Source organism: Pelophylax lessonae (assembly GCF_965119305.1).
Source record: "Pelophylax lessonae genome assembly, chromosome: 1".
Lineage (NCBI taxonomy): Eukaryota > Metazoa > Chordata > Amphibia > Anura > Ranidae > Pelophylax > Pelophylax lessonae.
The window spans coordinates 549,871,518-549,943,606 of NC_138768.1; the positions used below are offsets into that span (position 1 = coordinate 549,871,518).

Sequence of the window (72,089 nt, forward strand, 5' to 3'; positions counted from 1 at the left end):
TATCAATCGTTTAAACTATACAAAATATACAAAATAGAAAGAAAAAAGTTCAGCTTATCGATATAAAAATACATTATATAATATTAATATGATGTATAAAATAGGTAATTCGAAAATAATGCTGTAACCTTGGGTTAGCGTGTGAAAAAAAAAAAAACACTTACTGGAAAATACTGGAATTATTAGAGAAACAAATGAAGAGGTCTGAGGCTGCCCACAAACATATATTTTAACACATCATTTTTAATACCGTAGGATATAAAAGATCCTAAAGAGCAACTTGCTTTTAGACAGATTTATCAACTATGGGTGCAATGGGTAAAGTATGATCACTTGCTGTTTGGAACCTGAGGAGGTAGAACTGCCCCCAACCCCAGCACATTTGTGGCAGATAGAACTTGATTTTTCAGCTGAGCCATGTGGTATTGGTATGCTGATGCTTTAAGAGTTCCCTTCTCTGGAACTAAGGGGCCAAGCCCAACCCCTTAAAAACAACCCCCCACCACAATCCCCTCCCCCCCTTCGCCAAATGATTTGGACCAGTGTATAAACCAAGTTCGATTGCCGTCGAGCACCCGCGATCGCTCCCTGTGAAGAGAGAACAGCGGTCTGCTGTTGTAAACAAAGCAGACCGCTGTTCTCTCTGGAATCAATGCAGAGTTCCTGTGTTCCTCCTATTTAGGAACACAGGTCTCTGTATTGATTTCACAAGCCCATCCCCCACACAGTTAGAAAACACTCCCCTAGGCTCACACTTAACCCTTTGATTGCCCCTGGGTTAACCCCTTCCCTGCCAGTGCCATTATTACAGTAACAGTGCATATTTTTAGCACTGATTACTGTAGTAATGTCACTGGTCCCCCCAAAAGTGTCAAAAATGTCAGTTAGGGATGCAATCTGTCCGCCGCAATGTCGCAGTCCTGCAAAAAAATCGCTGATCGCCGCCATTACTAGTAAAAAATAAATAAATAAATAAAAATGACATAAATCTTTCACCTAGTTTGTAGACGCGATAACCTTTGTGCAAACCAATCAAAATATGCTTATTGGGATTTTGTTTTACCAAAAATATGTAGCAGAATACAAATTGGCCTAAAATGATGAAAAAAATTAGATTTTTACATTTTTTGGGGGGGATTGTTATATAGCCAAAAGTGATAAATATTGTTTTATTTTCAGAATTGTCGCTCTTTCTTTGTATATAGCGCAAAAAAATAAAAATTGCACAGGTGATCAGATCAAAAACCACATAAGAAAGCCCTATTTGTGGGGGGGGGAAGAACATCCATTTTATTTGGGTACAGCAATGCATGACCGTGCAATTTTCCTTGAAAATAACACGCCGAATCGCATAAAATGGTCTGGTCATTAAGGGGGAAAATTTTCCGGTCCAGAAGTGGTTAAAGGGATTTCTAATGCTCAATTCATCAAAAATTTTTTGTTATTTTGGATTATTTGGTGTGTATACATCCTTTGATAAAACATCTTTCTAAAAATAACTCCATCCTCAGAATAGACTGTTATGTGACAAACATTTTTTATAAAATGGCACACGAGGAAGACTTCTTAGCAGATCCATTTGCTGGAGCAGAATTTTTCTTTTTAGCTTCAGTTGTAGAAGGAATTGTGTTTGCAGGCTGTTGCACTGAGTCCATTATAGAATGGGTTTCTTTGTTTACACTGTAGTCTGCATTGCCTTGTCTTATTCTGCTCTGCTTAGTGTTATCTGTATCTAATAAAATGAGAAACATATTTTTGCATTAGAATATTTAAACCCCGTCACTAAAATCTCATATAACATATTTTTAAAACTACAGCTTTCATTAAAATAATACCCTGTGTGAGCACTTCCTGTTATAGGGTGACAACACCCTGTCCTTATCTCCCAGTTGCATTCCTGTGTTGTCACCCTGTCGCAGGCTCTCCCAATGGAGTCTACAACCTGCTGTGCTGATGCACATTGCACACGCATGTTCCATGGCTGACACCATTTAGAAACTCATCCTGAGAAACTAAGTGCAGCAGTTACTGGAGTGAATGCATGTATACAGGAAGTGACTGCAAAAAAGGTTGCAAGAGATATGTAGTGCTGACAAAGGATAAAAAAGTATTTTATTAAAAAGCATAGCAGTTGTTCATGGTACACAATGCTTTAGCAAACTAAATATCTTTTAGTTAGGGTTTACACCTTAGTGAGTACACCCCTCACATTTTTTTCAATATTTTATTATATCTTTTCATGTGACAGCACTGAAGAAATGACACTTTGCTACATTGTAAAGTAGTGAGTGTACAGCTTGTATAACAGTGTAAATTTGCTGTCCCCTCAAAATAACTCAACACACAGCCATTAATGTCTAAACCGCTGGCAACAAAAGTGAGTACACCCCTAAGTCAAAATGTCCAGATTGGGCCCAAAATGTCAAGATTTTGTGTGGCCACCATTATTTTTCAGCACTGCCCTAACCCTCTTGGGTATGGAGTTCAGCAGAGCTTCACAGGTTGCCACTGAAGTCCTCTTCCACTCCTCCATGATGACATCACAGAGCTGGTGGATGTTAGAGACCTTGCACTCCTCCACCTTCCATTTGAGGGTGCCCCACAGATGCTCGCTAAAAAAAAAGGGTTTAGGTCTGGAGACATGCTTGGTCAGTACATCACCTTTACCCTCAGCTTCTTTAGCAAGGCAGTGGTCGTCTTGGAGGTGTGTTTGAATACTGCCCTGCCGCCCAGTCTCCGAAGGGAGGGAATCCTGCTCTGCTTTAGTATGTCACAGTACATGTTGGCATTCATGATTCCCTCAATGAACTGTAGCTCCCCAGTGCAGGCAGCACTCATGCAGCCCCAGACCATGACACTCCCACCACCATGATTGACTGTAGGCAAGACACACTTGTCTTTGTACTCCTCACCTGGTTGCCGCCACACACGCTTGACACCATCTGAATCAAATAGGTTTATCTTGGTCTCATCAGACCACAGGACATAGTTTCAGTAAGCCATGTCCTTAGTCTGCTTGTCTTCAGCAAACAGTTTGCAGGATTTCTTGTGCATCATCTTTAGAAGAGGCTTCCTTCTGGGATGACAGCAATGCAGACCAATTTGATGCAGTGTGCGGTGTATGGTCTGAGGACTGACCCCCCACCCCTTCAACCTCTGCAGCAATGCTGACAGCAATCATACGTATATTTTTTTCCCAAAGGCAACCTCTGGATATGACATTGAACACGTGCACTCAACTTCTTTGGTCAACCATGGCGAGGCCTGTTCTGAGTAGAACCTGTCCTGTTAAACCACTGTATGGTCTTGGCCACCATGCTGCAGCTCAGTTTCAGGGTATTGACAATCTTCTTATAACCTTGGCCATTTTTATGTAGAGCAACAATTCTTTTTTTCAGATCCTCAGAGAGTTCTTTGCTATGAGGTGCCATGTTGAACTTCCACTGACCAGTATGACAAAGTGAGAGCGATAACACCAAATTTAACACACCTGCTCCCCGTTGACACATGAGACCTTGTAACCCTAACGAGTCACATGACATCGGGGAGGTAAAACGGCTAATTGGGCCCAATTTGTACTTTTTAACTTAAGGGTGTACTCACTTTTTTTGCCAGCGGTTTAGACAATAATGGCTGTGTGTGGAGTTATTTGGAGGGGACAGCAAATTTACACTGTTATACAAGCTGTACACTCACTACTTTACATTGTAGCAAAGTGTCATTTCTTCCGTGTTGTCACATGAAAAGATATAATAAAATATTTACAAAAATTTGAGGGGTGTGCTCACTTTTGTGAGATACTGTGTATAAATATAAACATACAGTATATATATATGTATATATATATTTTTTTTAACATTTTTTTTGTACTTTGTATTCTTGTATATTGTATATATATTTGTATATTTTAATATACAAGAAACTATTTCATGACTGGCCTCCATGTTGGTAAAGTTTACTTAAAATTAGACTAAAAAAGTGCACTACCTTCTGAGTGCTCCCAGTATACTGGCACCACTGGCTTTAAAGTATAACTAAAGCGAAAACTTTTTTTTGTTTTGGATAGAGTGGAAATCGATTAGAACCCCTGTCAGGTTTTTATTGCTGTCTGTAACCTCCGTCAGGGAGATTCACTCTCTTTGTTTGTCCTGGTTACCATTATCATTGAAAGTAAAAGTAAAAGAAAATCCCAAGTTTTGGATTACCCCCCCAAAAAAAAAGTAATATAGGGGAAGTCTTCCAATGGGGGCACTAGTTGTGGTGACCTGGGGGTCCCCAAGGAATTCCTAGAATTTGCAGGGATTTTCTCTTACTTCCTATTTGACTATGGGACAAAAAGTGAGGTAAAATCTCTGCAATGGGACACAAATGGGGGAAAGAAAATCTGACAGGGGTTATAACCTTCTCTTGCTCTATCCAAATAAAAAAAAAAACTTTGCCTATAGTTCTGCTTTAATGATGCAGTAATCATTAATTTTGCCTGCATAACTAGCGAACAGATGCCAGGAGTTTAGCAACCCGGCTAACTGCAGCCACATGCACTGCATGCACTTCAGTACCTATCACGTGTCTGCACAAGCACTTACATGCCATTCACTCTCTGTCCTGGAGGTGCAACAGGAAATGAGAGAAAATCCCTCTAGTAATGGAATTCCCATCTTAGAAAGTTGTCCCATTTGGTGAACTTTTTTCTCACTTCTTGCTTTGATGACAACTCTAAAATTTTGAATTTCCCATTGATTGAATTTTCTGTCTCATTGATGATGGTCATCAAGACAATTGAGGGAAGCACCTCAGTGGGGACACAGAGAAATGATACCTGACAGAGGATCTACCATTTCACTGCTCTATATTAAAAAAAAAAACATTTTAAAAACTTGCCTCCACGTATATTTTAGGAGGTAAATGTGGACTGATTGTCATTGGTTACTGTATTTTGCACTGCCCTCTTAGATTGCATTTAGGCATTTTCAATACAGTTTGGTTGGTGAAAAATTTCTGCCTAGACATACAACGCACATTGTACGAGTATATGCGTACTGGTACTTCACATGTATAGATAACCCTCTGTCAGGTGATGAAACTCTAAGGTTGGCCATACATGGATTAGGCTGAATAAAAAAATTTAACAGATTACTCCATCCACACAAGCAAGGTAGATGGAGGAATCCTCAACACTGTGTAATTGTATTCTGAAAGCGGGGACTCCTCCGCTGTCAGAATACACCAACTAGCTGCAGCACTGATCGAACAAAGATTTTCCAACAAGCCCAGCAGTGAGAAGTCTATCATTAGATCGACTTCTTGTGAATGGGAACAGCCATAGATGGATCAGAATTTGGCTGGTTTCTGCTGAACTGGCTGAATATCAATCCATCTATAGCCAGAATTATTTCTTCTCCAACCAAGGGCTTACTGGCATCAAAATCGACTAAAATCACAGGTATTGGGAAACAGAGTTGAATGTTCATGCGCACGTTATTGTTAAGCCTTGATTATTGCTATTTATCCTTCAGGAGAGTTATTATAATTAACTAATTGTTTAGAACTTTGCATGTGGTAGCATGAAGGGAGCGCTAGCACCTGCACTTTCCTGGTAAGCAGTGGTGGAAAAATCATCCCACATTCATTGACATCCCTTTAGTGTACTCAATTTCATCTCACACATAGTTACATAGTTGGTGAAGATAAAAAAGACACCAGTCTATCCAGTTCAACCTGTGGAGTGTGTGCTTGTGTCTGTGTCAATAGTATATTGTATATCCCTGTATGGTGTGATCGCTAAGGTGTCCATCTAATAGTTTTTTTTAAATTATGGACACTCCCTGCTTGTGGAATAGAATTCCACATCCTTACCACTTTTGATCATGAAGAACCCTCTACGTAGTTTAAGGTTAAACTGCTTCTCTTCCAATTTCAGTGAATGGCCGCACGCCTTTTTAAATTTTCTTTCACTGAAAAGTTTTTACCCTATGCTAGGGTACAACCAGTACAGAATTTGTGCATCGCTATCATACCCCCTCTCAAGCGTCTCCTCTCCAGAGAGAATAAGTTCAATGCTTGTAGTCTTTCCCCATAGCGGAGATCATCTAGTTCCTTTATTAGCTTTGTTGCCCTTCTCTGGACTCTATCCAGTTCCAGCGCATCCTTCCTGAGGACTCATGCCCAGAACTGGATGGTATACTCAAGATGCGGCAGGACCAGAGTCTTGTAGAGTGGGAGGATTATCGTTTTATCTCTGGAGTGAATCCCCTTTTTAATGCTTGCCAATATTCTGTTGGCCTTGCTTGCAGCAGCTTGGCATTGCATGGCTTTGCTGAGCCTGTCGTCTACTAGGACCCCCAGGTCCTTTTACATCCTAGATTCCCCCAGAGGTTCACCCCCTAGTGAGTAACTTGCGTTCAAATTTTTTGCACCCAAATGCATTACCTTACATTTTTCACAGATAAGGTAACTGCATGGCAGAATGATGATATTATTAGATACAATTGTAGATTTAGTCAGCAGATAAAATTTGCAAACATAAGTCTTAAGTTGACCAACGCTGCTAGAATTTTGGCCGATTTGAAGGAATCAGTCAAAATTCTAACAGTGCGTGCTCCTGCTGGCTCAACAAAAGTTGATTATTCAGTTACTTTTTGCTAATGGTTTCAGGCCAAAGATTGTCAGCCGAACATTTCTTGCAGCCAATCTGATGCAGGCCCTGTTTGGGTTTTCTGACACGTGGTGCTAACAGCTGTCAGAAAACAATAGCCCAGCAGAGGGCTTTCATCCATCCATACTATTTGTGTGGATGGATGAGTCTGTTCAATGAATGTTGTTCAGCCTGTAGACTGATTGAGAACGTTATATTAGAGTACGGTATGTCCAGTTCCAGGAAACCCTGCTGAGATGTGGCAGGGGATGTGTTTAATTTAGAGTATAACACAATCAGCAGAACAGTAAAGAACCTATAGAAAATCATATTTGAAAGCGTAAATACTTACCTAAGCTTTCTTTTGTGGATTCCTGTTTATTCTTTATGTTATGGGGTCGTTCAGTGCTTCTTTGCTTCTTGTTAAAGTGTACCTATAGTTACATTTAAAAAATCATTATGTTCATTTTCTTATTAGGTTTCCGCCATTTCTTGCCTACTCCTACTAATGTGAACAAACTTGAAGTTTTGCTCTGCTACAAATGCCGCTTTATACATTGACATACTTCCTTATGCCTCCTACACACGTTCAGATAATCGGACGACATATCGTTTGCATTTTGTTGCATGATACTAATATTGAATTCAACAATGCATATAAACATATGATTTTTTTCGTACGATTCCGGAAAAGCTTCCTGGTTGCTTAGCTATGTATCAGATGGTGCAAAACAAAAACAATGGCAGCCAGGCTTTTTCCATGCTATTTTAGTGTTTCTGATCATGCACGTCTTTGTCGATCGATTTTTAGCGGACACATACTGTTCTGATTAAACGATAGTCGTTCGCTAGGCTATCGTACGACAGAAGTTTTCGTGTTTGTCCCTTCGGATTTTGTTGGATGAACTGTCGTGATCGGCTGTCGAAAGCTGTGTACTAACGATCAGATTATCGTGCGATCAAGTCGAAAGCGAGTATTTTCGTTCGATTATCTAAACGTGTGTACAAGGCATTAGACTTGTTAGGACAGACAGTATGGTCACCTGCTGACTTGACACCATTCACAGGCAGCTAACTCCACAATAAGACGCAGAAGTTGAATCCAACACAATTTTACTTCAGCTAATTGCAGTACAGAAGACAATTTTCCAGTCTTTTGGCATGTAAGAATGGGGTTGATTTACCAAAGACAAATAGACTATGCACTCTGCAAGGGCAGTTACACTTATTTCCCCCAGGGCTTAGTAAACTGAAGCAATGCATTTTTCCATCATCCAATAATGTACAAGCAAAAAATGCTTTTTCTATCCTTGCACCTGATTGGGTATTCTTTACAAAGTGAAGCTTTACCAAAATCGATCAGCTGGCGAGCTTTATGGCCAGCTTTACCCTCACTTTGATTCTTGGTGACATTGGTGCTCAGGACAAATAGAAAGAGCAAACCTCTCCAACAGGGACACAAAGGACAATAAAAACCATACAGTGGTTCTAATGCTTTACCACTCTACCCAACATAGTTTGAGATTTTTAGATCAGTGCACAGAAAGTTACAAGCAAACTGAATTTTCCTCAGTATGAATGGGCATTTTTCTGTAGTTGTGTACTGTCCAAAACTAAAATCTAAAGAAAATGACAGCAAATAAATAGGCATCATAGCACACAAAAGGAGCAGGTTTTTTCCTTACCACTCCTTGCACACCAAAACTACTTCAGGTTAGTTACTGACAGTAATTACTTATTGTATCAAATTATTTAAAATAATGGTGCGCTGTTCATACCTCCAATTCATAAAGTTGTTACGCATAAATCATAAAGTGCTAAGTGATCAATAACTTGACTCAAAAAATTTTCAATTAATATATATATATATCTATATATATATACATATATACAGTATATATACACATACATACACATATATTTATGTGGGTCGCCTAATGGCGCAAAATAAACAAAATAAAAAAAAAGTGATAGAAAAAAAGTGCCAAGATAAAAATGTCCAAAGTCCAAATATAAGAAAAATACAGGAGACAGTCCACACTTCCAGATATGTGCAAAAATAGCGATTTCCCAAATAACTTGCAGCCACCTTGTCACCTCTGGCTGCAGTGCACGTTCACCTTAATGTTTTGACCATGAGGTCAAAAATCGCAGTTTGTTTAACCAGATGAAGCTGATTCATTTTTTTGGTCCCCGTAGTCCTCCTTAACATAAGATTGCCCCTATATAAGGGATAATTCCTTTCCACGATTTTGCAGCTCAAAAAAAAAAAAAAACAGATGATCCGCTCATCATGCAGTATATCGATAAAACCATATTTATTAAAATAAATGTTGTACACACTCACATGATGCAGTACTTGTAAATAGCATGATCATAAATAACAGCAGTAAATCCTCTCACACATACGCTCATCTAATTACGGGTCTCAGAGACAATGGGAATGACGTAACAGGCTCCTCCCGACGCATTGCGTCACTAATCACGTGACTTCCTCAAGAACCCTTTCTATGGGCAATCTTATGTGAAGGAGGACTACAGGGCCCACAAAGTGAATCAGCATCTACTGGTTAAACAAACTGTAATTTTTGGCCTTATGATGAAAAGGTGGTTGCAAGTCATTTGAGATATCCCTGTTTTTGCACATATGTGGAAGTATGGACTGTCTCCTGGATCTTTCTTATATTTGGACTTTGGACACCTTTATCTTGGCACTTTATATAACGTCTTTTTAATTTTTAGGTGGTCCACATACTATTAGGCAGTCCACATATATTTGTGTTGATATATTAATTGAAGATTTTTTGAGTCAAGTTATTGATCACTTAGCATTTTATGATTTATGCGTGGCAACTTTATTAATTGGAGGTATGAACAGCGCATCATTATTTTAATACATTTGTTACTTTTTGAGTGAGAGAGTGCACTTATTGAGTGGTGGCAACAGTTATTTATTCACCCAGTCTATAGCAGCGCATGGGTATATTTTACCATTTATCTCAATCACTTATTGTAATTTAGTGTTATCAGCTTGCAGTCACCTCTTGGTGGTGAAAACTGTTATTAACATTAAAGTTACAGCTCTTGGCATGTCATGTGCACACATCATTTTATATTCATACCCTTTAACAGGTGCCTACACACTCACATTTAGGACACTCTGCCTATTGTGTTGTGACACTGCGCATAAGGCAGTACATAGGTATATTAAAAATTGAGTTCACTAACTAGTATTTATTAAGTACATTTGGTATTATTTACTCATATGGCTAGGCTGAATTTGTATGTTTTATACGTGTGTAAATGTGTGCAGGTGCTCTATTTTAACTGCCAAAGGATTTTTAGTTATGGTCACTCAGCCTTATAATTCAGATCAGCAGTAGTCTGCACTTTTTACAGACTACTGCGCAGTTTAGCAATATAACTTGGTCTAAGGCCGCATTCGCACGGGTGTTTAGACAAAGCGCTAATCCCAGAGGCAGGAATCTACTGATTCCTGCTGCTGGGTTTACAGCTGTGAGAGGATAGCTTTGGCCATCAAGCCCATACACACAGTGTATCCTGCAGCAATTACTGCAGCTATTTGCTAGCTGTACGAACAGCCGTGAATAAATGTGGCTGCCAATACCCTGTCATTGTAGTGTATGGACATCTTGTAAACCTTAAATCTTTACCATATTGTGCCCACTTCTTGCCAGAGGCTTTCCCACGACAATTCTAGCCATTAGGCTTTAGATTCTGAAGAAAGGACTGTCCACTCAAAGAAGTACAGTTGCTGAACTATACTGGTGATTTTTAGAAGATGCCATTTACAGTCACATTATATAGACATACTATCCACGGTCACTTGACAGTATTTGGTAATCACATAGGGTAGATAATCCACAGCAGAAGGGGACAGAGCTGCGGGGGTAGGGGCTGTGTAATGCAAAGGGGTCTAGAGGTGTGGGGGGCTGTGTAATGTGAAGGGGTCCAGAGGTGTGGGGGGCTATGTAATGTAAAGGGTCCAGATCTGTGTAGGGGGGCTATGTAATGTAATGGGGTCCAGATCTGTGTAGGGGGCTGTGTAATGTAAAGGGGTCCAGAGGTGTGGGGAGGGCGCTGTGTAACGTAAAGGGGTCCAGGGGTGTGGGGGGGCTGTGTAATGTAAAGGGGTCAAGAGGTGTGTAGGGGGGCTGTGTAATGTAAATGGGTCCAGAGGTGTAGGGGGGCTGTGTAATGTAAAGGGGTCCAGAGGTGTAGGGGGGCTGTGTAATTTAAAGGGGTCCAGAGGTGTGGGGGGAGGACTGTGTAATGTAAAGGTGTCAAGAGGTGTGGGCAGGCTGTATAAGGTAAAGGGGTCCAGAGGTGTGGCAGGGGCTGTGTAATGTAAAGAGGTCCAGAAGTGCGGGGGCTGTGTAATGTAAAGGGGTCTAGAAGTATGGGGGCTGTGTAATTTGAAGGGGTCCAGAAGTATGGGGACTGTGTAATGTGAAGGGGTCAAGAAGTATGGGGACTGTGTAATATAAAGGGGGTCTTTCTACATTTTACCGGCAGTTATAGCTTGCACGTTTTTTTCTACATTTTCTGAAAGCGCACCAGAAGTTCCGCATGCTGCCTCTTTGGCGCACTTTAAGTGCCAGTTCATACTCTTGCGGCTGCGGCGAACGCATGTAATATCGGAGCACACTGCTCCTTCATTACATGCGATCGGCTGTGCGGTGCAAATTCAGCCATACACTTTGTATGGCTAAATTCGCACTGCACCCGCACAAAAGTCGCACATGACCCTTTTTTTCAGCCGCATCAGGATCGGATCGCACAGTGGTTCATACTTGTGCGATCCGATCCTGTGCAAACTGTAAAGATCGCACTGCGATATGTGATCAAACTGGGGGTGTCGTTAACATTTCATTGACACCCCCAGCGTATCGCATATGGCAGTATGAACTGCCAAGGGTGCGTTTGCGATGCGGGAACAGGCTGCGAATTCGCAGCCTTCCTGCATTGCATAAGTGTGACCCGGCACTAAAAAAACAGGAAAATATATTTTTTTGTGTGTGGGGGGGGGGGGGGGGGTGACACCATGTTTTACTGCACCAGATGGCATCAACCCTAGTGATGCCCCATAGTAAGTGTGCCACTGCAAGTTACATGTACTTCTGTATGGCGCTGGCCGCCCGATGACAATCCTTGGGTCAGTCGGTGCAATTTTTGCAGAGGAGGGGCCTGGTTACCTGGGGGAGTAGAGGGAGGAGGATTCTTCTGGGTTTCGGCCCGCAGTGCGTGGAGGCGCTACACGTGACATCACTTGACGTTGATGTCAGCAGGTCGATGCACGGTACACCACCTGCCCACCCGGGGGGGGTGCGGAATATAGGATCCACCCCGGGTGCCAAATGCTCTAGGTACGCCCCTGGCCTTAGGCTATCTGTGTCCAGCTCACGACTCCCTATTTGTCGTTCTAGAGACAGGATTACTACAGCTGCAGTACACATTGCCCAGGTCCTCCAGGAGGATAGACTCACTTCAGAGAACATGTGGCCTGTCCTGAAGAACCTTCTGCAACCCGCTCCAGCCTCCACTAACCGTAAAGAGACAGGAAAACTACGACCTGCTCTTCTGGGTTCAGAACTACCTCACCCTGTCCTCCAGCCCTGTCCAGGGCCCCTGCACAGGTGGACATTGTTAGAATATATTTATTGAACTCTGTATTTTTTAGTAATAAGATTATGATCTAACCATCATAACAGACACTTTTTGGCGCTACCCTTTTTTTTATAGTCATTGCTATTTGCATGCACCTCTCATTCGCACCGCAAGAATTTTGCGACTAATCAAGTGTATGTTGCTAAAAGGCCATGTAAAGGAGGCCTTAAAGCTCTTTTATTGCTTGAAAATAGTTTTTTGGCCATAGGCTGGGCATGGTAGGATTTGAAATGAAAAAAGCAACTTTTGACTTTAAAGTATACTTAAAAGACAAAGCTTTTTTTTTTTTTGTTTTGGATGGAGTGAAGAGAAATCAGAACACCTGCCAGGTTTTTATTGCTGTCTGTGCCCCCGTTAGGTAGATTCACCCTCTCTGTCCTGTTTACTGTTATCGTCAAAAGTGAAAACCTAGAACACTAACAGAGAGGAAAACTTCCAATGGGGACACTCGTTCTGGTGACCCTGGTGACATACCAGGATTCCCTAATTTTGGAGGGATTGCCCCTTACTTCTTGTTTTGGTTGTGGGACAGGTAGCAAAGTGAAGTCCTCAATGAAACATGGAGGGCAAATAAAAAAACGACAAGGATTATAAACCTTCCTTTACATTATCCAAAATGTAAAACAAAATAAAATTGCCATTATTTCTACTTTAATGTTTTTAATGCAGTAGATATTTAGCATGCGACTTCTTAACGTCTTCATGCCGCGCCTCGCGGCTCTTTAAGAGGTTTAATATGCCGGGAGGTGGGGCGTGGCATAAGATCATGTGACCACCGTAATTGGCTGTCACATCGGTCACGTGACCCGAAAACTCCTGATTGAATGCAGCGATTGGGAGCCTTCAGTTAGACACCGGTCACTGTGCCAGGAATGCGCAGGGCGTGCGCTCTCGGTGCAATGCTATTGATCACAATTCACGCAAATATGCGGCCTTTTGGCGCTAAGGCCCAGGCGCCAAGAGGCCACATATGTGATGTTAGTACAGTGATCTCCCCTGCTGTACTATTGTTTTCTGACGGGGGCGCCGCCGACGCTCCCCACCCCCCCCCCCCCGCCCCAAAACACTACAGTAGGAAAGCCGATCAGCAGACCTTTTTCCATCATTCCCCTTCGACAGATGCTGGCCAAACGTGTACAGTGCACAAAGATTGGTCATCCTTGCATTTTGTCTTTCCATATTTGGAAGTACCAGGCATTTATCTTTATTCAAGGTGACAAGAGTGGTGGGGGAGCAAAAGCAAAAGGTGAGGAGACGGACATTCAATTAAAAATTGTATGGACAAAGCATATATTACATTACATAAATAGTAAAACCTTGGATTGAGAGTAATTTGGTTTGAGAGCGTTTCATGACAAGCAGAACATTTTTTAACTTGATAAACAAGCGATGTCTTGATGTACAAGTAGCGTCATGTCACAACTGAGTAGTGTAGCAATATGGTTACATTTAATGAAGGAACAACATCTAGCAACCTACATGGTTGATGATTAAAACAGGCACATCTAAGAATGCAGGCATCCTGGGTAAAGCTGTCCACTTAGACTGTTCTTCACACCGACATCGACGTCATTCCTTCCACACTGCGCTCCACAAGCTCTCAATCCTCGCTTTCAGATCTCTCTACTGCAGGGTAGCCTTCCCAAGCATGACTGCAGACTGACAGCGCTGAGAGCCGGCGGTGGGAAGGATGGTCTATGTGGACAGCTTTACCCTGGATGCCTGCATACTTAAGGCCAGTACACATGATAAGAAAATCGAAAATAAAATTTAGTCTGACGAACAATCTGACGATTTTCAAATCGTTTGGTGCTTTCCACAGCTGATTCCGAATTTTTAGACAACAAAAACGAAATGTGCAGGCCATAAAACTTTTATTGTACGTAAACACAATGTCCGATTTTCATTTAATTAGTACAGTTTTCATCCGAAAAAAATTGTAAAAGCAAGACTAGGCATGCTCGGAAACGAAAGAATACATACAAAACAATTCAACACATGACATCACTTCTGAAGTTGAATTCTGTCGTACGAAAATTTTTGTATGTTGAGTAACCTACTTTCAATATGAGACTAGCATGCAACAAAAATTGGACGAAAATTTGTCCGATAATCTGATCGTGTATACCAAGCTTTAGATGTGACTGTTTTAATCATCAACCATGTGAGTTGCTAAGGCCCCGTTCACACTGGGGCGATCCGACTTGCTGGGGCGACCTCATAGGTCACGGCGCAATGCTCGCACCCCGACCTCGGAGCGGCCGGCACGGACTTCATAACATTGAAGTCTATGCAGGTCGCTCCAGGTCGCCCCAAAGAAGCTCCGGACCCTTTTTCTAAGTCGGAGCGACTTGTGTCGCTCCTATTAGAACGGGTCCACAGCTTCTCTATGGCAGGCGACCTACGGCGACCTGTCAGGCGACCAGGTCGCCTGACAGGTCGCCCCAGTGTGAACGGGGTCTAAATGTTGTACCTTCATTAAATGTAACCATATTGCTAAACTTAGAGGCACCTCTCTTCTCTTTTATACTCTGTAGCTCTTGCTGGATTTTGCTTCTAATCACCTTGTGGAGGCGCTATTTGTGGATGGACATTTTACGTTACACAACCTATCACATTGCTATAATCTTTTATATGGACTATAAACTGAAGGATTTATGCATAAATGGTTGTTGTGAAACCAATCATCTGAGTTTTCGTTATTTCTTATGGGGAAGTTTGCTTCGATATAAGAGTGCTTTGAATTACAAGCATGTTTCCAGAACGAAGTATGCTCGCAATCCAAGGTTTTAATATATAATGATTTGTTTTTTCCTTGTTCCAACTTGTAAAAGGTGCTTTGCATTAATATGTAGACACCAAGAACAAAATATAAACTATCATAGGACATTTGTTATTTAGACACCAGTAATAGCCAAATCCTGTATTTTACATGCATGTTCAGACACAGATGCTGGCGTTTTATTCAGTAATGCAGTATGCTGGACTGTTCTTATAATATTCTGAAAATAATACGTACGTATAAGTCATGATAAGATTTGCAAATAAAATAGCAAAAATGATGTTCAACTTACATCTGCTCCTTTTTCTTGTTTAATATTCCCACCCAAGGCATGTTGTTGAAGATATCTGTCAGAAGTACAAAACAGTTACTATTTTTACAGTCATATATGTGTGATACACTGGAAACTTTGTTAAAGTCATTGTTAACCCAATTTTTTTTTTTAACTACCTCAATACTGGGCACTTAAACCCCCTTCCTTCCCAGACCAATTTTCAGCTTTTAGCGCTGTTGCATTTTGAATGACAATTGCGCGGTCATGCAACATTGTACCTAAACCAAATTTGTGTCATTTTTTCCCCACAAATAGAGCTTTCTTTTGGGGGTATTTGATCACTGCCAGGTTTTTTCTTTTTTTGGTGCACAAATAAAAAAAGACAGAAAAGTTTGAAAAAAAAAAAAAGTTTTTTTGTTTAGGTTATAAAATTTTGTGAATAGATACGTTTTTTCCTGCACTGATGAGCACTGATGATGCCGCACTGACAGGCACTGATGAGGAGACACTGATTGGGTGGCACTGATGGGGTGGCACTGATGGGGTGGCACTGATATGCAGCACTGATAGGTAGCACTGATATGCAGCACTGATGGACACTGATATGTGGCACTGATATGTAGCATTGGTGGGCACTGATAGGCAGCGCTGATGGGCACTGATAGGCAGCACTGATGGGCACTGATCGGCGGCACTGATGGGCACTGATCGGCACTGATGGGCGGCACTGATTGGCACTGATGGGGGGCACTGATGGGGGGTACTGATGGGCACTGATAGGCAGCACTGGTGGGCAATAATGGGCACTGGTGGGCAGCACTGGTGGATGGCAATAACGGGCACTGGTGGGCAGCACTGATATATGGCATTGGTGGGCAGCACTGATAGGAGGGCACTACTGGCAGGCTGTTTGCCATCCCTGGTGGCCATGGTGGGCATCCCTGGTGGTCATGGGTGGGCATCCCTGGTGGCTCTAGTGGCATCCCCTCCCCCCAGGGCTGCACTGGTAATCAACCATCTGATTACCAGCACAGAACCCCCTGTGATCAGTGAGTACTTAGAAATACTCACTGATCACCCCAGCTCCAGTATCGATCCTCTTCTTCTCCTCCCTGACAGGATCTGTCAGAGAGGAGAAGAGATTGAAGCCGTTACAACGGCTGTATTTACATTGCATGACGGCTGTGATTGGACACAGCCGTCATGTGATCAGGAGGGCCAATCACAGGGCCCTCCTGACGCATCTTGTTGCGCTGTGTCCGAGGGACACAGGCACATCGAGATCGCGCCGCTGCGCGTGCCCGCGGCGGCGCGATCTCGCTCCTTCTGAAGGACGTTCCGGAACGTCCATTCAGAAGGTCGAGACTCCCACCCGGCCGTATATGTACAATGGCCCGGGTGGGAGGTGGTTAAATAACAAACACGTTATACTTACCTGCTCTGTGCAATGGTTTTGCAAAGAGCAGCCCCAATCCTCCTCTTCTTCTCTAGTCCAATGACACAGAGTGCAGCTCGGCCCTGCCCCCCAACCCCTCCTCACTGACTGTGATTGACAGCAGCAGGAGCCAATGTTTCCTGCTGCTGTCTCTGAGCCAATGACGGGAGAGAGAGCGGAGAGAGCTGCTGCTCTTATGCACAGAGATTAATTGAGTTAGGCTCAGGTAAGTATAAGAAGGGGGGCTGGGGAGCTGCACTTAGAAGGTCTTTTATCTTAACCTCTTGTCAACCGTATAAATTACTTATATGGTGGCAAGGCGGCTGTGCTACGCCGGCAACCCGACTGCTGTGATTATACACAGCAGATGCAGATCAGTAGGTTCTGGCCAATGGATTAGCGTCGGCACCCACCGATTATCCGGGAGACACACGGGACATGAGTTTCGTCATGTCAGCCGGGAAGTAATGGATTTTCTTTCCCCCCAAGGTGGGGAAGAAAATCTATTACTTCCCCTAGTAAAAGCACCTCACACAGTACACCAAAACACTGGCTAGGCACACATTAAACCCTTTGATCACCCTAGATGTTTAACCCTTTCCAGGCCAGTGTCATTGGTACAATGTCAGTGCATATTTTTAGCACTGATCACTGTATTAGTGTCACTGGTTCCTAAAAAGTGTCAAAGTGTCAGTTAGTGTCCGAATGACCGCCACAATACCCTAGTCCCGCTATAAGTCGCTGATCGCTGTCATTATTTGTAAGAAAAAATAAATACATTAAAATTCTAGTATATATTTGTAGATGCTATAACTTTTGCGCAAACTAATTCATTTTTGGGATTTTCTTTTACCAAAAATATGTAGCAGAATACATATTGACCTAAATTTATGAAGAAATTTGATGTTTGATTTTTGTCTATTGATAATGTTTTATAGCAGAAAGTAAAAAATATTGTTTTTTTTTTTTTCAAAATTGTCGGTCTTTTTTTTTTATAGTTTAAAAAATAAAAAACACAGCGGTGATCAAATACCACCAAGAGAACGCACTATTAGTGGAAAAAAAAGGACATCAATTTTATTTGGGTACTGCGTAGCTTGACTGGGCAATAGTCAGTTAAAGTACCGCAGTGCCGTATTGCAAAAAATGGCCTGGCCATGAAGGGGGGGTGAATCTTCGGGAAGTCAAGTGGTTAAAGGATAAGTTCACTTTTTTTTTCTAATTTCCAGCTCCCCTATGTACCATTATACCATTAATGTACTTATTTTGCAGAAATAAAAAGGCTTTCTCATTATCTTACACACCCCTTACATCTATGTTCACCTGGCTGTATAAAAAAAACGTCTCCATTACTTCCTGGACAGACCTTGGAATGTGACATAGGAAGGAGTTTACCAGCTGACCTCATAATCACAGACCCGGTGTAACGTTAGAAAACCATACCTCGTTAGAATTCCATACCTACATCACTTCCTGTCCGAAACAGCAGAGCAGCGTAGCAGTGCGCATGCTCAGAGCCCCGGATACATCATTGAACAGCTGAGAAGTTGACAAGTGCGCATGCGCGGAGGGTATGAAATTATCACGGTAGTGTGTGTAATGTTACACTTGCGGTGGTTACATGAAAACAGCTCGGCTGCAACATGAGTCATCTCCGCTCCTATCCCTGTCACTTCCCTGATGTCGGCTAATAAATATAAAAGTGGCGGCGGGTGTATGAAATCTAAATGACGGAGATGTTGGCTCCGTGATCCGCTTTTATATTTATTAGCCGAGATCAGGGAAGTGACAGGGATAGGAGCGGAGATGACTCATATTGCAGAGGAGCTGTTTTAATGTAACCGCGGCAAGTGTAACATTACACACACTACCGTGATAAATCCATACCCTCCGTAGGTGCACTGGAAGTGACGAGGGTATGGTTTTCTCACGGGTATGGTTTTTTCACGGAACACCGGCATCATCTACCCTCCTACTCAAGCACATCACTACCACCCCTTATCAGCTGCATGTTTTCCAAATGCAATCAGTGAATACCATTCTCACTAACTAAATATACAGCAATAGATTGTTCATTTTGCAGACTGTGTAGAAGCTGAGCGATCAGATAACAGCCTATGTGGATTGAGCTGTAATACAGAAAACAGGAATAGAGGACAGGCGCCACTCAGTAAAACAATCAGGGTTTATTGCACAGCATATATAGCACACTTACATTAAGGCAAGGGTATAGGCTTCTCCTTAAGGCTCCTTAATCCCTTCCAAGCCGAGGACGGCAGTGAGCCGCTCGTCCACTGGTGATGACGTAACGCGTTTCGGAGCATGCGCACTACGATCGTCTGAAGAAGGAGCGTAGTGCGCATGCTCCGAAACGCGTTACGTCATCACCAGTGGACGAGCGGCTCACCGCCGTCCTCGGCTTGATCCGGCTCCCCCATTGGACTTCCCCGAAGTTTCGTCATCTCCCGGCTGCTGGCTCGGCCAGAAGCGGAAGTACCACGCCATGGAAGGGATTAAGGAGCCTTAAGGAGAAGCCTGTACCCTTGCCTTAATGTAAGTGTGCTATGTATGCTTTGCAATAAACCCTGATTGTTTTACTGAGTGGCGCCTGTCCTCTATTCTTGTATGTGCCAGCGGGATTTTTGGCTTCTGCCTGCCCACAGTGCTGCCCTCCGTGACAACACCCCATTCTCATCCCAGTGCGGGCCCCATCCAGTCGGCACAAGCGCTCAACACATCCTCTTCTGCTTCGGGTAATACAGAAAACAGGATAAGTATGTCCTGGGTTCTTTAAAGCTCACCATACAATTTAAAATCTGATTGTACTATACCCTTCAAAGCTACCATCAACTATGTAGCGCAAGGGCCTGCCTGATTAGAAACAGAGTGATTGGATAGATGGTGTGTCCTCCTATTATATAGTTTTGGTAAATCCAAAGGAGATCATACAGAGATTGTACTATCAGATTGTATAGTGTAAGGCCACCTTTATAGACTTCAAATTAACTAGTTGTGCTTTCAGTGCCACACACATTTTGCCACGTGTAAAAGTGAGCAAAAAATGCAGCAAAACAGTAAAAAACATACGACCCGCCAAAATGTCCCATGAGGCACGTGTAACGCAACCCATTGAAATCAATATCACAGGAAAAGCGAGCCAAAAAACACACGCTCTCACTACACTAAGTACATTTCTAAACACAAGGCAAACCACACAGAAAATGCGAACTTGAGTTTCAGGAATGCGCTTCAAATCCACCAAAAACGCCCCCCAAAAAATGCATGCAGGAATACAAGTTCCCGCTATGCAGAGATGTGAACAGGGTCTGACAGAGTGTCTCTGTCCAATCCCTCCTATGTACTGATATAAAGCTGGCCATACACCAGGAATATGGATGTTCAATCTCTGTATAATTTACCAGAACTGTGGAATAGGAGGACTCGCCTATCTTTTCATTCACTCTGTATCCAATCAGGCAGGCCCTTACACTACACTACATAGTTGATGGAAGATCTAAAGGAAATGGTACAATTTGACTGGGCCAGCTTTATACCAGTACATAAGAGGAATTGGATGGAGACACTCAGCTGTCAAGCCCTGTTCACATCTCTGTCTAGCAGGAACTCACATTCCCACATGCGTTTTTTTGGGGGGCGTTTTGGAGCGTTTTGTTCGTCACGCATAGGGCAGCCCACTCACTTGAATGGGCTGCCCTATGCACACCAATCCCCCCAAAGAAGCTCCAGTACTTTTTTAGAACAGTGCGTGGGTATTTTTTACCATGCTTTTTAGTGAGTTTGCAGTACGTTTCTGAAACGCAATGTAAAGCGCACATTTTCTTTGCAGTTTGCCCTGTGTTCGGAAACACGCAGATATAATTGGCGCCTCTTTGTTCTTATGTAAACAAAACAATTCTACCTTCAGGCCCCATTCACACCTAGCATAGTGGGAGCGCATATTTTTTGGTGCATTTTTCCTGTGACACACATAGGGCAGCCCACTGATTTTAATAGGTTGTGCTACACATGGCAAAGTAGCTCATGGGACATTTTGGCGTGTTCCAGATTGCACGTTTTGTACTGTGTGCTTAGCTGTGTTTTTCCCTTTCCCATTTTTTCACGTGGCAAAATGTGTGTTTGCTTCCATGTTTGTGTTCCATTAACAATTAATAGCGCTTAAAAATTAACTAGTTAATTTTAGGTGTATACACTATACAATCTAACTATACAATCTCTGTACAATTTCCTTTATATTTACCAGAAGTATATAATAGGAGGACCCACCTATCTATTGATTCACTCTGTATCCAATCAGGCAGAGGCCCTTGCATTACATCAGAGGTGTCACCAGTGGCCCCAGAGAGTTTAACATGCGGCTCGGGCCGTGTGGAGAGACGCTGGGGATGCTGTGCAAACATAGCAGCTGTGGTAGCTTACATTGACAAGCCAGGCAAATGTACGTGTGGAGGGATGCTGTGCAAACCTAGTTGATGGGTTCAGGGTGTGTGTGCCAATGAGGTCAGCTTGTAAACTGCTTCCTTTGTCTTACTGGCTCTTTAATCCCAAATCTACATACCAGGAAGTCTCTGAAGCTTTCTATGGAACACAACAAGGGCTAAGGCAAGGCCTTGTTCTGAAATCAAAGAAAGCTTTTATTTTTTTGCAACCGAGGTACATTAATGGTTTATTGGTACATAGGGGAGCTTGATTTTAGAAAAAAAATGGTGAACTTAGCCTTCAATGCAGAGAATACATTAAGATAAAAAGGCCTTCAGACTCTAGAACCACTTTGAATGTTTTGGCTACACATGGTAGCCTTTCTCTATACAGATCTATTTAATCCCATGGCTATACTGACACATTGTAAACACAGTTATAGTAGACAGTATGCAAAAAAACTGGAGAAAAGAAAATGGAAAAAAGTTGTGTATGTTAACCTATCAGGTTTCATCTTAAAATACCGAATTTGGTCACTATGAGCAACTACCCTCTTTTGTTCCTATTTTCTCTTTTTCAGCTCTATACAAGTCCACAGACTTAAGCCTCGTTCACACGCGTCGAAAATCGGCAGGGAATTTTCGTCCGACGACCGATCTGCCGATTTTCGGCTTGTTAGTATGATGCTTCCGACAACCGACTCCGACTTTTCGGCCGAAAAAAATCTGGTGTGCAGACTATAAAATTTTTGTCCTCTGTCAAAACACGGCCGATTTTCGTGCAGTCAGTACAGATTTCGACAGGGAAAAATCTTATGAGCAAGACTGGGCATGCTCAGAGAAGAAAGAACACAAAGAAAGCAATCCAACACATGACATCACTTCTGAAGTAGAATTTTGTCGGGCGGGAAAAACCGTGTGCAGTCTAGAGCACATTCCAACCAACAAAACACAACTCTGGACAAAAGACGGCCGATAATCGTTGCGTGTGTACTAGGCTTTAGGAACACAAGCTGTTACCTTCATGTTTCATTCTCTGTGGCCTTTTCCCAGACCTTTTCCCAGACATGGCATGTCCAACTTTGTGTGCTTTTTTTGTCAGTAGTTTGCCTATTAGCCCTAAAAATGTACTTTAGCGGAATTTGCCCCCAGGTTTGGGTTGACCAAACTTCTAACAACATTCACTAAACCCTTAGTGAATCAAACTCGGGCAGATCAGCAGATCCTTAGTTCTCAACCTAGCTGTTAATGATTCTAGCACCCACATTCACTTATAGCTACTACAATTTTTAAACTGTGTTCTGGCTTATAGTCTGCAGTACCATGTTAAAGCAGCATTATGCGCAAAGTGTTTTACTGCCTCCCAGTTGACATGAACTGGACTGCCTGCACAGGGATGTATGTAACACCTGTGCATCCCAATGAAGGCAAATACGACCCTCGCATGTAGTACACCAGTGTGATCAAAGCCAAACTGATGACTACTGATTTGGGTTACTTCAGTTTACATCAATATACATATCCCTCTTCAGTTCACATCAGTTTTCAGTTCAATCCAGTTAATTTTACATCCATTTTTTTCATTATTGCAGACATTAGTCATCATAGGTGACAAAAGTATAAAAACAGACATAAACAGAACAGACATAAGTGGGGGACATCCATTTACATCCGTTTATAACTGTCTCATTCGGAAAAGGGTGCAGCCTTGTTCCATTTAAAAAAAAAAAAGAGACCAGAACAGCTATGGATGTAGGGGGATATAAAAGGTTTATCATTTGTTTACATCCGAAAGCCCATAGAAATGAATTGCTGTCTGATTTTTTTCTGGAAATGGATGAATGAAAAGGTAACGAAGCCCCGCGTGAAAGGGATCTAAGTATAGAATTGTGAAAATGACTATAACTGTTACAATACAAAAAAATATATACTTTTCTTTACATAGCACATGTATTTTGGCATTTCTGTACCAATGTAAAACTAATAGAATATTTTTTGGTTGTATGTCCTCAGACATATGCTGCAAACACAGGGGTTCATTTACTAAAACTGGAGAGTGCAAAATCTGGAGCAACTGTACATGGCAACCAATCAGGACGAGGAGGGGGGGGGGGGATGGCGGAATGTCCCATGGTAGGTGAAGGTCTGCTTTAATATTTAAAAAAAAAAAACAGGTTGATTTACTAAAACTGCATAGTGCAAAATCTGGTGCAGCTGTGCATGGTAGCCAATCAGCTTCCAACTTCAGCTTGTTTAACCTTCCTAGCGGTATTCCCGAGCGTGACTCGGGGTTAGATTTTAGAGCCAAAAGCGGTAACCCCGAGCCACACTCGGGGTAGCGCTAGGAAGATCGCTGGATCCTGGTAGAGGTTTTACTTACCTTTTCTCCAGGATCCAGCAAAGAATGCGGGCGGTATGCGGCGGCGGAGCTTCCTCCCGATCGTCTGCGAGCCCCGGCTTCCGTCTCCGGCGACGTGACGTCCGCCGGGGGGTGGAACCGGCGGCAAATCCAAATGTAAAACACACCAAACACACTGATATCATTCAAAATAAAAAAAAAAAAAATCACATTACATTGCCGCCCAGTGCCCTTTCCTGCAGTTTTACTGTACTTTTTATGTAAATATATGTATATATATATATATATATATATATATATATATATATATATATACGTATATATATATATATATATATATATATATATATATATATATACATACATATATATATACATATATACATACATATATACATATATATATATATATATATACATATATACATACATATATACATATATATATATATATATATATATATATATATATATATATACGTAATTCTTGTGAATGAGCAGCCCAAACCAACTGTATACATAATATATGTATACATACATATATATATATATAATATATATAATAAATGTATACAGTTGGTTTGGGCTGCTCATTCACAAGAATTACATGCAAAATAATGGTACCGCTTTGAGCACGTAAAATCCAAAGGAATCATACCGCCAGGGAGGTTAATTAAGCTTTGACAAAAAAAACCTGGAAGTTGATTGGGTTCTATGCCGAGCTGCACCAGATGCTCTGAGTAGATCATAAGGAATCTCTGAGTAGAATACTTCAATTCCAAGGTTATAGTGACCCATGATATTTTTATTTTGGTAAAAGAAAGTCACATGACAGATACCTCTACAACATGTGTGCAACATCATCAGGTTTTTCACACACCTACAGCTATCATCCCACCATCCTGAAGTCCCCTAGTGGACTTTGAACTGGGCCACTCAAAGCCATGAGAGCAACCACCTAATCTTCTGGGCAACATCACCAGGTTTTTCACATACGTAGTGCTATCATCCCACCATCCTGAAGTCGCCTAGTGGACTTTAAACTGGACCACTCAAAGTAATGAGAGCAACCACCTACTGTTCTGGGCAACATCATCAGGTTTTTCACATACCTACTGCTATCATCCCACCATCCTGAAGTCCCCTAGTGGACTTTGAACTGGGCCACTCAAAGCCATGAGAGCAACCACCTACTCTTCTGGGCAACATCAACAGGTTTTTCACATACGTAGTGCTATCATCCCACCATCCTGAAGACCCCTAGTGGACTTTGAACTGGGGCCCTCAAAGCCATGAGAGCAACCACCTACTATTCTGGGCAACATCATCAGGTTTTTCACATACCTACTGCTATCATCCCACCATCCTGAAGTCCCCTAGTGTACTTTGAACTAGGCCACTTAAAGCAATGAGAGCAACCACCTACTGTTCTGCGTTGAGAATAAATTCTTAACATACATCCAGATTGCAATTGCCTTTTTTATAGTCAATAGCATCCCCACCAATGCAAGTCTTTTTCTCCATATTCATATCTTTGTGGAATTCAAATACTACACTCAAAGGCCTTAGCCGCTTTCTTTTCTTCTCTCTTTTGTTAGTGGATGCTCCCGAATACCTGTTTTGACTAGGAAAACCACTCACACCATATAAAATTGAACATGCTTATGTTTTCTTCCACATAATCTAGAAGCCTTCACCAACACATCTCCTTCTCTAATCATGTTTTTATGTCCAAATTTTTCCTTAGCGATGTATGACTTGAATGCACATCTTACCTTTGGAGATATGAATTGCTATTCCTCGGATTCTCATATTCCTTGCTACCTTCTGGAATCCATTTTATGGCTGTGTCTACACCAACTCCAACGTGTCCTTCAGCGCCTGAAGATATTGGCATCCTTAGTCAATATAGCGACTAGTCTTTTAACCAGTGTAAGGCTACTAAGTTCATTGACTAAAAAAGTTTGCAAAAAAAAAAAAAAAATTAACAAAAAAAAAATATAAAAAATAAAACTGACTTCAAAAACAAATTTAAAAGCAACCATTCATGTGTAGATTATTTAGAGGTGTTAAGGCAAACAGTAAAAAATTCATTTGTAAAGAAAAATGATGTAGCTTCTGTATATGCATTGGTAAATAAACCTCTTACAGTAGCGCTGAACTGTAAATGAAAGATTATATCCTTGGGCTACGTGAACAGAAGACGATGTATTTTTCATGCATTGTCACACTTCTGCTTGCTCAGAGTGAATGATGTCTAGTGACAAGAAAGTAGATATTGTTCTACAGCCTGAGACATCTTGCAGACATTCCATTGGACAGAATCTGTTTGTTATTGTTGCTTTGACTACAGCAGGTTTTGGTTACCACAGTCGCTCACAGTCAGAAGGACTTGTTGCACATACATGACAGAATTTCTAAAGCTGCACCAGCTAGACTTTCATCTTTAATCCACAAAGAAGGAATATTAAGCTCGTAAGCCACACTGGAATCCACATCCTTGTTAAATGCATGCAATACTCTCACAACATAACCTAATGATATACCAACAGCATTAAAATTAAGAAAAATAATAAAATGTATGCACAACATTTAATCAAAATGACAACTGGGTGTTGTGCTGCTCCTCGGTAATGTACCAATATTATAACCCAATATGCTATAATCCCCAGGGCTTTTTTTCTCCGCGAACAGGTGCAGGTACTCCCCTCTTCCGAGTCACCCCTTGCTTCCACCCCTTATCCACCTCCGAGCACTGTCCTTTGGTTCCACCCTCTACGCACTTCCCAGTACCCCCCCCCCCTTTTAGAGAATACAGATCCAAGTATCATGTTGTGGTTCTAGTTAATTTGTATAGAATGTATAAATGATAACTAGAAAAGCAGTAAAATAGATCCCCTGGAATCAGCAACAATAGACTCCCCAACAATAGATCCCCCCAGCAACAATACATCTTCCCCTGCAACAATAGAAAAAAACAGTAAAATAGATCCCCTGCAATCAGCAACAATAGCCCCCCAACAACAATAAATCCTCCCCTGCAACGATCGCCCCCCCCCCATAAATCCTCCCCTGCAACAATATAACCCCCCCACAACAAAATGCCCTCCAGCAACAATAGATTCACCCCAGCAACAATATATCCCCCAGCAGCCAGCATCAATAGGCCATTCAGATCACCCCACTGACCCCAGCACCCCTTTGCCATTGCATACATTCAGACTGGAGGTGCCGGAACTGCGTTCCCCCGCGTTCCCGCTGAAAAAAGCCCTGATAATCCCCCAATAGTAAATTATAAAGGTGTGAATATATTTACTCAAATACAACCACATTGAACATAACAAACACCAACAGAAACTTAATAACACCACCCCGGTGCTATATTACCATTAAAAACTAAATAAATATGCAATGCAATCAATCCAGAATAGGATGAGGTCAAATACCACACAACCTCAGGGCACCAAGTCCACTTCTAAATACTAAACACTCACTGTTTAATTCATACAGTATTAATTCTTCTGTTTGTGAATATGGATGGCGGCACTGTGTAATGTTCCGGTACCTTTGGTACCCTAAATTACACTTTCCACAAGTGTAGGCGCCCTACCATTTACTTTTGGAAAGGTGCGCATACACCTTTAAGACTGGAGCTGTCATCACTCAGCGCCGGACTAGATGGCTATTTAGGGCGTCGGTTCTCACTCACATGTGTTCGTTCAAACACCAGTACCTGGATACTAATCTTGCTTGAAGCGTCCATGCTTGCAAGCTCTCCTCGCTGACGAACCTCGCTGCGCTGATCCCTGCATCCTGCTACTGGATCATCCGCATCTCCTGAGCGATCCTTCGGCTATCGCTATTAGTGCTAAGTACCCCACAGGGGAAATCTCTATAAACTTGTACTAGGCTTACACTATTTAGCTCTGCATAGCAAGGACTGTCTTTTACATCTGCATAACTAGATTGCTAGCTCTTGGGGCTACTGCTACTATTTCCTGCACTGGGTTGATCTCTCCTGTATGCACCTGCTACTCTGTCATCTGTTATCATACATGATCGCTAACTCTTCCTGCATCCATCTGCACTGTCTCATCTCAAGTGTCTGTCACCTACCACTTCCACTCAAACCTATCCCTAAGACCTTTATCATTGTCTTACCACATGTATATAAAGTCACACTAGGAACCAGCTTAATTACTGTGTGTATTTACTGGCTGAAATAAGACCTTCCATACATGATGAGTCATTGAGGTTGGGAATGGTATCTCGGCATATCTCTTACATGACTACTGACGTGGAACTACTTCTGCAGCTGAAAATCCACACCTTATAAGAAACGCAAGGAGCGTTACAGATTGAACGAACCCCAAAAAATGGATTCAGCAGAAGTAGCCACTCAGGTGACACAATTAAAACAGCAAGTATCTGCGTTAATACACGCACTTGCTGAATTGAAAAACGACAATCAGGCTTTGTCGCAGCAGGTAATTAGAGTGACACAACTTACCTCTGCACAGTCTCCTGAACTCAAGATAAATCCCCCTTTGGTATTTACAGGCGATCGCAAAAAATTTCGCGAATTTAAAAACGCATGTGAGTTACTTTTTTTGCTAAAACCTCGTACCTACCTTACTGATCACATTAAGGTTTGTACTATTATTTCTTACCTATCAAGCGATCATCGAGCCTGGGCAGATTCTCTTTTTGAGAAAAACGACCAGCTTCTCAACTCCTATGCCTTGTTCCTGGCAGAGCTCACTAGCCTATATGATGACCCCAATAGGCAGAGTACTGCTGATCTTCAGTTAAGATCCTTGAAACAAGGAAGCAGGCCTGTAGAAGACTTTGTCGCAGAGTTCAAGAGATGGACCCTTGATTCCGAATGGAATGATGCATCTCTGAAAACCCAATTTAGGCTTGGCCTATCAGAAGCCGTTAAGGACGAGCTCGCCCGAGCGGATCTGCCAAAAACCCTGGATGCATTAATACAACTCAGTATTACCATAGATAGAAGACTACGAGAAAGAAAGGCTGAAAAGATGGGAATGCCATTATCCGTTTCCTCTCGGAGTCTGGCCGTTCCTATGGAGGTAGGAACCATACGCCCACCGCTATCAACTATGGAAAAAGCCAAAAGACGAAATGAAAATCTCTGCTTGTACTGTGCATCCCCGGATCACAAGATAAACGTCTGCCCCCTAGTCAACAAAAAGAAGGGTGAGTGTTCACATGTCTCCCTAGGAGGATTGACCACTTCATTCACTAACCCCTACATTTCTGTTTTGTTGACATTACAGTGGGACCAGAACAGGATTACTGCTAAGGCCATGATTGACACAGGATCTTGTGGAAATTATATGGATATATGTTTTGCTGCTTTAAATAAAATTCCTATTATTTCTAAACTCAAACCTGTCTCAGTAAGTCTTATTACCGGTGTTCCGTTATCCTCTGGTCCGATCACCGATCAGACACAAGCACTTCTAGTCACTATTAACGAGTCTCATAGGGAGACTTCTACCTTCGATTTAATACCATCACCCCACTTTCCCATTGTGTTGGGACTTCCCTGGTTGCACACACACCAACCAACCATAGATTGGAAGAAACGGTCCTTGACCTTCCCTTCTTGTTATTGCGAGGAAACGTGTAACCTACCGTTTTCCGGGAAGATTCTGTCTGTGGTGACAGATGAGATTGCACCACTATGTTATCAGGATCTTTCTGAGGTTTTTCTTGAGAAAAATGCTCAAGCATTATCTCCTCATCGAGACTATGATTGTAGCATTGATCTACTCCCAAATAGCAAATTGCCGTTCGGTCATGTTTATCCTCTTTCACAGGATGAACTTGCCCATCTCAAAACCTATTTGGATGAGAACTTGGAAAAAGGTTTTATTAGACCTTCCACTTCTTCCACAGCAGCAGGACTCTTTTTTGTTCGCAATAAAGATTCAAGTCTCAGACCTATCATCGACTACAGGAAATTGAATGCTATCACAATAAAAGATCGCTATCCTCTACCGCTTATCCCTGAGCTCATTGAGCAGGTGCGTGGAGCTACTTATTTTTCAAAATTAGACCTGAAAGGAGCATACAATCTCATTCGAATCCGTGATGGACACGAGTGGAAGACTGCGTTCAGAACTAGATACGGATTGTTCGAATATCTTGTGATGCCATTCGGCCTATGCAATGCCCCTGCAGTTTTCCAACGATTTATAAACAATATTTTTAAAGACTTACTAGATGTCTGTGTTGTGGTATATCTGTACGATATACTTATATATTCACGGACCCTGTCTGAACACATAAGACATGTAAGACTTGTATTATCGAGATTGCTTGCACATAATCTTTATGTGAAGCTGAAGAAATGCTTGTTCCATAAAGATGAGGTACTCTTTCTAGGCTACATCATATCCAAAACAGGAATCGAGATGGACATGAGTAAAATATCCTGCATTCAGGATTGGCCTACACCAACTACACGCAAGGCGCTACAGCGATTCCTGGGATTTTCAAATTTCTACAGGAAGTTCATAAAAAACTTTTCTGCTATTGTGAGACCCCTCACACAGCTCACTAGCTTAAAAATACCAATTAAATGGTCAGAAGAAGCAAATAAGGCTTTCCACTTGTTAAAGACAAGGTTTACTTCCGCTCCCATATTACGCCATCCAGACCCATCCCTCCAATACATTCTGGAGGTAGATGCGTCAAACCTGGCAGTAGGAGCAATACTCTCCCAACGACCAACCCACACTTCACCACTTCATCCAGTCGCCTTTTTTTCTAAATCCCTAAGCAGTCCCGAGATAAATTACCCCGTGGGTGAGAAGGAACTGCTTGCTATAAAATTGGCTCTGGAGAATTGGCGACATTTACTCGAAGGCACCCAATTACCAATAATTATATACACGGACCATTAAAAACCTCCAATATCTTCAGACTAGCAAAACTCTCTCGCATCGACAGGTACGATGGTCACTATTCTTTCTAAGGTTTAACTTCCTAGTGACCTACACACCTGCAGATAAGAACAAAAAGGCGGATGCACTATCACGACTAACTGAAGAAAACTACTTTGAAATTCCTTCCGTTCCTATAATACCTCACAAACGCATTATTGGAGTTGTCCGTTCCTTGAAGGAAGAGGTTCTGCATGGTATAAGGTTGGATTCACCCCCACCACAACTAAATACCGATGCAGAAGGCTACCTCTACTACAACGATAAACTTTACATACCACCTACCCTACGCACCAAGATCTTGGAATTATCGCATGATGTGCCTATGGCAGGACATATGGGTATGACAAAGACTTTCAATTTGATTTCTCGGCAATTCTGGTGGCCTGACATGAAAACATCTATACAAAAATTCGTCTCTTCATGCAATGTCTGTGCCAGGTCCAAAATTGACACTACGAGACCATCCGGTCTACTATGCAGTCTACCAATACCCCAAACTCCATGGGAGGTTCTGTCATTGGACTTCATCGTAGAATTGCCTCCTTCCAAAGGATTTAATACCATCTTGGTGTCAGTGGACCATCTGACAAAGATGGCACATTTCATTGCTATTCGCAGACTACCTTCGTCCAAACAAACGGCAGAACTCCTGATGAAACATGTCTTCAGATTACATGGTATCCCAAAAACTCTTTTGTCTGACCGTGGATCCCAATTTATTTCTAAATTCTGGCAAGAACTATGTCGCATACTACGGATTGAGCGGAAGCTCACTTCTCCTTACCATCCGCAGACCAACGGACAGACTGAAAGAGTCAACCAATGCATCGAGCAGTATTTACGTTGTTACACTTCTTACCAACAGGATGATTGGTTGGATCTTCTCCCCCTGGCAGAATTTGCCTACAACAACGCAACTCACAGTACAACCAAGCAGAGTCCGTTCTACTTGAACTATGGGTTCCATCCCTCTATTCTCCCTCCACGCATCCTTCCTTCAAATAACCCAGTAGCCTCAGACTATCTTTCCCAAATAAAGGATTCTCTGGGTTTACTAAATACTACCATTGCACACGCTCACAGTCAACAAAAGAAGTACTATGATCTTCGTAGAAGACCTTCTCCACAGTATACTATCGGGGACCTCGTTTGGCTCTCAACAAAAAACTTGAGACTGAAGATCCCTAGCAAAAAGCTTGGACCTCTGTTCTTGGGACCTTTCCCAATCAAGAAACTTATTGGAAAAGCTGCAGTGCAGCTTACATTGCCAATGGACCTAAAAATCCATCCCATTTTCCATGTGTCGCTAATAAAACCCCATGTTCCGGACCAAGGAATAAGGCCTAATATTCCACCTCCCCCTCCTGTACAAGTTGAAGGTGGAGAAGAATACGAGATAAAAGAGATTCTGGATTCTCGTATCTACAGAAGAAGACTTCAGTACTTGGTTAGATGGAAGAACTATGGGCCCCAAGACGACACCTGGCTAAACACCTCTGACATACATGCCCCTAGATTAATCCGCAATTTTCATGCGAGGTACCCAGACAAACCAGCTCCAGAGGCCTTCAGGAGCAGGCCTTAAGGGGGGGGTATTGTAATGTTCCGGTACCTTTGGTACCCTAAATTACACTTTCCACAAGTGTATGCGCCCTACCATTTACTTTTGGAAAGGTGCGCATACACCTTTAAGACTGGAGCTGTCATCACTCAGCGCCGGACTAGATGGCTATTTAGGGCGTCGGTTCTCACTCACATGTGTTCGTTCAAACACCAGTACCTGGATACTAATCTTGCTTGAAGCTTCCATGCTTGCAAGCTCTCCTCGCTGACGAACCTCGCTGCGCTGATCCCTGCATCCTGCTACTGGATCATCCGCATCTCCTGAGCGATCCTTCGGCTATCGCTATTAGTGCTAAGTACCCCACAGGGGAAATCTCTATAAACTTGTACTAGGCTTACACTATTTAGCTCTGCATAGCAAGGACTGTCTTTTACATCTGCATAACTAGATTGCTAGCTCTTGGGGCTACTGCTACTATTTCCTGCACTGGGTTGATCTCTCCTGTATGCACCTGCTACTCTGTCATCTGTTATCATACATGATCGCTAACCCTTCCTGCATCCATCTGCACTGTCTCACCTCAAGTGTCTGTCACCTACCACTTCCACTCAAACCTATCCCTAAGACCTTTATCATTGTCTTACCACATGTATATAAAGTCACACTAGGAACCAGCTTAATTACTGTGTGTATTTACTGGCTGAAATAAGACCTTCCATACATGATGAGTCATTGAGGTTGGGAATGGTATCTCGGCATATCTCTTACATGACTACTGACGTGGAACTACTTCTGCAGCTGAAAATCCACACCTTATAAGAAACGCAAGGAGCGTTACACACTGTAATTACTGAAATAAAAAAAAATTAAAACATCTGAGTATCTTTTTTTTTTTACTCAATACACAGCTGTCACATGACCCAGATCTTTCCCTGCTTGTCTGCAGGGAAGCATAAGCAGGAGGAGCTTCTAGTCCTCTGCTGGTCACATGTTGGGGAAAAAAAAAACAGCTTTTGGAATACAGAGTAAAAATAAATAATTATTATCAATAAACTGTCATACAAATCTCTATTTGAAATCAGATCTTTAATATTTTTTGGCAATAACATGGTGTGGGGAGATTTCTGCCAGTCACAGGCTTTGTCACGTTCCTCCAGCCTGTGTCTTAGAATAGCAGGGAGGTGAAGCGAACATTAATCTACATGTAATATCCCACCCAAGTTGTGTTTAACTGGTTAGTGGGCATGGAGGAGGAGGGAGGGAGTGGGCTGGCATTTACCAATGTGTATACGTCTACATGCGTGACTCATGGGCTGCTCAGATGTGATAGGGAGGAAATGCTCAGCATAGAAACTCACTAAAAACTGAGCATGGGCAGAGCTACCACCAGAGCTGCAAAATCCCTAGCTGAATTGGGGACATGAACAGAAGGAGGAGATAGAGAACAGCAGGATCAACCAGGTTTTTTACAGAATTAGGAAAACAAATCCCGTAGCGATTGATTGAGTATGAACAGCTTGTAATATACTATTTATTGATAGTTGTTTATGATGTGGGTTTAATGACACTTAGGTATTAACCACTTGCCGACCGCTCACATGGAGCGTACTGCGGCAAAGTGGGTCGTTATTGTGCAGCGACGTAGACCTACGTCGCTGGACTCCTCCCCTTGTGGGCGGCGCGCACGCGCTGCCCGAGGCTCGCTCCCACTGTATTCAGTCACAGCAGGAGTCGGGCCAGGGGAGGAGAGGCGGTGATCACCGCCACTCTTCCCAGATCATCGGGGATCGAGTGAGGAGATCCGCCCGCTTGTGTAAACAAAGCGGGTGGATCTCCTCTGTGGCAGGCAGGGACAGATTACAGGATTCAGCATAGCTGAACCTGCGATCTGTGCCTGTGTCAATCAGTCCCCTCCCCCCACACATGTCAGTAAGCACCAGGCATACAATTAACCCCTAGATCACCAATAAAGTTAACCCCTTCCCTGCCAGTGTCATTATTACAGTAACAGTGCATATGTATAGCACTGATTACTGTAGTAATGTCACTGGTACCCCAAAAAGTGTCAAAAATGTCAGTTTGGGGTCCGATCTGTCCGCCACAATGTCGCAGTCCCGCAAAAAAAACTGCAGATCGCCGCCAGATCGCCGCCATTACTAGTTAAAAAAAAAAACAATAAAAATGACATAAATTTCCCGTAGTTAGTAAACGCAATAATTATTTAGTTATTTTTTTCAAAATTGTCGCTCTTTTTTTGTTTATAGCGCAAAAAGTAAAAATCGCACAGGTGATCAAATACCACCAAAAGAAAGCTCTATTTGTGGGGGAAAAAATGTAATTTGGGTACAGCGTCGCATGTCTGCGCAATTGTCCGTTAAAGTAACGCAGTGCCATCCGCTGACATCCGCAATCCCATAGACATACATTATGTCCGTATATCATCTGCAAACGGATGGGATGATATGCGGACATACGGACCGGATGACACAAGTGTCATCCGTGTCTGTAAAAAAAAAAAAAAAAGTGCCGGAGCGGATCAAAATACGGTCCGCTCCATGTGAAAGGACCCTTACGCTTTAAATGCTTATTCAAATACAGATAAAGTTGATATACTTAAATGTAAACACAAGGAAAATTTGTCTTTTTAATTGTTTTTCTGTAAAGAATACCATTAGATGTAAAGGTAATTGCCCACCAGTAGGGTTGAGCGGACACCTAGATGTCCGTGTTCGACGGGTTCGGCCGAACTTTAAAAAAAAGTCCGGGTCCGTGTCCCGGACTTTTACCGAACTTTTCCCGGACACCGAACCCCATTGAAGTCAATGGGGACCCGAACTTTAAGGCACTAAAATGGCTCTAAAACACCAAAGGAAAGGGCTAGAGTGCTGCAAATGGCAGCAAAACGTAATTAAGAGCATGGCAAGTGCTCTGCAAACAAATGTGGATAGGGAAATAACTTAAAACAACAAAAAAAACCAGAAAAATAAAACAATGTTCTTCTTCATCTCTGAAGGACGAGGCCCATATGGAGTAGGAGGGAGGTTGAGGTGGTGGTGGATGTGGCGGTGACATAGGCGTGCGCACAGGGTGTGCTGGGTGTGCCTGGGCACACCCTAATCACCTAGGGCACATAGCATTGCCAGTGAGGAGATGGGAAAGATCTCCCTGGGACCTGCTCTGCTCTATTTCTCCTTGCCTACAGGTACATGGCCCCGATACATTACTCTCCCTGCTGGCAAACACATGCATGTGTATTTCAACTTTGGGGTGCACACCTTAATGCAATAGGCTGCGCACACCTATGGGCGGTGTAGGTGGAAGCGGCGGTGGAGGAGGACCAGGGCCGGATTAACAGCATCATGGGCTTGGTGCTGAGGATTTTGAAGGGCCTTAGGGCCGTGCCTTGCCATGCACCCAGAGGAGGAAGGGTGCAGCCATGCATGCCTAATTCAACATGGGATGCTGTCTCTGAAGCCCATAAACACATCCATGCATCGCCAACTGTCCCTCCTTGTCCGGCCTTCACGCTGTGTGGGGAGGTTCTGAGGGTGCTGCCTGGGGAAGCGAGCATAGAAGCCAGACTTCTGTGTTTACAAGTGACAGAAGAGCGGTAACAGTGAATATGGCCAACCCGGGGCCTATATAAAAGGTAGGGGCCTGGAGCTGCAGCTCCAATAGCCCCTACATTAATCTGGCCCTGAGGAGGAGGACGAGGTAGCCAACACTGCTTCTTTTCACAAATTTTAAATGAGGGTACACCCCAAAAGAGTGAGAAAGAGCAAAAATGGAACAATGGGTGGGTAAGGTCGGTATCCATTGCTATTCTGCATAAGGTACGGAAAAGTCCCGTGGGATCCATGCCTGGTTCATTTTAATGAACGTGAGCTTGTCCACATTGTCTCTGGACAGGCGGCTGCGCTTGTCTGTTATAACGCCCCCAGCCGTGCTAAATACCCGTTCAGATAATACACTGGCTGCAGGGCACGCCAGCACCTCCAAGGCGTAAAGGGCAAGCTCAGGCCATGTGCCCAATTTGGAGACCCAGAAGTTGAAGGGGGCAGACCCGTCATTCACTACATGTAGGCGTGTGCACACATACTGCTCCACCATGTTGGTAAAATGCTGCCTCCTGCTAAGACGTTCCATCTGAGCTGCTGGTGCTGCTGTTTGTTGTGGCGTGCTGACAAAGCTTTTCCACATTTCGGCCATGCTAACCCTGCCTTCTGAGGTGCTGGCGGTGCCCTGGTTGCGTTGGCGACCTCCTCCTCCTCCTCCTCTGCCTTGTGCTTCCACTGTGGCCCCGCTGTCAGATGGGAATGCCAGCAGCATGGCGTCTACCAGCGTGCGCTTGTACTCGCGCATCTTGCGATCGCGCTCCAGTGAGTGAATTAAGGACGGTACGTTGTCCTTGTAACGGGGATCCAGCAGCGTGGCCACCCAGTAATCAGCACAAGTTAGAATGTGGGCAACTCGGCGGTCGTTGTGGAGACACTGCAGCATGTAATCGCTCATGTGTGCCAGGCTGCCCAGAGGCAACGAAAGGCTGTCCTCTGTGGGAGGTGTATGGTCCGTGTCCTCTGTATCCCCCCAGCCACGCACCAGTGATGGCCATGAGCTGGCCTGGGTGCCACCCTGCTGTGAACATGGTTCCATCTCCTCCTCCAGCTCCTCCTCCTCCTCATCCTCCTCATCCTCCAGAACTGTGCCCCTGCTGGACAATTGCGTCCCTGGCGTTTGCGTGTGCAGGAACCCACCCTCGGAGCCCCTTGCGAATGACTGCCCTGAAAGCCTTGGAAATGTTACCTCTTCATCCTCCTCCTCCTCCTCATCCTGTGCCACATCCTCTTCCATCATCGCCCGAATTGTTTTTTCAAGGAGGCATAGAAGTGGGATAGTTAAGCTGAGAACGGCGTCATTGCCACTGGCCATGTTGGTGGAGTACTCAAAACAGCGCAACAAGGCACACAGGTCTCGCATGGAGGCCCAGTTATTGGTGGTGAAGTGGTGCTGTTCCGCAGAGCGACTCACGCGTGCGTGCTGCAGCTGAAACTCCACTATGGCCTGCTGCTGCTCGCACAGTCTTTCCAGCATGTGCAAGGTGGAGTTCCACCTTGTGGGCACGTCACATATGAGGCGGTGAGCGGGAAGGCCGAAGTTACGCTGCAGCGCTGCCAGGCGAGCAGCAGCAGGGTGAGAACGCCGAAAGTGCGCACAAACGGCCCGCACTTTCTGCAGCAGCTCTGACATATCGGGGTAGTTTTTAAGGAACCTCTGCACCACCAAATTCAGCACATGCGCCAGGCAAGGGATGTGCGTCAAACCGGCTAGGCCCAGAGCTATGAGATTTCGCCCGTTATCGCACACCACCAGGCCGGGCTTGAGGCTCGCTGGCAGCAACCACTCATTTGTCTGCTGTTCCATGCTCCTCCACAACTCCTGCGCGGTGTGTGGTTTGTCCCCCAAACAGGCAAGTTGTAAAACTGCCTGCTGTCGTTTACCCCTGGCCGTGCTGAAGTTGGTGGTGAAGGTGTTACGCTGTCCGGATGAGGAGGCGGTAGAGGATGAGGAAGCGGAGTAGGAGGAGTTAGGAACAGGAGGCAAACTGAAGCGCCCTGCAATCCTCGGTGGTGGAAGGAAATGCGCCAAATTGCTATCCGCCTCAGGCCCATCCGCCACTGCATTTACCCAGTGTGCCGTTAGGGAGATATAACGCCCCTGACCGTGCTTACTGGTCCACGTATCCGTAGTTAGGTGGACCTTGGCACAGATGGCGTTGCGCAGTGCACACCTGATTTTTTCCCCCACTTGGTTGTGCAGGGAAGGGATGGCTTGCCTGGAAAAGTAGTGGCGGCTGGGCACGACGTACTGTGGGACAGCCACCGACATAAGGTTTTTAAAACTGTGCGTCTCCACCAGACGGAATGACAGCATTTCAAAGGCCAATAATTTTGAAATGCTGGCATTCAGGGCCAGGGATCGCGGGTGGGTAGGGGGGTACTTCCTCTTCCTCTCAAGTGTTTGGGAGATGGAAAGCTGAACGCTTCCACGGGACATTGTGGAGATGGTTGTTGGTGACCCAGGTGGTGGTGTTGCTGACAGATCGTCTGTTTGCGGGGTGGCAGGTGCCGGTATCACTACAGATGTGGCTGGAGCGGCCGAGACTGCAGCAGAAGAGGAAGCAGGATGAGCCAGAGACGTTTCTTGGTTTTGAAGGTGTGTACTCCACTGCAGCTCGTGCTTTGCACTTAGATGCCTGATCATGCAGGTTGTGCTCAGGTTGAGAAGGTTCATGCCTCGCTTCAAGCTCTGATTGCACAGGGTGCAAACCACTCGTGTCCTGTCATCAGCACATTTTCTAAAGAACTTCCACGCTAGAGAACTCCTTTGAGCTGACTTTGGTGCGCTCGTTCCCTTGCTGCGTTGGGCAGTAGCGGGCGTAGTGTCTAGGGCACGGCCGCTCCGCTTCTGCACCCTGCTCCCTCTTCTGCTGTGCTGGTGGCTCTGTGCGACCACCGCCTCTTCCTCCAAACTACTCAGTTCACCTGCATGACGTTCATTCCATGTGGGGTCGAGGACCTCATCGTCCTCCACATCATCTTCCACCCAGTCTTCACCCCTGCCCTCCTTGTCGGTCTCCACAATGCTGAACGCCGCAGCAGTTGGCACCTGCGTTTCGTCATCATCGGAGACGTGCTGCGATGATCCTTGCATGTACTCATCTTGAGAAATAAGTGGTTGGGCATCGCTGCACTCAATCTCTTCCACTTCTGGGGCAGGGCTAGGTGGATGGCCCTGGGAAACCCTGCTGACAGAGTCCTCAAAAAGAATAAGAGACTGCTGTATGGCTTGGGGCTCAGACTGCTGGCCTGATTTGCAAGGGGGTGAGGTGAAAGACGGTTGGACATTGGCTGCAGGTGCCAACTCTGACCTTTCTGCAGTAGACTGGGTGGGAGACAATGTGAAGGAACTGGAGGCACTGTCAGCAGCAAACCAATCTACTATCGCCTCAACTTGTTCTGGCCTCATCACTTCTAGGGGCGTTTGATGCCCTACCAAATACTGATGCAGGTTCTGTCGCCTACTCACACTTGAGGAAGGTGTTTCACTTGTGCGTGTAGCTGGCACAGATCGACCATGTCCTCTCCTTGCAACAGGAGCTCTACCAGCAGCACCACGACCCAGGCCACGGCCCTTATTTGACGGTCTCCTCATATTTCTGTAATTTAAGATCTTGCCCTAGAAAGGTTTTTATTGAATAGCGGAATAGAAAATATGATCCAAAAAAAGTGTATGTATATCACACGTACACAACCACACTAGGCCCCAATTACTATTGTTTGTACCCCTAAAAGGCTAGATGAGGAGTAGGGGGAGTATGGAACAGGCAGCACCCTCAAACCTTCAGAAGTATGAGATGAACCCCAACAACTTGGAAAGGTGGATCTCTCTCACACGTACCGACACAGACTATCCCGCAATTCAATTGATCCTCAAAGGTTTTTATTGAATAGCGGAATAGGAAATATGATCAAAAAAAGTGTATGTATCTCGCACGTACACAACCACACTAGGCCCCAATTACTATTGTTTGTACCCCTAAAAGGCTAGATGAGGAGTAGGGGGGGTATGGAACAGGCAGCACCCTCAAACCTTCAGAAGTATGAGATGAACCCCAACAACTTGGAAAGGTGGATCTCTCTCACACGTACCGACACAGACTATCCCGCAATTCAATTGATCCTCAAAGGTTTTTATTGAATAGCGGAATAGGAAATATGATCAAAAAAAGTGTATGTATCTCGCACGTACACAACCACACTAGGCCCCAATTACTATTGTTTGTACTCCTAAAAGGCTAGATGAGGAGTAGGGGGGGTATGGAACAGGCAGCACCCTCAAACCTTCAGAAGTATGAGATGAACCCCAACAACTTGGAAAGGTGGATCTCTCTCACACGTACCGACACAGACTATCCCGCAATTCAATTGATCCTCAAAGGTTTTTATTGAATAGCGGAATAGGAAATATGATCAAAAAAAGTGTATGTATCTCGCACGTACACAACCACACTAGGCCCCAATTACTATTGTTTGTACCCCTAAAAGGCTAGGAGTAGGGGGAGTATGGAACAGGCAGCACCCTCAAACCTTCAGAAGTATGAGATGAACCCCAACAACTTGGAAAGGTGGATCTCTCTCACACGTACCAACACAGACTATCCCCCAATTTAACTGATCCCCAAAGGTTTTTGATTAAATAGCGGAATAGAAAATATGATCCCAAAAAAGTGTATGTATATCACACGTACACAACCACACTAGGCCCCAATTACTATTGTTTGTACCCCTAAAAGGCTAGGAGTAGGGGGAGTATGGAACAGGCAGCACCCTCAAACCTTCAGAAGTATGAGATGAACCCCAACAACTTGGAAAGGTGGATCTCTCTCACACGTACCAACACAGACTATCCCCCAATTTAACTGATCCCCAGAGGTTTTTGATTAAATAGCGGAATAGAAAATATGATCCCAAAAAAGTGTATGTATATCACACGTACACAACCACACTAGGCCCCAATTACTATTGTTTGTACCCCTAAAAGGCTAGGAGTAGGGGGAGTATGGAACAGGCAGCACCCTCAAACCTTCAGAAGTATGAGATGAACCCCAACAACTTGGAAAGGTGGATCTCTCTCACACGTACCGACACAGACTATCCCGCAATTCAATTGATCCTCAAAGGTTTTTATTGAATAGCGGAATAGGAAATATGATCAAAAAAAGTGTATGTATCTCGCACGTACACAACCACACTAGGCCCCAATTACTATTGTTTGTACCCCTAAAAGGCTAGATGAGGAGTAGGGGGGGTATGGAACAGGCAGCACCCTCAAACCTTCAGAAGTATGAGATGAACCCCAACAACTTGGAAAGGTGGATCTCTCTCACACGTACCGACACAGACTATCCCGCAATTCAATTGATCCTCAAAGGTTTTTATTGAATAGCGGAATAGGAAATATGATCAAAAAAAGTGTATGTATCTCGCACGTACACAACCACACTAGGCCCCAATTACTATTGTTTGTACCCCTAAAAGGCTAGGAGTAGGGGGAGTATGGAACAGGCAGCACCCTCAAACCTTCAGAAGTATGAGATGAACCCCAACAACTTGGAAAGGTGGATCTCTCTCACACGTACCAACACAGACTATCCCCCAATTTAACTGATCCCCAAAGGTTTTTGATTAAATAGCGGAATAGAAAATATGATCCCAAAAAAGTGTATGTATATCACACGTACACAACCACACTAGGCCCCAATTACTATTGTTTGTACCCCTAAAAGGCTAGGAGTAGGGGGAGTATGGAACAGGCAGCACCCTCAAACCTTCAGAAGTATGAGATGAACCCCAACAACTTGGAAAGGTGGATCTCTCTCACACGTACCAACACAGACTATCCCCCAATTTAACTGATCCCCAGAGGTTTTTGATTAAATAGCGGAATAGAAAATATGATCCCAAAAAAGTGTATGTATATCACACGTACACAACCACACTAGGCCCCAATTACTATTGTTTGTACCCCTAAAAGGCTAGGAGTAGGGGGAGTATGGAACAGGCAGCACCCTCAAACCTTCAGAAGTATGAAATGAACCCCAACAACTTGGAAAGGTGGATCTCTCTCACACGTACCAACACAGACTATCCCCCAATTTAACTGATCCCCAGAGGTTTTTGATTAAATAGCGGAATAGAAAATATGATCCCAAAAAAGTGTATGTATATCACACGTACACAACCACACTAGGCCCCAATTACTATTGTTTGTACCCCTAAAAGGCTAGGAGTAGGGGGAGTATGGAACAGGCAGCACCCTCAAACCTTCAGAAGTATGAGATGAACCCCAACAACTTGGAAAGGTGGATCTCTCTCACACGTACCAACACAGACTATCCCCCAATTTAACTGATCCCCAAAGGTTTTTGATTAAATAGCGGAATAGAAAATATGATCCCAAAAAAGTGTATGTATATCACACGTACACAACCACACTAGGCCCCAATTACTATTGTTTGTACCCCTAAAAGGCTAGGAGTAGGGGGAGTATGGAACAGGCAGCACCCTCAAACCTTCAGAAGTATGAGATGAACCCCAACAACTTGGAAAGGTGGATCTCTCTCACACGTACCAACACAGACTATCCCCCAATTTAACTGATCCCCAAAGGTTTTTGATTAAATAGCGGAATAGAAAATATGATCCCAAAAAAGTGTATGTATATCACACGTACACAACCACACTAGGCCCCAATTACTATTGTTTGTACCCCTAAAAGGCTAGGAGTAGGGGGAGTATGGAACAGGCAGCACCCTCAAACCTTCAGAAGTATGAGATGAACCCCAACAACTTGGAAAGGTGGATCTCTCTCACACGTACCAACACAGACTATCCCCCAATTTAACTGATCCCCAAAGGTTTTTGATTAAATAGCGGAATAGAAAATATGATCCCAAAAAAGTGTATGTATATCACACGTACACAACCACACTAGGCCCCAATTACTATTGTTTGTACCCCTAAAAGGCTAGGAGTAGGGGGAGTATGGAACAGGCAGCACCCTCAAACCTTCAGAAGTATGAGATGAACCCCAACAACTTGGAAAGGTGGATCTCTCTCACACGTACCAACACAGACTATCCCCCAATTTAACTGATCCCCAAAGGTTTTTGATTAAATAGCGGAATAGAAAATATGATCCCAAAAAAGTGTATGTATATCACACGTACACAACCACACTAGGCCCCAATTACTATTGTTTGTACCCCTAAAAGGCTAGGAGTAGGGGGAGTATGGAACAGGCAGCACCCTCAAACCTTCAGAAGTATGAGATGAACCCCAACAACTTGGAAAGGTGGATCTCTCTCACACGTACCAACACAGACTATCCCCCAATTTAACTGATCCCCAGAGGTTTTTGATTAAATAGCGGAATAGAAAATATGATCCCAAAAAAGTGTATGTATATCACACGTACACAACCACACTAGGCCCCAATTACTATTGTTTGTACCCCTAAAAGGCTAGGAGTAGGGGGAGTATGGAACAGGCAGCACCCTCAAACCTTCAGAAGTATGAGATGAACCCCAACAACTTGGAAAGGTGGATCTCTCTCACACGTACCAACACAGACTATCCCCCAATTTAACTGATCCCCAAAGGTTTTTGATTAAATAGCGGAATAGAAAATATGATCCCAAAAAAGTGTATGTATATCACACGTACACAACCACACTAGGCCCCAATTACTATTGTTTGTACCCCTAAAAGGCTAGGAGTAGGGGGAGTATGGAACAGGCAGCACCCTCAAACCTTCAGAAGTATGAGATGAACCCCAACAACTTGGAAAGGTGGATCTCTCTCACACGTACCAACACAGACTATCCCCCAATTTAACTGATCCCCAGAGGTTTTTGATTAAATAGCGGAATAGAAAATATGATCCCAAAAAAGTGTATGTATATCACACGTACACAACCACACTAGGCCCCAATTACTATTGTTTGTACCCCTAAAAGGCTAGGAGTAGGGGGAGTATGGAACAGGCAGCACCCTCAAACCTTCAGAAGTATGAGATGAACCCCAACAACTTGGAAAGGTGGATCTCTCTCACACGTACCAACACAGACTATCCCCCAATTTAACTGATCCCCAAAGGTTTTTGATTAAATAGCGGAATAGAAAATATGATCCCAAAAAAGTGTATGTATATCACACGTACACAACCACACTAGGCCCCAATTACTATTGTTTGTACCCCTAAAAGGCTAGGAGTAGGGGGAGTATGGAACAGGCAGCACCCTCAAACCTTCAGAAGTATGAGATGAACCCCAACAACTTGGAAAGGTGGATCTCTCTCACACGTACCAACACAGACTATCCCCCAATTTAACTGATCCCCAAAGGTTTTTGATTAAATAGCGGAATAGAAAATATGATCCCAAAAAAGTGTATGTATATCACACGTACACAACCACACTAGGCCCCAATTACTATTGTTTGTACCCCTAAAAGGCTAGGAGTAGGGGGAGTATGGAACAGGCAGCACCCTCAAACCTTCAGAAGTATGAGATGAACCCCAACAACTTGGAAAGGTGGATCTCTCTCACACGTACCAACACAGACTATCCCCCAATTTAACTGATCCCCAGAGGTTTTTGATTAAATAGCGGAATAGAAAATATGATCCCAAAAAAGTGTATGTATATCACACGTACACAACCACACTAGGCCCCAATTACTATTGTTTGTACCCCTAAAAGGCTAGGAGTAGGGGGAGTATGGAACAGGCAGCACCCTCAAACCTTCAGAAGTATGAGATGAACCCCAACAACTTGGAAAGGTGGATCTCTCTCACACGTACCAACACAGACTATCCCCCAATTTAACTGATCCCCAAAGGTTTTTGATTAAATAGCGGAATAGAAAATATGATCCCAAAAAAGTGTATGTATATCACACGTACACAACCACACTAGGCCCCAATTACTATTGTTTGTACCCCTAAAAGGCTAGGAGTAGGGGGAGTATGGAACAGGCAGCACCCTCAAACCTTCAGAAGTATGAGATGAACCCCAACAACTTGGAAAGGTGGATCTCTCTCACACGTACCAACACAGACTATCCCCCAATTTAACTGATCCCCAAAGGTTTTTGATTAAATAGCGGAATAGAAAATATGATCCCAAAAAAGTGTATGTATATCACACGTACACAACCACACTAGGCCCCAATTACTATTGTTTGTACCCCTAAAAGGCTAGGAGTAGGGGGAGTATGGAACAGGCAGCACCCTCAAACCTTCAGAAGTATGAGATGAACCCCAACAACTTGGAAAGGTGGATCTCTCTCACACGTACCAACACAGACTATCCCCCAATTTAACTGATCCCCAGAGGTTTTTGATTAAATAGCGGAATAGAAAATATGATCCCAAAAAAGTGTATGTATATCACACGTACACAACCACACTAGGCCCCAATTACTATTGTTTGTACCCCTAAAAGGCTAGGAGTAGGGGGAGTATGGAACAGGCAGCACCCTCAAACCTTCAGAAGTATGAGATGAACCCCAACAACTTGGAAAGGTGGATCTCTCTCACACGTACCAACACAGACTATCCCCCAATTTAACTGATCCCCAAAGGTTTTTGATTAAATAGCGGAATAGAAAATATGATCCCAAAAAAGTGTATGTATATCACACGTACACAACCACACTAGGCCCCAATTACTATTGTTTGTACCCCTAAAAGGCTAGGAGTAGGGGGAGTATGGAACAGGCAGCACCCTCAAACCTTCAGAAGTATGAGATGAACCCCAACAACTTGGAAAGGTGGATCTCTCTCACACGTACCAACACAGACTATCCCCCAATTTAACTGATCCCCAAAGGTTTTTGATTAAATAGCGGAATAGAAAATATGATCCCAAAAAAGTGTATGTATATCACACGTACACAACCACACTAGGCCCCAATTACTATTGTTTGTACCCCTAAAAGGCTAGGAGTAGGGGGAGTATGGAACAGGCAGCACCCTCAAACCTTCAGAAGTATGAGATGAACCCCAACAACTTGGAAAGGTGGATCTCTCTCACACGTACCAACACAGACTATCCCCCAATTTAACTGATCCCCAAAGGTTTTTGATTAAATAGCGGAATAGAAAATATGATCCCAAAAAAGTGTATGTATATCACACGTACACAACCACACTAGGCCCCAATTACTATTGTTTGTACCCCTAAAAGGCTAGGAGTAGGGGGAGTATGGAACAGGCAGCACCCTCAAACCTTCAGAAGTATGAGATGAACCCCAACAACTTGGAAAGGTGGATCTCTCTCACACGTACCAACACAGACTATCCCCCAATTTAACTGATCCCCAAAGGTTTTTGATTAAATAGCGGAATAGAAAATATGATCCCAAAAAAGTGTATGTATATCACACGTACACAACCACACTAGGCCCCAATTACTATTGTTTGTACCCCTAAAAGGCTAGATGAGGAGTAGGGGGAGTATGGAACAGGCAGCACCCTCAAACCTTCAGTATGAGATTGTGTTCACTGTACCCCACAAAGATTGAGTTCACTGCACCCCACAATGATTGTGTTCACTGCACCCCACAAAGATTGTGTTCACTGCACCTCACAAAGATTGTGTTCACTGTACCCCCCAAAGATTGTGTTCACTGCACCCCACAAAGATTCTGTTCACTGTACCCCACAAAGATTGTGTTCACTGCACCCCAAAAAGATTGTGTTCACTGCACCCCAAAAAGGATGTTGTTCACTGCACCCCAAAAAGGATGTTGTTCACTCCACCCCAAAAAGATTGTGTTCACTGCACCCCACAAAGATTGTGTTCACTGCACCCCAAAAAGATTGTGTTCACTGCACCCCAAAAATGATTTTGTTCACTGCACCCCAAAAAGGATTTTGTTCACTGCACCCCAAAAAGGATGTTGTTCACTCCACCCCAAAAAGATTGTGTTCACTGCACCCCAAAAAGATTGTGTTCACTGCACCCCACAAAGGATTTTGTTCACTGCACCCCAAAAAGATTGTGTTCACTGCACCCCAAAAAGGATGTTGTTCACTGCACCCCAAAAAGGATTTTGTTCACTGCACCCCAAAAAGATTGTGTTCACTGCACCCCACAAAGGATTTTGTTCACTGCACCCCACAAAGATTGTGTTCACTGCACACCAAAAAGGATTGTGTTCACTGCACCCCAAAAAGATTTTGTTCACTGCACCCCAAAAAGATTGTGTTCACTGCAGCCCAAAAAGATTGTGTTCACTGCAGCCCAAAAAGATTGTGTTCACTGCAGCCCAAAAAGATTGTGTTCACTGCAGCCCAAAAAGATTGTGTTCACTGCAGCTCACACACAGAAAAATGGATGTGGATCACTGACACCTGCCTATCTCCAATCCCACACCACACAGCAATATCGATTGTAGTTTGTAGAACACAGTTTCCCTAAAATTCAGCAGACTCTGTCCCTAACAGGATTGAGAAGAGATCGTAGATCAGGATTGAGTGCAGACCCCACCCCCCACACAGCAATATCGATTGTAGTTTGTAGAAGACACTGACCCTATATAATTCAGCAGACTCTATCCCTAAAATGCCTACAACTCGCCCTGCCTAAACACTCCGACCTGTCCCTCAATTCTATCCGGACACAAATGGTTTTTTCCTGCCTATCTTTCCCTAATCAGCAGCCAGCACGTTGATGTGTGCTCTGTCCCTGAATCTAAGCAGCATAATGACGCCGCTGCGGCTGCCTCGAACTTATAAAGACTTGGTCACATGCTTCAGACGGCCAATCACAGCTACTGAGACATTTGCAGGCATGGCTGGGATGGCTTAAGGCACACCAGTTAAACGATTGTTGATTGGCTGTTGAAAGCCCGCCATGAAAAGAGCGCCAAAGCATGCAAAACCCGGAAATAAAACGACCGAACACGGATTTTTACCCGAACATACAGTAAAGTGTCCGTGTCCGTGTTCGGGTACAAAAAATCCAATTATTCGGTACGAACACGAATAATACAGTCCGTGTTCGCTCAACACTACCCACCAGTCTCTGACATAATTCCAGTGAAGTTTCCTACCCCTTCTGCATGCAAAATTCCTTCAGTTGCAATATGCTTGTGGATTTCTTTGCATTAACTCCCTATTAAAATCTCCACACAACTTTTCAATGTAATTCAAATTAGGCTTTATTTAGGCCATTTTCCTACGTTTCTTTTTTTTTAGCCATTTTGTGTTGGACTTGCTAGCTTGCTTCGAATTATTGATGTGTTAAAAGATCCATTACCAGTTCCGGCCATTACCAGTTCAACTTAAAGGAGATGTACAGCCAAAGCTGGTTTGGCTATACATCTCCTATGGATCACAGAAGTACAGTTTGTTCTGCACTCCTGTGACCCGTTTTTAGCAGAGAGCAGTCTGAAGTCCTCTCTCTGCTGACGTCACAGATGTCGATCCAGACAATCCCGTCATTGCGACAATGTAAGTCAGGATCCGCCAGGTGCCTGGACCGACACCCGGCTCAGCATCTTAGCGAGCCGCCGGGGGCCTGAGCCGTCCGCTCCCTGCCTCTCCAAAGCCCAGTGGTCCAGTGAGTGAGGAGGGGGTAGAGCAAAGAGCTGATGACTGACAGTCAGCAGCTCTCTGCTCAGGGAGCTGTCAGAACCGAGCGATCGGTGGTGTTCAATCACTAGGTTCTCAGTGCAGAGGCGCCAGGGGACAGATGCAGCATCGGGTAATTGGCGCTGCCTATATTAAAAACTGCGGTGTAAATGATAAAAATGATATATAAATAAATAAATGCTCCGTAATGTTTATGTAAAATGTGGTGTAAGTTATCAGTGCAACAAATAGATAGATATATGAAAAATGAAAATATAAAATCAATGCAGTGATAAATATCAATATCCCCGTGATAAAGTGCAATACAAGTGACAGAGTGTATATAAAAATTATTATAATAATAAATTAAATTAAAAATATAATTATAATCGAGCAGTGAATAAAATATAATATGGATGGTACAATGCTAATATAAACAAAATAAAGTGACAGTGGCAAAAGTGCTGAGAAATTGCACTAAAGATATAGGAAGTGGTATAGGCGCTCAAAAAGGAGGTGACAAAAATGGTACAATAAGGTGCACAAACGTGACTAATAGATGTAATGGAGTGCCTGGCTGGGAGAAAGTCCTAATAGCCAGTGATGCAATGGTGGTATAAAGAAAACCAGGTTAGTCCATAACCGGATGGATGTACAGGTGACTTTGTGGGTAAATCTTAGAGTGACCCCGTGGTGGGTAACTGGCGAGGTGCTGGGTGACCCCTAAAGTAAATGTCCTACTAACCAGATATACCCACCCCACACAGGGGTATAGAGCGGGTATTAGAGGTGTCCAGCGAAGGTCCCTCCGTTAGCTCCTATCTCCCTTCTGTGATGGGGGGATGTGGGGGGTCGTCCCTGGGGGTCCGAGATGTGTAGGCATCCCAGAAGAAATTCAGGATCCTATGGTCCTCTCCTATGGGAGCGGTGGTATATCCAGTGGTCCGTGGATGGACTCTGGCCACTCGGTAATATATAGGGGCAGGAGGGTCATATAAGGCGGAAAAAGACAATCAATAAAAGTAGACAGTGGGCTTCAAGTATAGTTGGGTAGTAGATGATATGACATTAGTGCCAGCTAAAACATTCCACTTGAATAAAAAATGATCAGAAAATAATACAGCAGAACCTGATAGAGGGGAAAAAACAGCTGATCCAAAGCCCGAAAGCAGAGAGAAGGAGATTGATTGAGAAACTCAAATCAAACGGTGGAATGAGGGAAAAACCCAAATGGTTTACAGAGACGAAAGCTCTCTAGATAAACTGCCAAGAATAAAAGGAAAAACAAGGGGAAGTTAGTAAATATACCAAATGCTCAAAAAAGTCCTTCAGGGAAAAGCTATCTGTTAAACCCAATAGAGCTTATCATGGCAAAAAGGGTTGCATATCATCTTATCACAGCCTATGCAGTAGGCATCACCCAGAAATGATTCCATGTGACATCACTTCCTTCTTTCACTCAGCAGCGACCGACTGCGGTGGTAACACACTTGTGGGGCTCTGTTCTGCTGTCCTTCTTTTCCTCCCTTGTGCAATCTTCCTGGCTTTCAGTTTGTCCCTGCGGAGGGTCTGTGTTCCACAGTCATTGTGTCGATGTGCTGCGGAGGTCCGCGGCGCGCTTAAAGGGCCAGTACCTTACAAAAAAAAAAAAAAATCTTTTTTGCAATGGAATCCCAGGACAGCAAATTCCCTCCAGCTTTGGTGGGGGATTCAAGTTCCTCTGAATCCTCTGCCCTGACTAATTTGGCTGCTGTAGTGACGACTTTGGTGTCCAAAATGGATGTGCTGATGACTGAACGTGCTGCTAGAAAAAGGCCTAGGATTTCTTTTTCTTCTGATTCTGAATGTGACATGGTTGCTGTAGGTAGCGTGCCCTTTTCAGGGCCTCGCTCTTCTCAGGACCCACAAGAGTCTGAGGGGGAGGCGGAGGTTGCAGGGGTGGATGATTCCCCCCCTGGTACGCCCGAGGAATGCACAGCCATGGATGCGCTGATTCTTGCCGTAAAAGAAACACTACATTTGGAGGATGAGCCCAATCTTCTGGGCATTGTGTCCTCTTTTGGTACACACAGGACCCTTAAGAAGGCGCAGGTTTTTCCTTGCCCCGCTGAGTTTGGCGCATGAATGAGCAATGGCGCAGTTTAAAACACACCTTCACGGTGCCTAAAAGGTTTCAACTTCTCTACCCTTTTGCGTCTACTACGGTTTCGCGCTGGTGTGTGGCTCCTCAAGTGGATCACACTGTAGCCAGATTGAACAAGGCTACTTTGGTTCCCACCAAAGATTCTCCGGTATTTAGGGATCCTACGGATAGGAGGCTGGAATCACTTGCCCGTCATTCTTACATGGTGGCAGGTTCCATGCTAAAACCTATTTTTGCCTCTATCATGGTGGCTCAGGCTGTGGTGGATTGGACCAAGGTGCTCAAACGCACCCTCGTGGCTGATTCTGCCCCCCCTACTACCTTGGAGATGGTGGACCAGATTTATCAAGGGGTCATGTATTTGTGCGATGCGGCCTTAAATGAGGCCCCATTAGCTGCGCGCCTGTCCAGTGTCGGGGTTATAAACCGTCGACTGATCTGATTAAAAAGCTGGTCGGCTGACCAAAAATCCAGAAAAACGGTGGCTGACCGGGTCTCGCCTTTTTTGGGATTAACTGGATGAATTGGTTAAAGGAGTCACTGGGGGCAAGAGCACTCTGCTGCCCCAGAATCCTAAGGGCAAGTTTTTCCGCGGTAAGCGGGGCCCTTCCTTTAAACCTAATCAGGGGTCCTTTCGTGCCTTCAAGGCGCAGAACAAGGGGAAACCTTTCAAGGGCCAGGGTGGCCAGAGAAAGCCCTGGGCCGGCAAACCAAAATCCGGCCAAGCGGGTGCGGCAGCTCAGTCCGCCTCTGCCTGAAGGGGCGCCCTCAACCATTTCAGGGGTGGGGGGACGTTTGCGCGGTTTCCTCCAACCTTGGCTGCTCAAAATTTCGGACAGGTGGGTTCAGGAAATCATTCGATCAGGGTACAAGATCGAATTTCTTTCACGGCCTGTGGACAGATTCTTTCCCTCAAATCTTCATTTGACCCCAGGGAGGTTACAAGACCTGCATCAAGCAGTACAGGATCTCCTCGCCCAGGGGGTAATCGTCCCGGTGCCTCATCTGGACAGATTGCGGGGGTTTTACTCAAATCTGTTCACTGTGCCCAGAAAGGAAGGCAAGGTACATCCGATTCTGGACTTAAAAGCTCTGAACTGCTTCGTGCGCGTTCAAAAATTCTGCATGGAATCGCTCCACTCGGTGGTGGCCTCCCTGAGTCCAGGAGAATTCCTGGCCTCTATCGATCTGAAGGATGCGTATGTACACATCCCCATTTTCGAGGGTCATCAGAGGTACCTCCGTTTCGCTATCGAGGAGGATCATTATCAGTTTGTGACGTTGCCTTTCGGTCTCGCTTGGGCTCCAAGGGTGTTTACCAAAGTGTTGGTGCCTGTTCTGGGCCTGTTGCGGCCACAGGGCATTGCGGTCTTGGGTTATCTGGACGATCTCCTGTTAAGATCGAGTGCCAGTCAGAGCCTGTTGCGTGATCTGTCCACTACGGTCCAGACGCTCCAGGAGTTTGGTTGGACAATCAACGTTCAGAAGTGGACCTTGTCTCCTTCGGTTCGTCTCCCGTATTTGGGAATGGTTCTGGACTCTGCTCAAGCAAAGGTGTTCTTACCGGAGGACAAGCTCCAGACCCTGCAGTCCGAGGTCAGGTCCCCCTCAGGGACAACAAATCCTCGTCACTCAGGACCTATATGCGGTCCCTGGGGTTGATGGTGTCAGCCTTTGAGGCGATACCATTTGCACAGTTTCACACGCAATCTCTCCAAGCGGAGATCCTGGCCAGGTGGGACAGACTACCTCAGTCCTTGGACCTGAGAGTGTCTCTGAGTCGCCAAACCAGAATGGATCTCTTGTGGTGGCTTCAGTCCCTGGCTGTGTCGGAAGGAAAATCCTTCTGGCCGTTACTGTGGACGGTGATTACCACGGATGCCAGCCTGTCGGGCTGGGGTGGTGTCCTGGGCAACCTGTCTGCCCAGGGCACTTGATCGGAGGAGGAATCCTCCCTTCCGATAAACATATTGGAATTGAGAGTGATCAGGCTGTGCCTGCTCCATTGTCGGATCGTCTTCAGGGCCGTCCTGTACGGGTGTAGACGGACAATGCCAATGCGGTGGCTTACATCAACCACCAAGGGGGCACCAGGAGTGCCCGGGCAGCCCAGGACGTGACCAGTATTCTGTCTTGGGCCGAGACTCATGTCCCGGCGATCTCGGCAGTTCACATTCCGGGTGTGGAGAATTGGCAGCCCGACTATCTGAGCCGCCAGACCCTGGACCAGGGGGAATGGTCCCTGCACCCGGAGGTATTTCAAATGCTGTAGTGCGAAGTGGGGATCCCCGGATGTGGATCTGTTCGCGTCTCGGCTAAACTGCAAGGTGGAAAGGTTTGTGGCAAGAACGCGCGATCCTCTGGCAGACGTCTCGGATTCGAGGTGCCTTGGCATCAGTATCATCTGATATACGCCTTTCCTCCGATTCAGTTGTTGTCCAGGTTCCTTCGCAGGTTGGCCTCGGACCCAACATCGGTGATTCTGGTGGCGCCGGACTGGCCGCGCCGGTCCTAGTACGCGGACATCGTTCACCTGGCCGTCGAGCCTCCATGGCGGCTGCCAATGCGGGAGATCTGCTGTCTCAGGGACCGATCTTCCATCCTGCTTTACAGTCGCTGGCTTTAACGGCATGGCTGTTGAAAGCCAGGTCCTGAGAGACAGGGGTCTCTCCTCAGAGGTCATTCTTTCTCTAATCAAGGCTAGAAAAGCCTCGTCTGGTAAGATTCATGGAAAGCTTATTTTGCCTGGTGTGAGTCCAGGGGTTTCTCTCCTCGTTCATACTCGGTGGAGAGAGTGTTGGCTTTCCTTCAGACTGGTGTGGACCAACGCTTTGCTTTGGCCACAATTAAAGGCCAGGTATCTGCACTGGCTGTTCTTTTTCAGCGCCCTGTGGCGTCTAATTCCTTGATTCGCACCTTTATTCAAGGTGTGCGTCACTTGGCCCCTCCTAGAAGGGAGCCCTTACCTCCATGGGACTTGAACTTGGTTCTGTCCGTGTTACAGCGTTCCCCATTTGAAAACATCAGGGAAATTTTCTTACCTCTGCTGTCTAAAAAGGTTGCCTTTCTGGTAGCGACCACTTCTGCTCGCAGAGTGTCGGAGTTGTCGGCGTTGTCTTGCCATTCCCCTTACCTGGTGGTTCATAGGGATAAGGTGGTCTTGCGACCTAACCCGCCCTTTCTTCCAAAGGTGGTTTCGGATTTTCACCTAAATGAGGACATTGTTTTACCTTCGCTTTGTGCGAATCCTACGCATCCTAAGGAGGTTGCCTTGCATTCTTTGGATGTTGTCAGGGCCATCAGGGTTTACCTGTCGTCGACTGAATCCTTTCGGAAATCGTATTCTCTCTTTGTCCTTCCTGAGGGACCTCGGAAGGGTATGGCTGCGTCTGCGGCGACCATTTCAAAATGGATCAGACAGACAATTGTACAGGCCTATTCGTTGAAGGAACGGGTACCTCCCTTCCCTGTCAAGGTGCACTCTACCAGATCGGTGAGTGCGTCCTGGGCCTTCCGGCATCAGGCCTCGGTGGCCCAGGTGTGCAAGGCTGCGACTTGGTCGTCAGTGCACACCTTTTCCAAATCCTACAAAATTGATGTTCTGGTATCAGCTGATGCCTCCTTTGGCCGCAAAGTTCTCCGTGTGGCAGTACCATAGGGGCACCTGGTTTTGTGCGGGTCCCTGGCTGTTGGGGTTGTTTACCCCCTTGGTTATTTGCTTTCCTGGGTTGTTGCTCCTGTTGAGCTTTTTTGTTGCCCAGAAGGTTCCCTTGCTTTTCATGTAAGGTTCCTTTCTCTGATGTGGGTACTGCGTTGCCTTTTCTGACAGTTGCGTTTCCCACCCCTCATGTCTACACTGCTTTGGGATATCCCCATTGGTGAAGACTGTATGAGTGGGCGGCGACTGTTGGAGAACGTAAAAGAAAACTGAATTTTTGTAAAATCTTACTGTAAAATTCCTTTCTCTGAGTCCTCCGACAGTCGCCACCCCCGCCCCTCTTTTGGGGTTCTTATACACTTAACTGCTTGCTACCAAACTGAGTTGGGATGGCTGATTGCAGGGGGGTATTGGACCAGTGGGAAAGCCCACATGGGTGTGTCTATGTAAATGCTTTTGTTTTAACAAGTCTTATGCCTAGCTACTCCTGTGGAGAGGAAGTCAATATCCCATTGGTGAAGACTGTATGAGTGGGCGGCGACTGTCGGAGGACTCAGAGAAAGGAATTTTACGGTAAGATTTTACAAAAATTCTGTTTTTTGCTTGTAAACAAAAAGTATCAGAAGAAGACCTGGTCTTAAAGTGGATAATGCCCATAGGTACTCCTTGAAAGTTGAGTCTCTCTATGTGGGTAGGCTGTGAAATAGTCTCATACATGTAGTATCGCTATACTCAGGAGGAGTAGCAGAATATGTTTTGGGGTGTAGTTGTAAGTATGCCTATGCTGTGTGTAAGAAATAACTTGTTAATATGAAATTTGTTGTAAAAAAATTAAAAAAAGTTACATTTCCTAATTTTCCAAAAAATTATGAGAAAAAATTACAACTTCAAAAAACTCACCATGCCTCTTACTGAATACCTTGGACTGTCTACTTTCCAAAAAGGGGTAATTTGGGGGATACTTGTACTGTCTTGGCGTGTTAGAGCCTCATGAAATGAGATAGGCCGTCAGTACATCCGGTGTGATCAATTTTCAATGATTGGCACCATAGCTTGTAGACTCAATAACTTTCACACAGACTAAATAATATACACTGATTTGGGTTATTTTTACCGAAGAAATGTTATAGTATAAATTTCGGTCATAATTTATGAAGAAAAATTACTTATTTGCAAAATTTTATAACTGAAACTAAGAAAAACACATTTTTTTCAAAATTGTAGGTCTTTTTTTCATTTGTAGCGCAAAAAATAAGAAATCCCAGTGGTGATTAAATACCACCAAAAAAAAGCTCTATTTGTGTGAAAAAAAAAATGATAAAAATGTAATTTGGGCAAAGAGTACTTATCATTCAAAGTGCGACAGCACTGAAAGCTGAAAATTGGCCTGAGCATGAAGGGGGTGAAAGTGCCCAGTATTTAGGTGGTTAATGGAAAACTGTATTCCTGCCCTAATATTCTTGTTGGACGGAAAAGGCTTTCACCTCACATGTAGATTCAATTGGTGCAATTAATTTGTAAGGTAACTATTGCTCATTTTATTCTGTTACATAGTTATGTTGAAAAAAGACACAGGCCTATCTAGTTCAAGTTTAGTGTCCCATCATTGATTTCTGCAGGGGCGTAACTACAGGGGTTGCAGGGGTTGCAATCGCTACCAGGCCCCATGCTCCAGGGGGCCCGGTAGCAAACCAGTGGGTGAACTTCCAGGATCGCAAAGGTCACACTTGCGACTGGACGCTGGCATTGCACCACTGTGGGGAGGCCCCAAGATTGCAGGAAGGGGGCCCACTGCAGAACCTGTGAAAGAATCCTGCTGCGGAACCGTAATAAAAGGCCATGCAACGAGTGTAAAGAGCCCCAGGATTAGTGGGAAGAGCCCTGGGCTTGAAGGTAAGGGCCCCGGCCAGGGGTCTGGGGGGCCCTTCATGGTTTCTTGCATCAGGGCCCTGAAGGTTCTAGTTACGCCTCTGGATTTCTGTGTGAGGAATAGTTGCCAATCTCTGGTCAAAGTGGCAGGAATAGTTCTCCATTGTTGGTGTCAATGGAATGAAGAGTGCCCCAATGTTGGTGTCAGTAGAAGGAATAGTGACTTATCATTGATGTCCGTGAGAGGAATAGTGTCACGTCACTGATGTCAGTGGGAGGTATAGTGCCCTAAGGGGTGGACAAAGACAAGCAAAGGGCTCGCATTTTGGAGACCACTGCCCTAAAGCAATCAGATATTCCCTAGATTGACAATCACTGGTGTTATTAATTTAAAGCGGAGTTCCACCCTAAAATGCAAGTTCCGTCCATCTTCATGCCCGGGGTCACCTGAAAAACAAATGGATAATTGCAATTTTTTTTTTTTTACTTACCTTGTTTAGAAGATAACATACTTACCTTACTTCCTCTTTGGCGAGTCGTCACTTCCTGGTTTGCAATGATTCCTGGGAGCTGAACGTCATCGCTCCCAGGAATCAATGCGCCTGCACCAGCCCTGACGTCAGTTCCGGTGCAGGCGCCGTCATACCTTGCTAAACAGCTTCTGGGCATGCCCAGAAGCTGTGCAGGGATGACGCTGCAGCCCCGGAAGTGACGGCGGGGCCGGTGCAGTGCATCGTGGGACCGAAGAGGACGGAAGAGGACGCAGAAGAGGATCGCGCTGGCTTCAAGCTGCCCATACCTGAGATGGCAGCGCTGGACAAGACATTTTCAAGGTAAGTATTTCTTCTTGCAGGTAAGTGCAACCCGGGACAGTTCAGAGGCTATCCATTGTGGAATGCACTAGCCCTGACTGTCCCGGGGGTATTTTTATGTTTTTTTTTTTTTTTGGTTTTAGGTGGAACTCTGCTTTAATAACCAGTTATTTTCTGTACATTCAAGAATGCATTCAGCATTTTTTATTAACAGATAAAGTGATTGAAAACCCCGTTTAGTTGTTTAAAATATAAATTAAATGCAAAACATTTGTGTATAGATATAAAAAAAAACATTATAAATACCTTTTTTCCTCTTTTATTTATAAGTCATCACATTCCCTCTGTTCTTAGCTGCATACACGCTGGGGGGAGGAGAAGCAACAGTACACTGATCTTCCCAGTGAAAGGCTGTGCAGGAGGAGCATGTCGGTACAAGACTGATAATTGGAGCAGAGCAGGTTGAGTTCCCAGTACAGCTAGAAAACTGACCACAGTGTGTTCCTCTGCTTAGTGTGGTCAGTTTTATTAGGAAAGCAGAGGGACTGTTAGGAACACCAGATATTTCACACACAGGAAGTAATACAAAGAGAACCGGATACTTTTTCATACAAGTACATGGTACAGCAGGCACATATCAGGAATATGAAATGTTGGGTTTACATATTGTTTAACTGAACTGGCTAGAACTAGTTCCCAAGGAGGTCTGTGCTACATTTTCACAGCTCTTACTGTGAAGAAGCATTTCTGTATGCGGAGATTAAAGCTCTTCTCCTCCAGACATAAAGAATGCCCCTTGTCCTTTGTAATTACCTGAAAATGAATAACTTTGCATCAAGTTTACTGTATGAATCACGTACAGTATCACACAAAAGTGTGTATACCTCTCACATTTTTGAAAATATTTTATTATATCTTTTCATGTGACAACACTGAAGAAATTACACTTTGCTACAATGTAAAGTAGTGAGAGTACAGCTTGTATAACTGTAAATTTGCTGTCCCTTCAAAATAACTCAACATACAGCCATTAATGTTTAAACCGCTGGCAACAAAAGTGAGTACACCCCTAAGTGAAAATTTCCAAATATGGTCCAATTAGCCTTTTTCCCTCCCCTGTGTCATGTGACTCGTTAGTGTTACAAGGTCTCAGCTGTGAATGGGGAGCAGGTGTGTTAAATTTGGTGTTATCGCTCTCACTCTCTCATACTGGTCACTGGAAGTTCAAAATGGCACCTCATGGTAAAGAACTCTCTGAATATCTGAAAAAAAGAATTGCTGCTCTACATAAAGATTGCCCAGGCTATAAGAAGAATGCCAAAACCCTGAAACTGAGCTGCAAGACCATTAGGACAGGTTCCACTCAGAGCAGGCCTCGCCATGGTCGACCAAATAAGTTGAGTGCCCATGCTCAGCGTCATATCCAGAGGTTGGGAAATAGACGTATGAGTGCTGCCAGCATTGCTGCAGAGGTTGAGGGGGGGGGGTCAGCCTGTCAGTGTTCAGACCATACGCCGCACACAAATCGGTCTGCATGGCTGTCATCCCAGAAGGAAGCCTCTTCTAAAGATGATGCACAAGAAAGCCTGCAAACAGTTTGCTGAAGACACGCAGACTAAGGACATGGATCACTGGAACCATGTCCTGTGGTCTGATGAAATCAAGATAAACGTATTTGGTTCAGATGGTGGCAAGCGTGTGTGGGGGCAACAAGATGAGGAGTAGAAAGACAAGTGTGGCTTGCCTACAGTCAAGCATGGTGGTGGGAGTGTCATGGTCTGGGGTTGTATGAGTGCTGCCGGCACTGGGGAGCTACAGTTCATTGAGGGAACCATGAATGCCAACATGTACTGTGACATACTGAAGCAGAGCATGATCCCCTCCCTTCAGAGACTGGGCCGCAGGGCAGTATTCCAACATGATAACGACCCCAAATACACCTCCAAGAGACCACTGCCTTGCTAAAGAAGCTGGGGGTAAAGGTGATGGACTGACCAAGCATGTCTCCAGACCTAAACCCTACTGAGCATCTGTGAGGCATCCTCAAATGGAAGGTTGAGGAGCGAAAAGTCTCTACCATCCACCAGCTCCATGATGTTCCTCATAGCTGAGCTCTTTCATGTCTATATTTCCTCAATATCCTTTTTCTAAACTAATGCCCAAAACAATCACTTTGGCATCTACTAGTGCAAGAGGTACCTGCAGATCCCATGATGAAATTTGGAGGTTCTTGGAGATTCCTTTTGGAATCAGTCCATAAGCCTTTTGGCGGAATTTGCTGGACCAGTCAGTTATAGACAAATTAGCAGTGATGGTATGATTGCCTGATTTAAATAAAATGTGGTGATCTTTTTAAATTCCTTGCCAGAGTCAAAGGCATCCACCAATTTCTTTCTGAGGGCCTTAAGCCTGGTACACACAGTGGTGGAGATTTACTAAAGTTGGAGCACTCGGAATCTGGTGCAACTGTGCATAATAACCAATCAGCTTCTAACCACAGCTCATTCAATCAAGCTTTGACAATAAAACCTGGAAGCTGATTGGTTATTATGCAGAGCTGCACAAGATTTGTACGCTACAGTTTTAGTAAATGTACCCTAGTGAGTTTTTATTTCATTCAACCCAGTGGGCTGTACGAAAAAACTGAGGAGCGCGCGAGGAATGTGATCTTAGTACAGCGATCTCCCCGCTTAGCTTTTGTGTTTTGACACGGACTTCCCCCCACCCCCCCCCCCCCCCCCACCAGATCACACTGATCAGTGCTCACAGCCATCAGCGCTGATAGGATGCTGGTTTTCAAGCATACATCTCCTGAAATTGTGCTGCTATCCCAAAATATCCCTTAAGAATAAACAAAAGGAGATAGAGACTCGTGCTCGGACAGCCCCAGTACTCAGGTATTCAAACGTCCAATCAAAGAGAAGAAATACAATGTCTCCAAAATAAAACATATACGATTTTATTAGATATATTCATTAAAAGGAACCAATACCTGTCATTATTAATGACAGGTATTGATTCATGTTATTGGATGGATCTAGATCTAATAAAATTGTATATGTTTTATTTTTTTTAACATCGTGGTCCCGAATTTTTTTCTCTTTGATTGGTTTTCAATCATGCCTGTTCAACAGAAGCCAGGCATTAGTCCGGCTTCTGTTGGACTGGCTACTGTACACACTGGACGAATGTTGACCGTTTCTGTTGAACCGGCAGACTTGTATAAAGTACTCGAAATTTCTACTTGAGTAAAAGTACAAGTGCTCGATCAAAAAATTACTTGAGTAGAAGTGGAAGTGCTCGCAGAAAAAGTTACTTAAGTAGAAGTACTAAAGTATTCAACATTTTTTTTACTTAAGTATTGCAAGTAGTTTTTTCAAAAAATTTGCTACTTAAGTACTAAAAGTAAAAAGTACCAGTAGTTTTGAAAAAAAATTTCTACTCAAGTACTGAAAGTAGAAGTACAAGTACTGTGTTATGTAGTTATTAAAGAAAGAAGTCAAAAGTATGAACATCATATTGTTTTTATTATTTCAAATGATTTATTCAAATGATTAACCGGTGTTTGTTAGTAGTTTCTTGATGCACTTTAAGCGCTGTAGCACCATTTATTTGTTTGTTTCATATTTTCTTTTTATTGGAAAGATTTGGTATAGCAGCTTTTATTATACACAGCCTTTATTTTCGTATGCGCTGATTTACAAATTACATTATACACATTTTTTTGAGCTTTATGCAACCTGCCATCTACTGTTCTGGCAGTGGTAATTTTTTTAAAAGTAACGAGTAACTATGCAGCACAAAAAAAAAATACTTGAGTAGAAGTATCGAAATCATCGAAAAAATGTAGTGAAGTAAAAGTAGAAGTAGGAGAAAAAAATTCTACTCTAGGAAAGTACAGATACCGCATTTCGGTACTTAAGTACAGTACTTAAGTAGTTCTACTTCGTTACTATACATCTCTGTGAACCGGCCAATACCAGATGATATTAGATCCATGTGTAGCAGCCTTTAGAGAGCTATTTTCATCTTGGCACAATGACACCATACACTTCAATAGCAAAGAGAACACCAAACCCTGTATAAAATAAGATGGGATCCACCTACATACAGTAAAACCTTGGATTGCGAGCATAATTCGTTCCGGAAGCATGCTTGTAATCCAAAGCACTCTTATATCAAAGCGAATTTCCCCATAAGAAATAATGGAAACTCCAATGATTCGTTCCACAACCATTTATTCATAAATCCTTCCATTTATAGTCCATATAAAAAGATTATAGCATTGCGATAGGTTATATAACCATAAAATGTCCATCCACAAATATCCGCTTCCACAAGGCGATATGAAGCAAAATCCAGCAGGAGATACAGGCAGGGCCGGCGCTACCACTAGGCGAGTTAGGCAATCGCCTAGAGCGCACTGCCTGTAGGGCGCCTTGCCGCTGATTTCCCCCTCTTAGTATGTCCCTCTCCTCTCCATTCGGCTCTGCAGACTCATCAGGGTCTCCCTCCGAGTCCCTGACAGTCTGCGATGTGCGAGAACAGAGGCGGCTGGTGCCGCGCCTCTATGATCATCAGTGAGAGAGAGGTGACAGTCTGTGACCTGTCTGTGTATCTCTCACTGGCTGCAGCGTGCGTGCCCTGGGCTTCACACACATCTCTTCTCCCCCCTCCCCCTCCTGTGTGCTGAGCTCCGTCTGTGAAGAAAGGTGGGCGGGAAGATTAAAAAGCCGAGCTGACACTTTACACTGAGAAGCTGCTGAAAGAGCCCGGGGATCACTCCACATGAGGTAACACTTCACTCACTGACCAGACCCTCCAGACATTGCCCCCCCCCCTTCTCTCCCAGTCCCCCCCCTCTCCCTTCTCTCCCCCCCTCTCTCTACCTGTCATCCCTCTCTCTCTGTCTTTGCCAGCACTGGAAATCCCTTTACCCCTTTCTGTTAATGTTAATAAACTCCTTCCTTCCCATCATCTCCCTATGTATAATCCCCGGTTCACATTTGTGCGGATGCGCTGATCGCATGTGATTCGGAGCGCACTGCTCCTTCATTACATGCGATCTGATGTGCGGATGCGAGTTCAGCCATACACTTTGTATACACTTTGTATGGCTGAATTCGCAGCGGATCCGCAGCAAACTCGCACAGGAGGCATTTTTTGAGATGCCTCAGGATTGGATCGCATGATGGTTCACAGTTGTGCGATCCGATTCTGTGCGTACTGTCAGATCACACTGCGATATGCGATCAAACTGGGGGTGTCGTTAACATTTAATTGACACCCCCTGCGTATCGCATATGGCAGTGTGAACTGCCAGATGTGCGGATGCGATGCGGGAACACGCTGTATATTCGCAGCCTTCCCGCATCGCACAAATGTGAACCGGCACTTAGTCCCGATTCACACTGGTGCAATGCAGGAAACCCTGCGATTCAGTGCCGGTTCCCGCATCGCACCAGAATTGCACACTGGTTCACACTAAGATCTGCGAATCACTGGGGATGTCAATGTAAGGTTAATGACACCCCCCAGATTGGTTCAAAGATCGCAGTGAAAACTGTGAAATGGTGCAGGAATCAGATCGCATAGGTGTGAACATCCTTGCGATCCGATTCCAGTGTGGACCAAAAATAGGGACCTGCACCATTTTGGTGCAAATGCGATGCGATTTCAGACTTACAGTTTGTATGGCTGAAATCACATCACACAGACATCGCATGTGTTCTGGGCAGCAATGTGGTGTGAATCACATGCGATGTCTGACATCACACAAGTGTGGACCAGCACTTAAAGTGGTATTAACCACTTCTGGACCAGAAGGATTTGCCCCCTTAATGACCAGGCCATATTTTGCGATTTGGCACTGCATTATTTTAACTGACAATTGCGCAGTCATGCGACACTGCACCGAAATAAAATTGATGTCCTTTGTTTCCCACAAACAGAGCTTTCTTTTGGTGGTATTTGATCACCTGTGCGATTTTTTTTTTTTTTTTTTGTGCTATAAACAAAGAGCGACAATTCTGAAAAAAAAACAATATTTTTCACATTCTGCTATATAACATTCCCAAAAAAAAATGTAAAAATCTAAATTTTTGATCCTTTTAGGCCAATTTGTTTTCTGCTACATATTTTTGGTAAAAGAAAATCGCAATAAGCGTATTTTGATTGGTTTACGCAAAAGTTATCGCGTCTACAAACTAGGGAAAGATTTATGTCATTTTTATTTATTTTTTTTACTAGTAATGGTGGCGATCTGCGATTTTTTAGCGGGACTGCGACATTGCGGCGGACAGATCGGACCCCTAACTGACATTTTTGACACTTTTGGGGGGACCAGTGATAATATTACAGTTATCAGTGCTAAAAATATGCACTGTTACTGTAATAATTAGACTGGCAGGGAAGAGGTTAACCCAGGGTGATCAAAGGGTTAAATGTAAGCCTAGGGGAGTGATTCTAACTTTATGGGGGGTGGCTTCTGTCTGAAATGACCATAGAGACCTGTGATCCTATATAGAAGGATCACAGGACCTCGGTGATCATTCCAGAGAGAAGAACGGTCAGATGTGTTTACAACAGCCGACCGTTCTTCTCTCTCAGTGGGGAACGATTCCGGGTGCCCATCTGCATTCACGGCCGCCTGTCCCATGGATTGGCATCCATGCTGCCTAGTAGGGGAGTGCACCAACGGCAGCACGTGCTTGCCCCCAGCACCACGCGCACGATTGACATAGAGCTATGTTGTTTTGCGCAGCCTAGCCAGCCTGTCGCAGTAAAACTGCAGCGGGTGGTCGGCAAGTGGTAAAGTAAAGCAAAATATTTATTGTACTGCAGCTTACTAGTTCTTAGATGGGTGGCTGCATTAGTTTTCTTTCTTGCTTTTAGGTTTTCTCGCTTTTGTTTTCACATACCAATCCTACTAGTAAGTCAATCGTTTTTTAAAAGAACAAGCCGTCTTGCAGATGTAGCAGTTAGAGGGTTAAATAAAACCATTTAACACTGACAAAGGGGTGGAGTCAGGGGCGGAGCCAATGGGGGCGGCAAAATTAAGTTTCGCCTAGGGTGTCAAAAATCCTTGCACCGGCCCTGGATACAGGGTATCAAAGAGAAGAGAGGCGCCTCTAAGTGTAGCAATATGGTTCCATTTAATAAAGGTACAACATTTAGCAACTCACATGGTTGATGAATAAAACAGGCACATCTAAGTATGCAGGCATCCGGGGTAAAGCTGTCCACATAGACCATCGTCTGCACCGCCGGCTGCTAGTCTGTAATCCTGACCGGGAAGACCCCCCTGCAGTAAAGCGATCTTAAAGCGAGGGGCAGCATGGAAGGGATGACGTAGATGGCGGTGCGGAGGATGGTCCTATGTGGACAGCTTTACCCCTGATGCCTGCATCCTTAGATGTGCCTGTTCCAATTATCAACCATGTGAGTTGCTAAATGTTGTACCTTCATTAAATTTAGCCATATTGCTACACTAAGAGGTGCCTCTCTTCTCTTTTATACTCAGCTGGGACTTGAGGCTACTTGTATATCAAGACATCGCTTGTATATCAAGTCAAAATGGATTTGAAAATTTTGCTTGTCTTGCAAAGCGCTCTTAAACCAAGTTACTCTCAAACCAAGGTTTTACTGTACTCCCAAAGAAGACTGTAGCCATTGCCACCTAATCTGGATTCTAATTTTAAGGATTTGATGCAGTGGTGAAGGTGGGGGTGTACTTGCTTTTTTTCCACATGACAAATATGCTTTTTTTTTTTTTTGGGAGAATAAATACACCATGTCAGTTTTACATGTCATTTTCTCAGGTATTTCACCTTTATCTGTAGGCACTGATTGAATAAATATCCAGTGTTTGCCTGTTCAAATATAGGAAATGTCATCAGTTTCCATGGGTCGTATTTCGTTTTTCCACATGCATTTTTGCAGTGCACCCCAATGCACCAAGTGTGTTGTGGTGCACTACAGTACATTGTAATGCAGGTACGTTGCAGAGGTACAGTACGTTGAAGTGCCATTTAAAATGAAATCTGCCACAATGCACCATTGAATGAACAGCGCAATACCGCATGTTGTCTCAACATACATGTTTGTACGTTACCGCAACAGTCTGGTGTTAAAAGTTCTTAAGATGCCATCATCAGAGAAAGGAAGGAGCACCGCTCATCGATCCAGTGCATGAATATGGGAATGAGTGTGGCCTCAGCCTTACATGTTTCGCCACAGTGTGCGTGGCAAAACTGCACAGTCTATTTGGCTTTAGTAAATCAACCCCATTGCCTCTTTTTCTGCCCATAGAGGTTGATTGACATGTTCAAGGTTAGGTTTAGTTTTGCTTTAATGACAGGCAGAAAAGAAGCCAGGGTATCTGTGTCTGTAAGCATGTATCGGTACATCCATCAGTTACCTGCAGTTGGGGACAGATGTTCGGCCCTGCATGCAATCTGTTTGCATCCAGGGTTGGATATTTGTCCCCTATTGCAGGTAACTGTTGGATATGTGAACACATGTGGATGTAGCACTACTCCCATGGGAGCTGATGGTTACGGATTACCCTGGGTTACCCATAGCAACAACATGACAATGCAATGTATTCTAAATGCTTGGCTCAGTCAGAAAACAGTCCAGGGGATTTGTTTTTTGTTGTTTTATTGAGAACTGGGATAGGAGAAGGGATGAGTGGGATACTCCAACTGAATAAACTATGCACAATTTCTGGGACTTCTGATTATAGCTGAATGCGGCAAGGCCGCTGCTTCACTTTGCCACGATAGTGAAGTAGATACTAAGCAAAATATACTGTGAATCACTCTTCAGGGCCCTGCTTGGCACCCTCTTTTCCCTACTCTTCAGAGTTTTCCAAGGCACCCCCTTTACTCTGACACACTGTGTGAGCTGACCCTTTATCCTCTGACTTCACTGGAGTGGTCCCCTTCCTGGGCAGACCCTTTGGCAAGTCCCCTGGTACTCACGGACACTGAGTTTTTCCCAGAACACTCTGCCAGCAGCTCCACTGTCAGCTTTACAGGATCCTCTGCAGCTCATCTCCACACCTGGTTCACTAGGCCGACTGCCTATGACCACCTTCCTCATGTAACAGGAGGAGAGACAGACGTCCACCTCCTCCTGGTACTCTGCTTCCCACCAAAGATGCCCTGTCACATGTCCCCTCAGCTTTTATGAGAAATCCTAGGATGCATTGCAGGAGTGCCCTCCCACTGGGACTCCCACAAAAGCCAGTGTGTCACTGGCTGAGTTTCCTCCACTGTCCAACAGGCTCCACTATTGGATGCAGTGGTGACACTCCCTCAGACCCAGTGAATAACACCTGAGAGCATGCAACAGGCAATCTAATAGATCAGGCTCCCCTGATAAGCAGATGGAGCATAAAATGCTTTTACACCCAGCACTTAACTAGGAGGGTGCTACATGGATAAATGCTTACAGCCACAGACAGCCCCTTATCCTTTCAGCCTGTCATTGTGCTATGCAGGCTAAGCAGCCACTGGACGCCGGTACCCGCAGTACACGATTTTGTAGTTCCTTCACAATTCATCTTTATGGCCTCACATGAGCATGCTTAAAGTGGTTGTAAACCTTTACATACAGTGGGTATAGAAAACCCACAGCACCTGCGAATCCACTGTGCCGGTTCACACATATGCGATGCGGGAATCCTGGGAATCCGCTGCAGGTTCCCGCATCGCACTCTACTTGCAGGCAGTTCACACTGCCATATGCGAACCACTGGGGGTGTCAATACAAAGTTAACAACACCCCCAGATCAGTTTGTATATCGCAGTGCGAACTGTCAATTCGGAACATGAATCGGATTTCATAGGTGTAAACACTCATGCGATCCGATTCTGGTGCGGACCAAAAAAAGGGTCTTGTTCGACTTTGGTCCAAATGTAATGCGAGTTCAGCCATACAATCTGTATGGCTGAATTCGCAACGTACAGACATCGCATCGCATAGCAGTGCAGTGCGAATCACATGCAATGTCTGTCATCGCATATGTGAAGGTTTTTAATACATGTACAGTACTTGACGTTTCTCTACTGAAATATGACTTTATTCTAGAGCTTTGACTTTCCCAGTGAGATTTAATGACAAAAATGACAAAGCATGCTCAAACATAAATAGCAATCAAACCATTTCATGAAGTGAAACAACTGCGTATGACCAACAGACAGCAAATGTCAAAATGATTCTCCAGCAGGTTACAAAAACATTCTTTGAAAAGAATCATTTGAGACAGACAATAGCTATGTGCTGATTGTGTTTACATAAATGTTATGAACAGGTACTGACCTAAGGGATATTGGCTAGGTTCAGATCACTTATGACTACACCATTACAAAACACGCTATATGTCGGTATTGATAAAATGACGAATCTTAACCACTTCAGCCCCAGAAGCTTTTACTTCCTAACAACCAGGCAATTTTTTGCGATACGGCACTACGTTACTTTAACTGAACATTTAATGATATATAATATATATAATAATAATTGATGTCCATTTTTCCCCACAAATAAAGCTTTCTTTTGATGTTTGATCACCTCTGCGGTTTTTATTTTTTGCGCTATAAAAAAACAACAGTGACAATTTAAAAAGAATAAAAAAAAAACAATATTTTTTTCTTTCTGCTATATAACATTCCCAATAAAAAAAAAATTAAAAATCAAATGTTTTCATCCTTTTAGACCAATATTTTTTACTTTTCCCAATAAGGGCTCTTTCACACGGGCGATCCGATCAGATGCGCCTGTCAGTTTTTTAGGCGGATCTGATCGGATCCTCCATGCAGCTCTATGGGGCAGCGGGTGTCCGCTGACACCCGCTGCCATCCGCATCCGATCCTGTCCGTGAAATCTGGACGGATGGAAACCCTATTTTTCCATCCGTTCAGTAATCGGATCGGATCTGATGAGAGCGGACAGGCGGTCCGCTCTCATCCGATCCCCCATAGAGGGCAGCGGGGGCTGAGACACCTCCCTCTCCGCTCTGCAAGCGGAGACGGAGCTGTCATCCGCCGGCTCAGCGGGGATCGCGGATCGATCCCTGCTGAGCAACACGGATCCGCCTACGGAGGCGGACCGTGTGAAAGAGCCCTAAGTGTATATTGATTGGTTTACGTGTCTACAAACTATGGAATATTTTTATGGCATTTTTTTTTTTTACTAGTAATGGCAGTGATCAGCAATTTTTAGAGGGACTGCAACATTGCGGCAGACAAATCGGACACTAACTGACACTTTTTTGGAGACCAGTGACATTATTACAGTGATCAGTGCTAAAAATATGCACTATTACTGTACTAATGACACTGGCAGGGAAGGGGTTAACATCAGGGATGATCAAAGGGTTAAAAGTGTCCCAGTGGGTGCTTGCTAACTTTGGAGGGGTTTCTCTGACTGGGGTAAAACAGAAATACGTGTTCCTACCTAGCAGGAACACAAGATCTCTAACTTCTCCCCGGTCAGAACGGCGATCTGCCTTTTTTACAAAAAAACCGCCTCTCGGTAATGATCAATCATGGGTGACCGGCAGACATTGGGTCCGGACCCACTGATTGGCTCCCCCTTTGTCCAATCAGCGTAGGATCGCACCTCCAGCAGCATGCCCGTGCCACCTAGTGCCTATTGCAGGAAATGACGTACAAGTACGTCATTTCATGCCATAGAGTCACTTTGCCGCAGTAAATGTACATTAGGCAGTCGGCAACTGGTTAACTGAATTTCAAGAAAAATAATTGTATAATTGCTCAATAGTCTGTTTTGCCCACCCTTGGATACATTTGAAGCATAGCTCCTCGAAAAAAATGTATTCTCCAATGCAGTGGGGCTCTGCCCGCACTTCATGGATTAAAGAGGAGTTCCAGTCTGTAAAAAAAAAAAAAATTAAAAGTCAGCAACTACAAATACAGTAGCTGCTGAATTTTAATATAAGGACAGTCACCTGTCCAGGGATCCCGCGATGTCAGGACCCCTAGCCGATTCATCAATGGGCTTCGGGTGCAGACGCCAGCATCTGTAGTAAGGGAAACAGGAAGTGAAGCCTTGCGGCTTCAAAGCCTGATTCCTACTGCGCATGGGCAATTTGCGCTGTGCTTTCTTCCGGAAATTACGTAGATCCACGCGCGCCAATCTTTCCAGGAAGTGGGAGCGGGTACCTGTCAAAACCAGGTTCCTCCTCCCTCCCAAAAAATGCCAAAAGTGGCAGTGGAAAGGGGGGTGGAGGGGGAACAAGCAGAGCTTCCCCTTTTGGATGGAGCTCCATGTTAACTGCTCGTTTTGTCTAGGGGCACAAGAAAAGCTGTTCTTGCTCAGTTCTTCGATCCTCTGGAAAACCTCACTCCTCCACGTCTAGTGATGGACTATTGGTGTGATGACATCAGGAAAAGTCCATTCAAAAGCCTGCTAGCATACAGGGGGCAGATGCCGGTCTTGAGCTTGGAGGATCGGTGATTTAGGTAACTATATCTCTGCTCTGCAATCCCCTAGACCAGTGATGGCGAAACCCGTGGCATGCATGCCACAGCTGGCACGCGGAGCCCTCTCTTTGGGCATGCGAGGAAGAAGAGTGCAGACTGCTGACCGGCTATCCTTTATAAGCTTTGTGGGGGTGCAATAGTGAGCAGAATAGTGAGCAGAAGAGGGCATGTAGAAGTAAGCAAAGAGGGGGGCTTTGGGATCCAGAGGTGAGTAGCTGGGTTCGGGTGCATTTACATATACAGCATCCCTTGCAGCTCTTCTGAGAAGCAATCCATGGTGAATCAATGTTCAGAAGGCAGTTGACAGGTGGCTGGGAGGCGATATATCACTTTCCCACCCCCGGTATTAGCCCGCTGGCACTTTTAAACAGATAAGTTGGTTTTGTGTTGCAGTTTGAGCCAGGGCTGCTGTTAGAAATCGCGGGGCCCCGTACAGACTACCTGGGCCCCCCAAGAAAATATTAAAGATGTATTTAGCTAAAATTACAACAAAATCACTATTATCAGACACAAATATAACATAACTCCCATAATTCCTACTAAATCTAAAAAAAAACTATGTTAAATAAAAAAGAAGATGAGATGAGAAAAATATACAGGCTGGGCAGTTGGAGCTCAGTGATCAGAGAGACAGAGAGAGAGAAACAAAGTTACAAATAAACTTCTGAGCAGAGATAAGTGCTGGGAGGGGGGCCCACACAAGGAAGGGGGATTAGTGAGGGACAACTGTCTTTTTCTCAACAGATAAAAGCTGATAGCAGGGAGAGGGACAGAGATCAGATTCAGGTGCTGGAGGAAGATTTCTGTATTTGTTGTCCATCACTAATCCCCATCTCTGTGTGGGCCCCCTTGTGTGCTCGGGCCCCCTACAAGAGGGCTGGTGGTCCCCCCCTATCAGCGGCCCTGGTTTGAGCACTCGAGCTCGAAAAGGTTCATCATTACTGCCCTAGACAAAAGCGAGCCGGTAACCCATGCGGTGCGTGCACAGCCCCACTGTGTGGCAAAATACATTTTGTTCTACTTTTGAGTGTATCCAAAGACAAGAATTTTTCTAGTTTTGGATAGAATAGTACGGAGTTTGAACCTGTCCGTGTCCCCATGAGGGCGTAGACTCATTCTTTCTCTCCTTGGTCACTGTTACTTGGTCTAAAAGTGATGGAAAATCCAAAAAGTTGGCATTCGAACAGAAGTGAAACTTTCCAATAGTGACATCTGTTTTGGTGACAACTGTCCAAGAGAGGATTTCCGTCACTTTGCAGATAATTCCTTTCATTTACTCCTTTTATATCTACAGGTGACAGGAAATCTCTATAATGATAAAAAAAAAACAAAAGAGCCATTCACTACTCTACTCTAATTGTTCAATATAACAACAGATGTAAAAGCGGTACAGAAACTAAAGCCCCGTACACACGTACCGATCGTCGGCGAACGATCGGCCGTCTTTTGTCCCCGGGCTGTCGGTGTCTGTTGAAAAGTGCAAAGACAGCACAAGAATTTTGTCCGCCGACTACAGCCGACTGCAGAAGTGATGTCATGTAATGGTTAACTTTCCCTGTGTTTTTTCTTTTCTGAGCATGCCCAGTCTTGCAAATCTGCGGTCTGTCGGCCGAATTCTGTACTGACTGGCGAACAATCGGCCGCTCTGGTGTCGGCATACAAAAATTTTAATGCTTGCATGACAGATTCTTTTCGGCCGAATGTGCGCTGTCGGCTGTCGGAGGCATCATACTAACAAGCCTACAATCGGCAGATCGGTCATCGGCCGAAGCTTTTCGGCCGACGAACGGTACGTGTGTACGGGCCTTAAGTGAAAACATAAAATTTCAATACACTTTACAAATATTGCTTCCCAAATGCAAAGCGGCAACAATCGTATACTGTAATAGGACATGGATAAAGCAGGACTTACGAAACATCAATGCATAAGTGAAAAGGCCCGTACACACGTACCGATTGTCGGCCGTAAAGATTCGGCCGACGACCGATCGGCCGATTGTAGGCTTGTTAGTATGATGCTTCCGACAGCCGACAGCGCACTTTCGGCCGAACAGAATCTGTCGTGCAAGCATTAAAATTTTTGTATGCCGACACCAGAACGGCCGATTGTTCGCCAGTCAGTACAGAATTCGGCCGACAATCAGCAGATTTGCAAGACTGGGCATGCTCAGAGAAGAAAAAACACACGGAAAGTTAAACATCACATGACATCACTTCTGCAGTCGGCTGTTGTTGGCCGACAAAATTCGTCTGCAGTCTTTTGGCACTTTTCAGCGGACAGGACATCCCTGGACAAAAGACGGCCGATCGGTCGGCCAACGATCGGTACGTGTGTACGGGGCTTAAGTTGAGAAATACCAAAAAGACAACATCCAGGCAATCAAATCAATATCATGCAGTCTAAACCACCGATCTCCTAGCAATTCTGTGATGTACATAAAGGATATGGGTGAGAGGCCTGGAACAAAAAAATAGACAGCCACAGCCTATGCTGTTCATCCAGAGCCTACAGGAGCTCAACAAAGAGGGGAGGAAGCACATAAGTGCAAGAAGCAGGGAGCGTAGAGAAAGAGAGAGAGAAAGGGAAGGGAAATAGAGAATGGAGGAAGACGGGCACCCAAGGGGTTTTTAAGCTGTACCACATGGAACCTTCACAGTTCTAGAAATCGGGAGGGCTGCTAAGTCCACTGGAATTTGTCATGCTTATCCTCAAGGATTGAGGTCAATCTTTCTTTAATGAACTTGG

The 72,089-nt window shown here is 44.4% G+C and overlaps 1 protein-coding gene across 1 annotated transcript; it reads right to left on the reverse strand.

Moving 5' to 3' along the window:
• Window positions 1-1,454: 1,454 nt before the first annotated feature.
• Window positions 1,455-26,096, reverse strand: LOC309544934 (uncharacterized protein). Its single transcript, XM_082243938.1, has 5 exons — window positions 25,758-26,096; window positions 25,384-25,562; window positions 15,397-15,451; window positions 6,987-7,068; window positions 1,455-1,732 (listed from the first exon to the last, which is right to left on the reverse strand). Exons 2-5 carry the CDS (start codon window positions 25,503-25,505, stop codon window positions 1,539-1,541), a joined length of 453 nt encoding a protein of 150 aa, XP_082100064.1. The 5' UTR covers window positions 25,506-25,562; window positions 25,758-26,096; the 3' UTR covers window positions 1,455-1,538.
• Window positions 26,097-72,089: the final 45,993 nt, after the last annotated feature.

Excerpts from the sequence above, each read along its gene's own strand:
- LOC309544934 (XM_082243938.1), bottom strand. The coding sequence starts at position 25,505 with ATGCCAATATCTTCAGGCGCTGAAGGACACGTTGGAGTTGGTGTAGAC. Across the intron at positions 15,452-25,383 it reads AGCAATTCATATCTCCAAAG|ATATCTTCAACAACATGCCT; the intron begins GTAAGATGTGCA and ends TACTTCTGACAG. Across the intron at positions 1,733-6,986 it reads ATCCACAAAAGAAAGCTTAG|ATACAGATAACACTAAGCAG; the intron begins GTAAGTATTTAC and ends TCATTTTATTAG.